Source organism: Microcebus murinus, chromosome 28 (genome assembly GCF_040939455.1).
Source record: "Microcebus murinus isolate Inina chromosome 28, M.murinus_Inina_mat1.0, whole genome shotgun sequence".
Lineage (NCBI taxonomy): Eukaryota > Metazoa > Chordata > Mammalia > Primates > Cheirogaleidae > Microcebus > Microcebus murinus.
This window is the reverse complement of record NC_134131.1, coordinates 17266196-17330130: the sequence shown is the minus strand read 5'-3', so window position 1 is coordinate 17330130 and position 63935 is coordinate 17266196. Positions and strand designations below refer to the sequence as shown.

Sequence of the window (63935 nt, the reverse complement as noted above, 5' to 3'; positions counted from 1 at the left end):
GCGGGGGGGGGAGGAGGAGGAGGAGGAGGTGGGAAGGGCCGGGGCCTGCAGTCCTGTTCCCGGGGTGGCACGGCAAGTGGCTTCTTCCACAGGCTGCTTGGCCTGGGCTCCCTGCACCTGGGCCTTTGGGGGACTGGCCCTGTGCTTGCCAACACTTCCTGCAGGGACCCAGAGCTGGGAGGTGGCATCTCTCAGCCCTGGGTCGGGCAGAGCCCCAGCGGGCCATGCCCACAACCTCTCTCAGCACCGGTCCCCCAGAAGGCTCCTTGGGGACCAGGATTCTCTTGCGGTGACTCTCTAAGGTCTGGCCCCTGGATGGAGGGGCACCAGGAGTAGAGGAGCAGGAAGGGGAAGGGGGTGGCCATGCGAGGGGACACTTTGAGGCCAAGTCCCAGCTTCAGCCTGATCCTCCTGGGAACCCCGCTCTGAGACAAGGAGCCGGGCTTCGCATTCCCACAGCAGCCAGTCGTGGGCTGAGGACACCTGGGGCGTTGGGAACTCCCTGGCTTCTCCTTGGTTTAACATCTAGAGCTGCTTGCGAATCGGGCCGCCACACACACCCGAGCGCAGGTGTCTTCCGCACAGACTGCGGTCCTCGCTCTTCTGAACCTCGCTAGCTCGCCACCCACCCACCCATGGGTGAACCTGGTCAGGGTACTTTCTCTCGGGGGCAGACTCTTTTCCGGGCGGGCTACCGGTGTCTCTGTTTGCTCGTTTCTTTCTTCCATTTCGGGAAAGGCTTCCTTGCTGGGTGTGGAAATCTCCTATGCCTTCCCTCGCCTATTCTGTCAGCTTTAAAATTCTCTTTCAGTTGCCACCCTCACAGATGGATTAGGAAACTCTTTCCGGTGCACTCATTAGTGAAATGACCTCAAGGAAGCTGGAATCCAATATCTAATGGCCGATTTTTAGCGAGTCCACACGCCAGGGTGGTTGGGGTCCAATGCAGCCCCGGCCAGGCCCAGGCCCCTTGGACTGGGCCACAGGAGGACACAGAGGAGGGTCCCGGCCCCCACGAAGCGGTGCCGGCAGTTCTCCACGGGCTTGGGCGTTTTCCAGAGGTAGGAGATGGAGGGGACTGATTTCTTCAGCGCCCCACAAACCACGCCACCCCACCCCACCCATGGGACACATCCCCAGAGAGAGACGCCCCATACACTGGCTGTGCCCCAGCCCTGGCCCGGGGGAATAGGCGGCAGCCCACCCACAGGGCGAGGGGGGGCGCAGCTGAAAGGGGTTGTGGGGGAGGGCGGCCCCTGGCTGGGGTCAAAGGGCGAGCGCCCCGCGCGAGCGCGCGTGCGCAGTCAGCGTCAGCGGCGGCGACGCGCCGGGGGTGGGCAGCGGGTAGGTGAAGGAGGCCGGGCGAGGAGACGAGGGGGGCTGGGAGGGCTCCACCTTGGCGAGTCCAGCCGTGGAGGCGCATCTTGTGTGAGTGAGTGTGAGTGTGTGTGTGTGTGTGTATAGAGAGACAGCCCCCCGCCCCGCCCCGCCCATCACCCCCGTCCCTGGGAGCCCGCGGGACCCGGCCGGCGAACTCAACAGGCCCGGCCCGGCGCGGGGCCTGGGGCGGGAGGCGGCGGCGGCGGCGGCGGCGGCGGCGGCGGGGGGAAAGCGCAGAGAGGCTCGGCTTCTTGAGTGGGGCAGGGGCGGCCTCCGCCGCCGTCTAGGGCCACACCACCCTGAACGCCCCCGATCTCGTCTGGTCTCGGAAGCTAAGCAGGGTGGGGCCCGGTTAGGACTTGGATGGGAGACCGCCTGGGAATACCGGGTGCCTCAGGCTGCTTCTTTTTTTTTTTTTTTTTTTTTTGCCTCTTGTTCTGTCCCCTTTCTGGGAGCGCGGCGGCGGCCCGGTGTGGGGGTGACCCCAACCCTCAGCGCCCGCCGCGGTGCCTGGCGCCCCAGCCCGCACCGTGGGGCCTCCTCTTGTCCCAAGCCGAGACACCGCCGCCACGCGGCAGCATGCGTGGCATCTGGACTGTCAGGTCTCAGACCAAAGGTCTGCTCTGTGGGAACCGACACGCTGGAGGAAACCTTGAGAGTCTGAGAGGGGAGGGAGTTCCAGAAGAAGGCCAGGATGTCATTTTGAGGGAGTATGTGACCAGAACTCGTCCCGTTGCTTTTGGGGGTTCTATGGGCTCCACGCAGGAATCTTTGGTGGTGGCACCTGATGTTGGGGGATCCGGAGTCACACCCAGACCTGCTCCACAGGCCTCCTTTTACTTTTCTCTTCGGATTCATTATTTTTAAAAAGTGTCTCTTACCTCTATTATTGCATTTTCTTTCCTCTCTCTTTTCAAGCAGATGATGGGAGTACAAGTATTCAGGTGACATGTATTGCCCGTGCCCCCCTCCCCCCTGTGTTCTCATTCATATACCTCTCATGTTGTTCCAGCGTATTGTGGGGGTACCAGTGTTAAGGTCGGGTACGTTGCCCTCTCCAAGCCTCCCCCCTGGGGTCAGAGCTTCAAGTGCGCCCATCCCCCAGTCGGTGCGCACCCACCCCATGCCTAATGGATGTGGATGCCCCTCCCCTCCCCCCACCCGCCCGACACCCACCCGATGAAGGTGATTCCTCTCCGTCCACTTAGGTGTCCATCCGTTCGTTCCAATTTGCTGGTGAGCGCGCTCACGTGGTGCTCGTGTGTCCATTCTTGGGATACTTGGCTTACTGGAACGGGTTCCAGCTCTGGCCAGGAGAACACGAGAGGTGCCCTCTCACCGCTGCTCCTCACAGCCGAATGGCACTCCGTGGTGTCCACGCGCCACATTTTATTCATGCACTCCTGGATGGATGGGCACTCGGGTCGCTTCCACGTCTTTGCGATTGTGAATTGTGCCCTAACTGTAACCCTAACCCTTACCCAGCCCGTCTCCTCTGCCCCTGCCTGACGCACTCCTCCCCGGCCAGGCCCGTCACTGTCCTGGGCCCCCGCCTGACCGGCTCCTCCCCGCCCGGCCTGTCACCGTCCTCTGCCCCTGCCTGACATGCTCCTTCCCGCCCGGCCTCTCACCGTCCTCGGCCCCTGCCTGACCGGCTCCTCCGTCGCCTGGGCCTTCCAAGGGCTTGGTGTGGACGCTGCTTCCAGGAAGCCCTCCAGAAACCCGGCAGCAGGGTGGCCGCAGCAGTCTCCAGCAGCCGTCCCTAAGTCGAGTGCGGGGGACGTGCCCCCGCTGTGCCGCGGGGGCCCAGCCTGGTGTCTTCCCTGAGGCCCTGCGGCTGCAGGCTGCTGCCGCTCCCCGCAAGGGGAGAGCCAAGGGGAGAGCCGCGGAGGTGGGGACCGCCTCCTGATGGGGACGTACGTACACGCAGCTCTCCAAGGCGGATCCCGGGGCTCTCTGTCCTGCCCGAAGGCCCAGCGGGCCTGCGGGTCCTTAGAGTGGCAAAAACATCCGAAAGCTGAGACTGAGGGTCCGGTGGGTGTCTGCACTTTTGTGCTGGGCACCCCAGGGAGGCCCGGGGGCTGGCTGGACAACGTGGTCTGCTGGGCGGGGGGCTTGGAGGAGCAACTGATGCCCTTTGCACCTTGGGTAGCAAGAGTCTGAGGTGTCTCTGAGCCCTGTGCCATGTCCGGGGGGGGGAGGTGCGGGGGGGGGAGGAGGAGGAGGAGGAGGTGGGAAGGGCCGGGGCCTGCAGTCCTGTTCCCGGGGTGGCACGGCAAGTGGCTTCTTCCACAGGCTGCTTGGCCTGGGCTCCCTGCACCTGGGCCTTTGGGGGACTGGCCCTGTGCTTGCCAACACTTCCTGCAGGGACCCAGAGCTGGGAGGTGGCATCTCTCAGCCCTGGGTCGGGCAGAGCCCCAGCGGGCCATGCCCACAACCTCTCTCAGCACCGGTCCCCCAGAAGGCTCCTTGGGGACCAGGATTCTCTTGCGGTGACTCTCTAAGGTCTGGCCCCTGGATGGAGGGGCACCAGGAGTAGAGGAGCAGGAAGGGGAAGGGGGTGGCCATGCGAGGGGACACTTTGAGGCCAAGTCCCAGCTTCAGCCTGATCCTCCTGGGAACCCCGCTCTGAGACAAGGAGCCGGGCTTCGCATTCCCACAGCAGCCAGTCGTGGGCTGAGGACACCTGGGGCGTTGGGAACTCCCTGGCTTCTCCTTGGTTTAACATCTAGAGCTGCTTGCGAATCGGGCCGCCACACACACCCGAGCGCAGGTGTCTTCCGCACAGACTGCGGTCCTCGCTCTTCTGAACCTCGCTAGCTCGCCACCCACCCACCCATGGGTGAACCTGGTCAGGGTACTTTCTCTCGGGGGCAGACTCTTTTCCGGGCGGGCTACCGGTGTCTCTGTTTGCTCGTTTCTTTCTTCCATTTCGGGAAAGGCTTCCTTGCTGGGTGTGGAAATCTCCTATGCCTTCCCTCGCCTATTCTGTCAGCTTTAAAATTCTCTTTCAGTTGCCACCCTCACAGATGGATTAGGAAACTCTTTCCGGTGCACTCATTAGTGAAATGACCTCAAGGAAGCTGGAATCCAATATCTAATGGCCGATTTTTAGCGAGTCCACACGCCAGGGTGGTTGGGGTCCAATGCAGCCCCGGCCAGGCCCAGGCCCCTTGGACTGGGCCACAGGAGGACACAGAGGAGGGTCCCGGCCCCCACGAAGCGGTGCCGGCAGTTCTCCACGGGCTTGGGCGTTTTCCAGAGGTAGGAGATGGAGGGGACTGATTTCTTCAGCGCCCCACAAACCACGCCACCCCACCCCACCCATGGGACACATCCCCAGAGAGAGACGCCCCATACACTGGCTGTGCCCCAGCCCTGGCCCGGGGGAATAGGCGGCAGCCCACCCACAGGGCGAGGGGGGGCGCAGCTGAAAGGGGTTGTGGGGGAGGGCGGCCCCTGGCTGGGGTCAAAGGGCGAGCGCCCCGCGCGAGCGCGCGTGCGCAGTCAGCGTCAGCGGCGGCGACGCGCCGGGGGTGGGCAGCGGGTAGGTGAAGGAGGCCGGGCGAGGAGACGAGGGGGGCTGGGAGGGCTCCACCTTGGCGAGTCCAGCCGTGGAGGCGCATCTTGTGTGAGTGAGTGTGAGTGTGTGTGTGTGTGTGTATAGAGAGACAGCCCCCCGCCCCGCCCCGCCCATCACCCCCGTCCCTGGGAGCCCGCGGGACCCGGCCGGCGAACTCAACAGGCCCGGCCCGGCGCGGGGCCTGGGGCGGGAGGCGGCGGCGGCGGCGGCGGCGGCGGCGGCGGGGGGAAAGCGCAGAGAGGCTCGGCTTCTTGAGTGGGGCAGGGGCGGCCTCCGCCGCTGTCTAGGGCCACACCACCCTGAACGCCCCCGATCTCGTCTGGTCTCGGAAGCTAAGCAGGGTGGGGCCCGGTTAGGACTTGGATGGGAGACCGCCTGGGAATACCGGGTGCCTCAGGCTGCTTCTTTTTTTTTTTTTTTTTTTTTTGCCTCTTGTTCTGTCCCCTTTCTGGGAGCGCGGCGGCGGCCCGGTGTGGGGGTGACCCCAACCCTCAGCGCCCGCCGCGGTGCCTGGCGCCCCAGCCCGCACCGTGGGGCCTCCTCTTGTCCCAAGCCGAGACACCGCCGCCACGCGGCAGCATGCGTGGCATCTGGACTGTCAGGTCTCAGACCAAAGGTCTGCTCTGTGGGAACCGACACGCTGGAGGAAACCTTGAGAGTCTGAGAGGGGAGGGAGTTCCAGAAGAAGGCCAGGATGTCATTTTGAGGGAGTATGTGACCAGAACTCGTCCCGTTGCTTTTGGGGGTTCTATGGGCTCCACGCAGGAATCTTTGGTGGTGGCACCTGATGTTGGGGGATCCGGAGTCACACCCAGACCTGCTCCACAGGCCTCCTTTTACTTTTCTCTTCGGATTCATTATTTTTAAAAAGTGTCTCTTACCTCTATTATTGCATTTTCTTTCCTCTCTCTTTTCAAGCAGATGATGGGAGTACAAGTATTCAGGTGACATGTATTGCCCGTGCCCCCCTCCCCCCTGTGTTCTCATTCATATACCTCTCATGTTGTTCCAGCGTATTGTGGGGGTACCAGTGTTAAGGTCGGGTACGTTGCCCTCTCCAAGCCTCCCCCCTGGGGTCAGAGCTTCAAGTGCGCCCATCCCCCAGTCGGTGCGCACCCACCCCATGCCTAATGGATGTGGATGCCCCTCCCCTCCCCCCACCCGCCCGACACCCACCCGATGAAGGTGATTCCTCTCCGTCCACTTAGGTGTCCATCCGTTCGTTCCAATTTGCTGGTGAGCGCGCTCACGTGGTGCTCGTGTGTCCATTCTTGGGATACTTGGCTTACTGGAACGGGTTCCAGCTCTGGCCAGGAGAACACGAGAGGTGCCCTCTCACCGCTGCTCCTCACAGCCGAATGGCACTCCGTGGTGTCCACGCGCCACATTTTATTCATGCACTCCTGGATGGATGGGCACTCGGGTCGCTTCCACGTCTTTGCGATTGTGAATTGTGCCCTAACTGTAACCCTAACCCTTACCCAGCCCGTCTCCTCTGCCCCTGCCTGACGCACTCCTCCCCGGCCAGGCCCGTCACTGTCCTGGGCCCCCGCCTGACCGGCTCCTCCCCGCCCGGCCTGTCACCGTCCTCTGCCCCTGCCTGACATGCTCCTTCCCGCCCGGCCTCTCACCGTCCTCGGCCCCTGCCTGACCGGCTCCTCCGTCGCCTGGGCCTTCCAAGGGCTTGGTGTGGACGCTGCTTCCAGGAAGCCCTCCAGAAACCCGGCAGCAGGGTGGCCGCAGCAGTCTCCAGCAGCCGTCCCTAAGTCGAGTGCGGGGGACGTGCCCCCGCTGTGCCGCGGGGGCCCAGCCTGGTGTCTTCCCTGAGGCCCTGCGGCTGCAGGCTGCTGCCGCTCCCCGCAAGGGGAGAGCCAAGGGGAGAGCCGCGGAGGTGGGGACCGCCTCCTGATGGGGACGTACGTACACGCAGCTCTCCAAGGCGGATCCCGGGGCTCTCTGTCCTGCCCGAAGGCCCAGCGGGCCTGCGGGTCCTTAGAGTGGCAAAAACATCCGAAAGCTGAGACTGAGGGTCCGGTGGGTGTCTGCACTTTTGTGCTGGGCACCCCAGGGAGGCCCGGGGGCTGGCTGGACAACGTGGTCTGCTGGGCGGGGGGCTTGGAGGAGCAACTGATGCCCTTTGCACCTTGGGTAGCAAGAGTCTGAGGTGTCTCTGAGCCCTGTGCCATGTCCGGGGGGGGGAGGTGCGGGGGGGGGAGGAGGAGGAGGAGGAGGTGGGAAGGGCCGGGGCCTGCAGTCCTGTTCCCGGGGTGGCACGGCAAGTGGCTTCTTCCACAGGCTGCTTGGCCTGGGCTCCCTGCACCTGGGCCTTTGGGGGACTGGCCCTGTGCTTGCCAACACTTCCTGCAGGGACCCAGAGCTGGGAGGTGGCATCTCTCAGCCCTGGGTCGGGCAGAGCCCCAGGGGGCCATGCCCACAACCTCTCTCAGCACCGGTCCCCCAGAAGGCTCCTTGGGGACCAGGATTCTCTTGCGGTGACTCTCTAAGGTCTGGCCCCTGGATGGAGGGGCACCAGGAGTAGAGGAGCAGGAAGGGGAAGGGGGTGGCCATGCGAGGGGACACTTTGAGGCCAAGTCCCAGCTTCAGCCTGATCCTCCTGGGAACCCCGCTCTGAGACAAGGAGCCGGGCTTCGCATTCCCACAGCAGCCAGTCGTGGGCTGAGGACACCTGGGGCGTTGGGAACTCCCTGGCTTCTCCTTGGTTTAACATCTAGAGCTGCTTGCGAATCGGGCCGCCACACACACCCGAGCGCAGGTGTCTTCCGCACAGACTGCGGTCCTCGCTCTTCTGAACCTCGCTAGCTCGCCACCCACCCACCCATGGGTGAACCTGGTCAGGGTACTTTCTCTCGGGGGCAGACTCTTTTCCGGGCGGGCTACCGGTGTCTCTGTTTGCTCGTTTCTTTCTTCCATTTCGGGAAAGGCTTCCTTGCTGGGTGTGGAAATCTCCTATGCCTTCCCTCGCCTATTCTGTCAGCTTTAAAATTCTCTTTCAGTTGCCACCCTCACAGATGGATTAGGAAACTCTTTCCGGTGCACTCATTAGTGAAATGACCTCAAGGAAGCTGGAATCCAATATCTAATGGCCGATTTTTAGCGAGTCCACACGCCAGGGTGGTTGGGGTCCAATGCAGCCCCGGCCAGGCCCAGGCCCCTTGGACTGGGCCACAGGAGGACACAGAGGAGGGTCCCGGCCCCCACGAAGCGGTGCCGGCAGTTCTCCACGGGCTTGGGCGTTTTCCAGAGGTAGGAGATGGAGGGGACTGATTTCTTCAGCGCCCCACAAACCACGCCACCCCACCCCACCCATGGGACACATCCCCAGAGAGAGACGCCCCATACACTGGCTGTGCCCCAGCCCTGGCCCGGGGGAATAGGCGGCAGCCCACCCACAGGGCGAGGGGGGGCGCAGCTGAAAGGGGTTGTGGGGGAGGGCGGCCCCTGGCTGGGGTCAAAGGGCGAGCGCCCCGCGCGAGCGCGCGTGCGCAGTCAGCGTCAGCGGCGGCGACGCGCCGGGGGTGGGCAGCGGGTAGGTGAAGGAGGCCGGGCGAGGAGACGAGGGGGGCTGGGAGGGCTCCACCTTGGCGAGTCCAGCCGTGGAGGCGCATCTTGTGTGAGTGAGTGTGAGTGTGTGTGTGTGTGTGTATAGAGAGACAGCCCCCCGCCCCGCCCCGCCCATCACCCCCGTCCCTGGGAGCCCGCGGGACCCGGCCGGCGAACTCAACAGGCCCGGCCCGGCGCGGGGCCTGGGGCGGGAGGCGGCGGCGGCGGCGGCGGCGGCGGCGGCGGCGGCGGCGGCGGGGGGAAAGCGCAGAGAGGCTCGGCTTCTTGAGTGGGGCAGGGGCGGCCTCCGCCGCCGTCTAGGGCCACACCACCCTGAACGCCCCCGATCTCGTCTGGTCTCGGAAGCTAAGCAGGGTGGGGCCCGGTTAGGACTTGGATGGGAGACCGCCTGGGAATACCGGGTGCCTCAGGCTGCTTCTTTTTTTTTTTTTTTTTTTTTTGCCTCTTGTTCTGTCCCCTTTCTGGGAGCGCGGCGGCGGCCCGGTGTGGGGGTGACCCCAACCCTCAGCGCCCGCCGCGGTGCCTGGCGCCCCAGCCCGCACCGTGGGGCCTCCTCTTGTCCCAAGCCGAGACACCGCCGCCACGCGGCAGCATGCGTGGCATCTGGACTGTCAGGTCTCAGACCAAAGGTCTGCTCTGTGGGAACCGACACGCTGGAGGAAACCTTGAGAGTCTGAGAGGGGAGGGAGTTCCAGAAGAAGGCCAGGATGTCATTTTGAGGGAGTATGTGACCAGAACTCGTCCCGTTGCTTTTGGGGGTTCTATGGGCTCCACGCAGGAATCTTTGGTGGTGGCACCTGATGTTGGGGGATCCGGAGTCACACCCAGACCTGCTCCACAGGCCTCCTTTTACTTTTCTCTTCGGATTCATTATTTTTAAAAAGTGTCTCTTACCTCTATTATTGCATTTTCTTTCCTCTCTCTTTTCAAGCAGATGATGGGAGTACAAGTATTCAGGTGACATGTATTGCCCGTGCCCCCCTCCCCCCTGTGTTCTCATTCATATACCTCTCATGTTGTTCCAGCGTATTGTGGGGGTACCAGTGTTAAGGTCGGGTACGTTGCCCTCTCCAAGCCTCCCCCCTGGGGTCAGAGCTTCAAGTGCGCCCATCCCCCAGTCGGTGCGCACCCACCCCATGCCTAATGGATGTGGATGCCCCTCCCCTCCCCCCACCCGCCCGACACCCACCCGATGAAGGTGATTCCTCTCCGTCCACTTAGGTGTCCATCCGTTCGTTCCAATTTGCTGGTGAGCGCGCTCACGTGGTGCTCGTGTGTCCATTCTTGGGATACTTGGCTTACTGGAACGGGTTCCAGCTCTGGCCAGGAGAACACGAGAGGTGCCCTCTCACCGCTGCTCCTCACAGCCGAATGGCACTCCGTGGTGTCCACGCGCCACATTTTATTCATGCACTCCTGGATGGATGGGCACTCGGGTCGCTTCCACGTCTTTGCGATTGTGAATTGTGCCCTAACTGTAACCCTAACCCTTACCCAGCCCGTCTCCTCTGCCCCTGCCTGACGCACTCCTCCCCGGCCAGGCCCGTCACTGTCCTGGGCCCCCGCCTGACCGGCTCCTCCCCGCCCGGCCTGTCACCGTCCTCTGCCCCTGCCTGACATGCTCCTTCCCGCCCGGCCTCTCACCGTCCTCGGCCCCTGCCTGACCGGCTCCTCCGTCGCCTGGGCCTTCCAAGGGCTTGGTGTGGACGCTGCTTCCAGGAAGCCCTCCAGAAACCCGGCAGCAGGGTGGCCGCAGCAGTCTCCAGCAGCCGTCCCTAAGTCGAGTGCGGGGGACGTGCCCCCGCTGTGCCGCGGGGGCCCAGCCTGGTGTCTTCCCTGAGGCCCTGCGGCTGCAGGCTGCTGCCGCTCCCCGCAAGGGGAGAGCCAAGGGGAGAGCCGCGGAGGTGGGGACCGCCTCCTGATGGGGACGTACGTACACGCAGCTCTCCAAGGCGGATCCCGGGGCTCTCTGTCCTGCCCGAAGGCCCAGCGGGCCTGCGGGTCCTTAGAGTGGCAAAAACATCCGAAAGCTGAGACTGAGGGTCCGGTGGGTGTCTGCACTTTTGTGCTGGGCACCCCAGGGAGGCCCGGGGGCTGGCTGGACAACGTGGTCTGCTGGGCGGGGGGCTTGGAGGAGCAACTGATGCCCTTTGCACCTTGGGTAGCAAGAGTCTGAGGTGTCTCTGAGCCCTGTGCCATGTCCGGGGGGGGGAGGTGCGGGGGGGGGAGGAGGAGGAGGAGGAGGTGGGAAGGGCCGGGGCCTGCAGTCCTGTTCCCGGGGTGGCACGGCAAGTGGCTTCTTCCACAGGCTGCTTGGCCTGGGCTCCCTGCACCTGGGCCTTTGGGGGACTGGCCCTGTGCTTGCCAACACTTCCTGCAGGGACCCAGAGCTGGGAGGTGGCATCTCTCAGCCCTGGGTCGGGCAGAGCCCCAGCGGGCCATGCCCACAACCTCTCTCAGCACCGGTCCCCCAGAAGGCTCCTTGGGGACCAGGATTCTCTTGCGGTGACTCTCTAAGGTCTGGCCCCTGGATGGAGGGGCACCAGGAGTAGAGGAGCAGGAAGGGGAAGGGGGTGGCCATGCGAGGGGACACTTTGAGGCCAAGTCCCAGCTTCAGCCTGATCCTCCTGGGAACCCCGCTCTGAGACAAGGAGCCGGGCTTCGCATTCCCACAGCAGCCAGTCGTGGGCTGAGGACACCTGGGGCGTTGGGAACTCCCTGGCTTCTCCTTGGTTTAACATCTAGAGCTGCTTGCGAATCGGGCCGCCACACACACCCGAGCGCAGGTGTCTTCCGCACAGACTGCGGTCCTCGCTCTTCTGAACCTCGCTAGCTCGCCACCCACCCACCCATGGGTGAACCTGGTCAGGGTACTTTCTCTCGGGGGCAGACTCTTTTCCGGGCGGGCTACCGGTGTCTCTGTTTGCTCGTTTCTTTCTTCCATTTCGGGAAAGGCTTCCTTGCTGGGTGTGGAAATCTCCTATGCCTTCCCTCGCCTATTCTGTCAGCTTTAAAATTCTCTTTCAGTTGCCACCCTCACAGATGGATTAGGAAACTCTTTCCGGTGCACTCATTAGTGAAATGACCTCAAGGAAGCTGGAATCCAATATCTAATGGCCGATTTTTAGCGAGTCCACACGCCAGGGTGGTTGGGGTCCAATGCAGCCCCGGCCAGGCCCAGGCCCCTTGGACTGGGCCACAGGAGGACACAGAGGAGGGTCCCGGCCCCCACGAAGCGGTGCCGGCAGTTCTCCACGGGCTTGGGCGTTTTCCAGAGGTAGGAGATGGAGGGGACTGATTTCTTCAGCGCCCCACAAACCACGCCACCCCACCCCACCCATGGGACACATCCCCAGAGAGAGACGCCCCATACACTGGCTGTGCCCCAGCCCTGGCCCGGGGGAATAGGCGGCAGCCCACCCACAGGGCGAGGGGGGGCGCAGCTGAAAGGGGTTGTGGGGGAGGGCGGCCCCTGGCTGGGGTCAAAGGGCGAGCGCCCCGCGCGAGCGCGCGTGCGCAGTCAGCGTCAGCGGCGGCGACGCGCCGGGGGTGGGCAGCGGGTAGGTGAAGGAGGCCGGGCGAGGAGACGAGGGGGGCTGGGAGGGCTCCACCTTGGCGAGTCCAGCCGTGGAGGCGCATCTTGTGTGAGTGAGTGTGAGTGTGTGTGTGTGTGTGTATAGAGAGACAGCCCCCCGCCCCGCCCCGCCCATCACCCCCGTCCCTGGGAGCCCGCGGGACCCGGCCGGCGAACTCAACAGGCCCGGCCCGGCGCGGGGCCTGGGGCGGGAGGCGGCGGCGGCGGCGGCGGCGGCGGCGGCGGCGGCGGCGGCGGCGGCGGGGGGAAAGCGCAGAGAGGCTCGGCTTCTTGAGTGGGGCAGGGGCGGCCTCCGCCGCCGTCTAGGGCCACACCACCCTGAACGCCCCCGATCTCGTCTGGTCTCGGAAGCTAAGCAGGGTGGGGCCCGGTTAGGACTTGGATGGGAGACCGCCTGGGAATACCGGGTGCCTCAGGCTGCTTCTTTTTTTTTTTTTTTTTTTTTGCCTCTTGTTCTGTCCCCTTTCTGGGAGCGCGGCGGCGGCCCGGTGTGGGGGTGACCCCAACCCTCAGCGCCCGCCGCGGTGCCTGGCGCCCCAGCCCGCACCGTGGGGCCTCCTCTTGTCCCAAGCCGAGACACCGCCGCCACGCGGCAGCATGCGTGGCATCTGGACTGTCAGGTCTCAGACCAAAGGTCTGCTCTGTGGGAACCGACACGCTGGAGGAAACCTTGAGAGTCTGAGAGGGGAGGGAGTTCCAGAAGAAGGCCAGGATGTCATTTTGAGGGAGTATGTGACCAGAACTCGTCCCGTTGCTTTTGGGGGTTCTATGGGCTCCACGCAGGAATCTTTGGTGGTGGCACCTGATGTTGGGGGATCCGGAGTCACACCCAGACCTGCTCCACAGGCCTCCTTTTACTTTTCTCTTCGGATTCATTATTTTTAAAAAGTGTCTCTTACCTCTATTATTGCATTTTCTTTCCTCTCTCTTTTCAAGCAGATGATGGGAGTACAAGTATTCAGGTGACATGTATTGCCCGTGCCCCCCTCCCCCCTGTGTTCTCATTCATATACCTCTCATGTTGTTCCAGCGTATTGTGGGGGTACCAGTGTTAAGGTCGGGTACGTTGCCCTCTCCAAGCCTCCCCCCTGGGGTCAGAGCTTCAAGTGCGCCCATCCCCCAGTCGGTGCGCACCCACCCCATGCCTAATGGATGTGGATGCCCCTCCCCTCCCCCCACCCGCCCGACACCCACCCGATGAAGGTGATTCCTCTCCGTCCACTTAGGTGTCCATCCGTTCGTTCCAATTTGCTGGTGAGCGCGCTCACGTGGTGCTCGTGTGTCCATTCTTGGGATACTTGGCTTACTGGAACGGGTTCCAGCTCTGGCCAGGAGAACACGAGAGGTGCCCTCTCACCGCTGCTCCTCACAGCCGAATGGCACTCCGTGGTGTCCACGCGCCACATTTTATTCATGCACTCCTGGATGGATGGGCACTCGGGTCGCTTCCACGTCTTTGCGATTGTGAATTGTGCCCTAACTGTAACCCTAACCCTTACCCAGCCCGTCTCCTCTGCCCCTGCCTGACGCACTCCTCCCCGGCCAGGCCCGTCACTGTCCTGGGCCCCCGCCTGACCGGCTCCTCCCCGCCCGGCCTGTCACCGTCCTCTGCCCCTGCCTGACATGCTCCTTCCCGCCCGGCCTCTCACCGTCCTCGGCCCCTGCCTGACCGGCTCCTCCGTCGCCTGGGCCTTCCAAGGGCTTGGTGTGGACGCTGCTTCCAGGAAGCCCTCCAGAAACCCGGCAGCAGGGTGGCCGCAGCAGTCTCCAGCAGCCGTCCCTAAGTCGAGTGCGGGGGACGTGCCCCCGCTGTGCCGCGGGGGCCCAGCCTGGTGTCTTCCCTGAGGCCCTGCGGCTGCAGGCTGCTGCCGCTCCCCGCAAGGGGAGAGCCAAGGGGAGAGCCAAGGGGAGAGCCGCGGAGGTGGGGACCGCCTCCTGATGGGGACGTACGTACACGCAGCTCTCCAAGGCGGATCCCGGGGCTCTCTGTCCTGCCCGAAGGCCCAGCGGGCCTGCGGGTCCTTAGAGTGGCAAAAACATCCGAAAGCTGAGACTGAGGGTCCGGTGGGTGTCTGCACTTTTGTGCTGGGCACCCCAGGGAGGCCCGGGGGCTGGCTGGACAACGTGGTCTGCTGGGCGGGGGGCTTGGAGGAGCAACTGATGCCCTTTGCACCTTGGGTAGCAAGAGTCTGAGGTGTCTCTGAGCCCTGTGCCATGTCCGGGGGGGGGAGGTGCGGGGGGGGGAGGAGGAGGAGGAGGAGGTGGGAAGGGCCGGGGCCTGCAGTCCTGTTCCCGGGGTGGCACGGCAAGTGGCTTCTTCCACAGGCTGCTTGGCCTGGGCTCCCTGCACCTGGGCCTTTGGGGGACTGGCCCTGTGCTTGCCAACACTTCCTGCAGGGACCCAGAGCTGGGAGGTGGCATCTCTCAGCCCTGGGTCGGGCAGAGCCCCAGCGGGCCATGCCCACAACCTCTCTCAGCACCGGTCCCCCAGAAGGCTCCTTGGGGACCAGGATTCTCTTGCGGTGACTCTCTAAGGTCTGGCCCCTGGATGGAGGGGCACCAGGAGTAGAGGAGCAGGAAGGGGAAGGGGGTGGCCATGCGAGGGGACACTTTGAGGCCAAGTCCCAGCTTCAGCCTGATCCTCCTGGGAACCCCGCTCTGAGACAAGGAGCCGGGCTTCGCATTCCCACAGCAGCCAGTCGTGGGCTGAGGACACCTGGGGCGTTGGGAACTCCCTGGCTTCTCCTTGGTTTAACATCTAGAGCTGCTTGCGAATCGGGCCGCCACACACACCCGAGCGCAGGTGTCTTCCGCACAGACTGCGGTCCTCGCTCTTCTGAACCTCGCTAGCTCGCCACCCACCCACCCATGGGTGAACCTGGTCAGGGTACTTTCTCTCGGGGGCAGACTCTTTTCCGGGCGGGCTACCGGTGTCTCTGTTTGCTCGTTTCTTTCTTCCATTTCGGGAAAGGCTTCCTTGCTGGGTGTGGAAATCTCCTATGCCTTCCCTCGCCTATTCTGTCAGCTTTAAAATTCTCTTTCAGTTGCCACCCTCACAGATGGATTAGGAAACTCTTTCCGGTGCACTCATTAGTGAAATGACCTCAAGGAAGCTGGAATCCAATATCTAATGGCCGATTTTTAGCGAGTCCACACGCCAGGGTGGTTGGGGTCCAATGCAGCCCCGGCCAGGCCCAGGCCCCTTGGACTGGGCCACAGGAGGACACAGAGGAGGGTCCCGGCCCCCACGAAGCGGTGCCGGCAGTTCTCCACGGGCTTGGGCGTTTTCCAGAGGTAGGAGATGGAGGGGACTGATTTCTTCAGCGCCCCACAAACCACGCCACCCCACCCCACCCATGGGACACATCCCCAGAGAGAGACGCCCCATACACTGGCTGTGCCCCAGCCCTGGCCCGGGGGAATAGGCGGCAGCCCACCCACAGGGCGAGGGGGGGCGCAGCTGAAAGGGGTTGTGGGGGAGGGCGGCCCCTGGCTGGGGTCAAAGGGCGAGCGCCCCGCGCGAGCGCGCGTGCGCAGTCAGCGTCAGCGGCGGCGACGCGCCGGGGGTGGGCAGCGGGTAGGTGAAGGAGGCCGGGCGAGGAGACGAGGGGGGCTGGGAGGGCTCCACCTTGGCGAGTCCAGCCGTGGAGGCGCATCTTGTGTGAGTGAGTGTGAGTGTGTGTGTGTGTGTGTATAGAGAGACAGCCCCCCGCCCCGCCCCGCCCATCACCCCCGTCCCTGGGAGCCCGCGGGACCCGGCCGGCGAACTCAACAGGCCCGGCCCGGCGCGGGGCCTGGGGCGGGAGGCGGCGGCGGCGGCGGCGGCGGCGGCGGCGGGGGGAAAGCGCAGAGAGGCTCGGCTTCTTGAGTGGGGCAGGGGCGGCCTCCGCCGCCGTCTAGGGCCACACCACCCTGAACGCCCCCGATCTCGTCTGGTCTCGGAAGCTAAGCAGGGTGGGGCCCGGTTAGGACTTGGATGGGAGACCGCCTGGGAATACCGGGTGCCTCAGGCTGCTTCTTTTTTTTTTTTTTTTTTTTTTGCCTCTTGTTCTGTCCCCTTTCTGGGAGCGCGGCGGCGGCCCGGTGTGGGGGTGACCCCAACCCTCAGCGCCCGCCGCGGTGCCTGGCGCCCCAGCCCGCACCGTGGGGCCTCCTCTTGTCCCAAGCCGAGACACCGCCGCCACGCGGCAGCATGCGTGGCATCTGGACTGTCAGGTCTCAGACCAAAGGTCTGCTCTGTGGGAACCGACACGCTGGAGGAAACCTTGAGAGTCTGAGAGGGGAGGGAGTTCCAGAAGAAGGCCAGGATGTCATTTTGAGGGAGTATGTGACCAGAACTCGTCCCGTTGCTTTTGGGGGTTCTATGGGCTCCACGCAGGAATCTTTGGTGGTGGCACCTGATGTTGGGGGATCCGGAGTCACACCCAGACCTGCTCCACAGGCCTCCTTTTACTTTTCTCTTCGGATTCATTATTTTTAAAAAGTGTCTCTTACCTCTATTATTGCATTTTCTTTCCTCTCTCTTTTCAAGCAGATGATGGGAGTACAAGTATTCAGGTGACATGTATTGCCCGTGCCCCCCTCCCCCCTGTGTTCTCATTCATATACCTCTCATGTTGTTCCAGCGTATTGTGGGGGTACCAGTGTTAAGGTCGGGTACGTTGCCCTCTCCAAGCCTCCCCCCTGGGGTCAGAGCTTCAAGTGCGCCCATCCCCCAGTCGGTGCGCACCCACCCCATGCCTAATGGATGTGGATGCCCCTCCCCTCCCCCCACCCGCCCGACACCCACCCGATGAAGGTGATTCCTCTCCGTCCACTTAGGTGTCCATCCGTTCGTTCCAATTTGCTGGTGAGCGCGCTCACGTGGTGCTCGTGTGTCCATTCTTGGGATACTTGGCTTACTGGAACGGGTTCCAGCTCTGGCCAGGAGAACACGAGAGGTGCCCTCTCACCGCTGCTCCTCACAGCCGAATGGCACTCCGTGGTGTCCACGCGCCACATTTTATTCATGCACTCCTGGATGGATGGGCACTCGGGTCGCTTCCACGTCTTTGCGATTGTGAATTGTGCCCTAACTGTAACCCTAACCCTTACCCAGCCCGTCTCCTCTGCCCCTGCCTGACGCACTCCTCCCCGGCCAGGCCCGTCACTGTCCTGGGCCCCCGCCTGACCGGCTCCTCCCCGCCCGGCCTGTCACCGTCCTCTGCCCCTGCCTGACATGCTCCTTCCCGCCCGGCCTCTCACCGTCCTCGGCCCCTGCCTGACCGGCTCCTCCGTCGCCTGGGCCTTCCAAGGGCTTGGTGTGGACGCTGCTTCCAGGAAGCCCTCCAGAAACCCGGCAGCAGGGTGGCCGCAGCAGTCTCCAGCAGCCGTCCCTAAGTCGAGTGCGGGGGACGTGCCCCCGCTGTGCCGCGGGGGCCCAGCCTGGTGTCTTCCCTGAGGCCCTGCGGCTGCAGGCTGCTGCCGCTCCCCGCAAGGGGAGAGCCAAGGGGAGAGCCGCGGAGGTGGGGACCGCCTCCTGATGGGGACGTACGTACACGCAGCTCTCCAAGGCGGATCCCGGGGCTCTCTGTCCTGCCCGAAGGCCCAGCGGGCCTGCGGGTCCTTAGAGTGGCAAAAACATCCGAAAGCTGAGACTGAGGGTCCGGTGGGTGTCTGCACTTTTGTGCTGGGCACCCCAGGGAGGCCCGGGGGCTGGCTGGACAACGTGGTCTGCTGGGCGGGGGGCTTGGAGGAGCAACTGATGCCCTTTGCACCTTGGGTAGCAAGAGTCTGAGGTGTCTCTGAGCCCTGTGCCATGTCCGGGGGGGGGAGGTGCGGGGGGGGGAGGAGGAGGAGGAGGAGGTGGGAAGGGCCGGGGCCTGCAGTCCTGTTCCCGGGGTGGCACGGCAAGTGGCTTCTTCCACAGGCTGCTTGGCCTGGGCTCCCTGCACCTGGGCCTTTGGGGGACTGGCCCTGTGCTTGCCAACACTTCCTGCAGGGACCCAGAGCTGGGAGGTGGCATCTCTCAGCCCTGGGTCGGGCAGAGCCCCAGCGGGCCATGCCCACAACCTCTCTCAGCACCGGTCCCCCAGAAGGCTCCTTGGGGACCAGGATTCTCTTGCGGTGACTCTCTAAGGTCTGGCCCCTGGATGGAGGGGCACCAGGAGTAGAGGAGCAGGAAGGGGAAGGGGGTGGCCATGCGAGGGGACACTTTGAGGCCAAGTCCCAGCTTCAGCCTGATCCTCCTGGGAACCCCGCTCTGAGACAAGGAGCCGGGCTTCGCATTCCCACAGCAGCCAGTCGTGGGCTGAGGACACCTGGGGCGTTGGGAACTCCCTGGCTTCTCCTTGGTTTAACATCTAGAGCTGCTTGCGAATCGGGCCGCCACACACACCCGAGCGCAGGTGTCTTCCGCACAGACTGCGGTCCTCGCTCTTCTGAACCTCGCTAGCTCGCCACCCACCCACCCATGGGTGAACCTGGTCAGGGTACTTTCTCTCGGGGGCAGACTCTTTTCCGGGCGGGCTACCGGTGTCTCTGTTTGCTCGTTTCTTTCTTCCATTTCGGGAAAGGCTTCCTTGCTGGGTGTGGAAATCTCCTATGCCTTCCCTCGCCTATTCTGTCAGCTTTAAAATTCTCTTTCAGTTGCCACCCTCACAGATGGATTAGGAAACTCTTTCCGGTGCACTCATTAGTGAAATGACCTCAAGGAAGCTGGAATCCAATATCTAATGGCCGATTTTTAGCGAGTCCACACGCCAGGGTGGTTGGGGTCCAATGCAGCCCCGGCCAGGCCCAGGCCCCTTGGACTGGGCCACAGGAGGACACAGAGGAGGGTCCCGGCCCCCACGAAGCGGTGCCGGCAGTTCTCCACGGGCTTGGGCGTTTTCCAGAGGTAGGAGATGGAGGGGACTGATTTCTTCAGCGCCCCACAAACCACGCCACCCCACCCCACCCATGGGACACATCCCCAGAGAGAGACGCCCCATACACTGGCTGTGCCCCAGCCCTGGCCCGGGGGAATAGGCGGCAGCCCACCCACAGGGCGAGGGGGGGCGCAGCTGAAAGGGGTTGTGGGGGAGGGCGGCCCCTGGCTGGGGTCAAAGGGCGAGCGCCCCGCGCGAGCGCGCGTGCGCAGTCAGCGTCAGCGGCGGCGACGCGCCGGGGGTGGGCAGCGGGTAGGTGAAGGAGGCCGGGCGAGGAGACGAGGGGGGCTGGGAGGGCTCCACCTTGGCGAGTCCAGCCGTGGAGGCGCATCTTGTGTGAGTGAGTGTGAGTGTGTGTGTGTGTGTGTATAGAGAGACAGCCCCCCGCCCCGCCCCGCCCATCACCCCCGTCCCTGGGAGCCCGCGGGACCCGGCCGGCGAACTCAACAGGCCCGGCCCGGCGCGGGGCCTGGGGCGGGAGGCGGCGGCGGCGGCGGCGGCGGCGGCGGCGGGGGGAAAGCGCAGAGAGGCTCGGCTTCTTGAGTGGGGCAGGGGCGGCCTCCGCCGCTGTCTAGGGCCACACCACCCTGAACGCCCCCGATCTCGTCTGGTCTCGGAAGCTAAGCAGGGTGGGGCCCGGTTAGGACTTGGATGGGAGACCGCCTGGGAATACCGGGTGCCTCAGGCTGCTTCTTTTTTTTTTTTTTTTTTTTTTGCCTCTTGTTCTGTCCCCTTTCTGGGAGCGCGGCGGCGGCCCGGTGTGGGGGTGACCCCAACCCTCAGCGCCCGCCGCGGTGCCTGGCGCCCCAGCCCGCACCGTGGGGCCTCCTCTTGTCCCAAGCCGAGACACCGCCGCCACGCGGCAGCATGCGTGGCATCTGGACTGTCAGGTCTCAGACCAAAGGTCTGCTCTGTGGGAACCGACACGCTGGAGGAAACCTTGAGAGTCTGAGAGGGGAGGGAGTTCCAGAAGAAGGCCAGGATGTCATTTTGAGGGAGTATGTGACCAGAACTCGTCCCGTTGCTTTTGGGGGTTCTATGGGCTCCACGCAGGAATCTTTGGTGGTGGCACCTGATGTTGGGGGATCCGGAGTCACACCCAGACCTGCTCCACAGGCCTCCTTTTACTTTTCTCTTCGGATTCATTATTTTTAAAAAGTGTCTCTTACCTCTATTATTGCATTTTCTTTCCTCTCTCTTTTCAAGCAGATGATGGGAGTACAAGTATTCAGGTGACATGTATTGCCCGTGCCCCCCTCCCCCCTGTGTTCTCATTCATATACCTCTCATGTTGTTCCAGCGTATTGTGGGGGTACCAGTGTTAAGGTCGGGTACGTTGCCCTCTCCAAGCCTCCCCCCTGGGGTCAGAGCTTCAAGTGCGCCCATCCCCCAGTCGGTGCGCACCCACCCCATGCCTAATGGATGTGGATGCCCCTCCCCTCCCCCCACCCGCCCGACACCCACCCGATGAAGGTGATTCCTCTCCGTCCACTTAGGTGTCCATCCGTTCGTTCCAATTTGCTGGTGAGCGCGCTCACGTGGTGCTCGTGTGTCCATTCTTGGGATACTTGGCTTACTGGAACGGGTTCCAGCTCTGGCCAGGAGAACACGAGAGGTGCCCTCTCACCGCTGCTCCTCACAGCCGAATGGCACTCCGTGGTGTCCACGCGCCACATTTTATTCATGCACTCCTGGATGGATGGGCACTCGGGTCGCTTCCACGTCTTTGCGATTGTGAATTGTGCCCTAACTGTAACCCTAACCCTTACCCAGCCCGTCTCCTCTGCCCCTGCCTGACGCACTCCTCCCCGGCCAGGCCCGTCACTGTCCTGGGCCCCCGCCTGACCGGCTCCTCCCCGCCCGGCCTGTCACCGTCCTCTGCCCCTGCCTGACATGCTCCTTCCCGCCCGGCCTCTCACCGTCCTCGGCCCCTGCCTGACCGGCTCCTCCGTCGCCTGGGCCTTCCAAGGGCTTGGTGTGGACGCTGCTTCCAGGAAGCCCTCCAGAAACCCGGCAGCAGGGTGGCCGCAGCAGTCTCCAGCAGCCGTCCCTAAGTCGAGTGCGGGGGACGTGCCCCCGCTGTGCCGCGGGGGCCCAGCCTGGTGTCTTCCCTGAGGCCCTGCGGCTGCAGGCTGCTGCCGCTCCCCGCAAGGGGAGAGCCAAGGGGAGAGCCGCGGAGGTGGGGACCGCCTCCTGATGGGGACGTACGTACACGCAGCTCTCCAAGGCGGATCCCGGGGCTCTCTGTCCTGCCCGAAGGCCCAGCGGGCCTGCGGGTCCTTAGAGTGGCAAAAACATCCGAAAGCTGAGACTGAGGGTCCGGTGGGTGTCTGCACTTTTGTGCTGGGCACCCCAGGGAGGCCCGGGGGCTGGCTGGACAACGTGGTCTGCTGGGCGGGGGGCTTGGAGGAGCAACTGATGCCCTTTGCACCTTGGGTAGCAAGAGTCTGAGGTGTCTCTGAGCCCTGTGCCATGTCCGGGGGGGGGAGGTGCGGGGGGGGGAGGAGGAGGAGGAGGAGGTGGGAAGGGCCGGGGCCTGCAGTCCTGTTCCCGGGGTGGCACGGCAAGTGGCTTCTTCCACAGGCTGCTTGGCCTGGGCTCCCTGCACCTGGGCCTTTGGGGGACTGGCCCTGTGCTTGCCAACACTTCCTGCAGGGACCCAGAGCTGGGAGGTGGCATCTCTCAGCCCTGGGTCGGGCAGAGCCCCAGCGGGCCATGCCCACAACCTCTCTCAGCACCGGTCCCCCAGAAGGCTCCTTGGGGACCAGGATTCTCTTGCGGTGACTCTCTAAGGTCTGGCCCCTGGATGGAGGGGCACCAGGAGTAGAGGAGCAGGAAGGGGAAGGGGGTGGCCATGCGAGGGGACACTTTGAGGCCAAGTCCCAGCTTCAGCCTGATCCTCCTGGGAACCCCGCTCTGAGACAAGGAGCCGGGCTTCGCATTCCCACAGCAGCCAGTCGTGGGCTGAGGACACCTGGGGCGTTGGGAACTCCCTGGCTTCTCCTTGGTTTAACATCTAGAGCTGCTTGCGAATCGGGCCGCCACACACACCCGAGCGCAGGTGTCTTCCGCACAGACTGCGGTCCTCGCTCTTCTGAACCTCGCTAGCTCGCCACCCACCCACCCATGGGTGAACCTGGTCAGGGTACTTTCTCTCGGGGGCAGACTCTTTTCCGGGCGGGCTACCGGTGTCTCTGTTTGCTCGTTTCTTTCTTCCATTTCGGGAAAGGCTTCCTTGCTGGGTGTGGAAATCTCCTATGCCTTCCCTCGCCTATTCTGTCAGCTTTAAAATTCTCTTTCAGTTGCCACCCTCACAGATGGATTAGGAAACTCTTTCCGGTGCACTCATTAGTGAAATGACCTCAAGGAAGCTGGAATCCAATATCTAATGGCCGATTTTTAGCGAGTCCACACGCCAGGGTGGTTGGGGTCCAATGCAGCCCCGGCCAGGCCCAGGCCCCTTGGACTGGGCCACAGGAGGACACAGAGGAGGGTCCCGGCCCCCACGAAGCGGTGCCGGCAGTTCTCCACGGGCTTGGGCGTTTTCCAGAGGTAGGAGATGGAGGGGACTGATTTCTTCAGCGCCCCACAAACCACGCCACCCCACCCCACCCATGGGACACATCCCCAGAGAGAGACGCCCCATACACTGGCTGTGCCCCAGCCCTGGCCCGGGGGAATAGGCGGCAGCCCACCCACAGGGCGAGGGGGGGCGCAGCTGAAAGGGGTTGTGGGGGAGGGCGGCCCCTGGCTGGGGTCAAAGGGCGAGCGCCCCGCGCGAGCGCGCGTGCGCAGTCAGCGTCAGCGGCGGCGACGCGCCGGGGGTGGGCAGCGGGTAGGTGAAGGAGGCCGGGCGAGGAGACGAGGGGGGCTGGGAGGGCTCCACCTTGGCGAGTCCAGCCGTGGAGGCGCATCTTGTGTGAGTGAGTGTGAGTGTGTGTGTGTGTGTGTATAGAGAGACAGCCCCCCGCCCCGCCCCGCCCATCACCCCCGTCCCTGGGAGCCCGCGGGACCCGGCCGGCGAACTCAACAGGCCCGGCCCGGCGCGGGGCCTGGGGCGGGAGGCGGCGGCGGCGGCGGCGGCGGCGGCGGCGGCGGCGGCGGCGGGGGGAAAGCGCAGAGAGGCTCGGCTTCTTGAGTGGGGCAGGGGCGGCCTCCGCCGCCGTCTAGGGCCACACCACCCTGAACGCCCCCGATCTCGTCTGGTCTCGGAAGCTAAGCAGGGTGGGGCCCGGTTAGGACTTGGATGGGAGACCGCCTGGGAATACCGGGTGCCTCAGGCTGCTTCTTTTTTTTTTTTTTTTTTTTTTGCCTCTTGTTCTGTCCCCTTTCTGGGAGCGCGGCGGCGGCCCGGTGTGGGGGTGACCCCAACCCTCAGCGCCCGCCGCGGTGCCTGGCGCCCCAGCCCGCACCGTGGGGCCTCCTCTTGTCCCAAGCCGAGACACCGCCGCCACGCGGCAGCATGCGTGGCATCTGGACTGTCAGGTCTCAGACCAAAGGTCTGCTCTGTGGGAACCGACACGCTGGAGGAAACCTTGAGAGTCTGAGAGGGGAGGGAGTTCCAGAAGAAGGCCAGGATGTCATTTTGAGGGAGTATGTGACCAGAACTCGTCCCGTTGCTTTTGGGGGTTCTATGGGCTCCACGCAGGAATCTTTGGTGGTGGCACCTGATGTTGGGGGATCCGGAGTCACACCCAGACCTGCTCCACAGGCCTCCTTTTACTTTTCTCTTCGGATTCATTATTTTTAAAAAGTGTCTCTTACCTCTATTATTGCATTTTCTTTCCTCTCTCTTTTCAAGCAGATGATGGGAGTACAAGTATTCAGGTGACATGTATTGCCCGTGCCCCCCTCCCCCCTGTGTTCTCATTCATATACCTCTCATGTTGTTCCAGCGTATTGTGGGGGTACCAGTGTTAAGGTCGGGTACGTTGCCCTCTCCAAGCCTCCCCCCTGGGGTCAGAGCTTCAAGTGCGCCCATCCCCCAGTCGGTGCGCACCCACCCCATGCCTAATGGATGTGGATGCCCCTCCCCTCCCCCCACCCGCCCGACACCCACCCGATGAAGGTGATTCCTCTCCGTCCACTTAGGTGTCCATCCGTTCGTTCCAATTTGCTGGTGAGCGCGCTCACGTGGTGCTCGTGTGTCCATTCTTGGGATACTTGGCTTACTGGAACGGGTTCCAGCTCTGGCCAGGAGAACACGAGAGGTGCCCTCTCACCGCTGCTCCTCACAGCCGAATGGCACTCCGTGGTGTCCACGCGCCACATTTTATTCATGCACTCCTGGATGGATGGGCACTCGGGTCGCTTCCACGTCTTTGCGATTGTGAATTGTGCCCTAACTGTAACCCTAACCCTTACCCAGCCCGTCTCCTCTGCCCCTGCCTGACGCACTCCTCCCCGGCCAGGCCCGTCACTGTCCTGGGCCCCCGCCTGACCGGCTCCTCCCCGCCCGGCCTGTCACCGTCCTCTGCCCCTGCCTGACATGCTCCTTCCCGCCCGGCCTCTCACCGTCCTCGGCCCCTGCCTGACCGGCTCCTCCGTCGCCTGGGCCTTCCAAGGGCTTGGTGTGGACGCTGCTTCCAGGAAGCCCTCCAGAAACCCGGCAGCAGGGTGGCCGCAGCAGTCTCCAGCAGCCGTCCCTAAGTCGAGTGCGGGGGACGTGCCCCCGCTGTGCCGCGGGGGCCCAGCCTGGTGTCTTCCCTGAGGCCCTGCGGCTGCAGGCTGCTGCCGCTCCCCGCAAGGGGAGAGCCAAGGGGAGAGCCGCGGAGGTGGGGACCGCCTCCTGATGGGGACGTACGTACACGCAGCTCTCCAAGGCGGATCCCGGGGCTCTCTGTCCTGCCCGAAGGCCCAGCGGGCCTGCGGGTCCTTAGAGTGGCAAAAACATCCGAAAGCTGAGACTGAGGGTCCGGTGGGTGTCTGCACTTTTGTGCTGGGCACCCCAGGGAGGCCCGGGGGCTGGCTGGACAACGTGGTCTGCTGGGCGGGGGGCTTGGAGGAGCAACTGATGCCCTTTGCACCTTGGGTAGCAAGAGTCTGAGGTGTCTCTGAGCCCTGTGCCATGTCCGGGGGGGGGAGGTGCGGGGGGGGGAGGAGGAGGAGGAGGAGGTGGGAAGGGCCGGGGCCTGCAGTCCTGTTCCCGGGGTGGCACGGCAAGTGGCTTCTTCCACAGGCTGCTTGGCCTGGGCTCCCTGCACCTGGGCCTTTGGGGGACTGGCCCTGTGCTTGCCAACACTTCCTGCAGGGACCCAGAGCTGGGAGGTGGCATCTCTCAGCCCTGGGTCGGGCAGAGCCCCAGCGGGCCATGCCCACAACCTCTCTCAGCACCGGTCCCCCAGAAGGCTCCTTGGGGACCAGGATTCTCTTGCGGTGACTCTCTAAGGTCTGGCCCCTGGATGGAGGGGCACCAGGAGTAGAGGAGCAGGAAGGGGAAGGGGGTGGCCATGCGAGGGGACACTTTGAGGCCAAGTCCCAGCTTCAGCCTGATCCTCCTGGGAACCCCGCTCTGAGACAAGGAGCCGGGCTTCGCATTCCCACAGCAGCCAGTCGTGGGCTGAGGACACCTGGGGCGTTGGGAACTCCCTGGCTTCTCCTTGGTTTAACATCTAGAGCTGCTTGCGAATCGGGCCGCCACACACACCCGAGCGCAGGTGTCTTCCGCACAGACTGCGGTCCTCGCTCTTCTGAACCTCGCTAGCTCGCCACCCACCCACCCATGGGTGAACCTGGTCAGGGTACTTTCTCTCGGGGGCAGACTCTTTTCCGGGCGGGCTACCGGTGTCTCTGTTTGCTCGTTTCTTTCTTCCATTTCGGGAAAGGCTTCCTTGCTGGGTGTGGAAATCTCCTATGCCTTCCCTCGCCTATTCTGTCAGCTTTAAAATTCTCTTTCAGTTGCCACCCTCACAGATGGATTAGGAAACTCTTTCCGGTGCACTCATTAGTGAAATGACCTCAAGGAAGCTGGAATCCAATATCTAATGGCCGATTTTTAGCGAGTCCACACGCCAGGGTGGTTGGGGTCCAATGCAGCCCCGGCCAGGCCCAGGCCCCTTGGACTGGGCCACAGGAGGACACAGAGGAGGGTCCCGGCCCCCACGAAGCGGTGCCGGCAGTTCTCCACGGGCTTGGGCGTTTTCCAGAGGTAGGAGATGGAGGGGACTGATTTCTTCAGCGCCCCACAAACCACGCCACCCCACCCCACCCATGGGACACATCCCCAGAGAGAGACGCCCCATACACTGGCTGTGCCCCAGCCCTGGCCCGGGGGAATAGGCGGCAGCCCACCCACAGGGCGAGGGGGGGCGCAGCTGAAAGGGGTTGTGGGGGAGGGCGGCCCCTGGCTGGGGTCAAAGGGCGAGCGCCCCGCGCGAGCGCGCGTGCGCAGTCAGCGTCAGCGGCGGCGACGCGCCGGGGGTGGGCAGCGGGTAGGTGAAGGAGGCCGGGCGAGGAGACGAGGGGGGCTGGGAGGGCTCCACCTTGGCGAGTCCAGCCGTGGAGGCGCATCTTGTGTGAGTGAGTGTGAGTGTGTGTGTGTGTGTGTATAGAGAGACAGCCCCCCGCCCCGCCCCGCCCATCACCCCCGTCCCTGGGAGCCCGCGGGACCCGGCCGGCGAACTCAACAGGCCCGGCCCGGCGCGGGGCCTGGGGCGGGAGGCGGCGGCGGCGGCGGCGGCGGCGGCGGCGGCGGCGGCGGCGGCGGCGGGGGGAAAGCGCAGAGAGGCTCGGCTTCTTGAGTGGGGCAGGGGCGGCCTCCGCCGCCGTCTAGGGCCACACCACCCTGAACGCCCCCGATCTCGTCTGGTCTCGGAAGCTAAGCAGGGTGGGGCCCGGTTAGGACTTGGATGGGAGACCGCCTGGGAATACCGGGTGCCTCAGGCTGCTTCTTTTTTTTTTTTTTTTTTTTGCCTCTTGTTCTGTCCCCTTTCTGGGAGCGCGGCGGCGGCCCGGTGTGGGGGTGACCCCAACCCTCAGCGCCCGCCGCGGTGCCTGGCGCCCCAGCCCGCACCGTGGGGCCTCCTCTTGTCCCAAGCCGAGACACCGCCGCCACGCGGCAGCATGCGTGGCATCTGGACTGTCAGGTCTCAGACCAAAGGTCTGCTCTGTGGGAACCGACACGCTGGAGGAAACCTTGAGAGTCTGAGAGGGGAGGGAGTTCCAGAAGAAGGCCAGGATGTCATTTTGAGGGAGTATGTGACCAGAACTCGTCCCGTTGCTTTTGGGGGTTCTATGGGCTCCACGCAGGAATCTTTGGTGGTGGCACCTGATGTTGGGGGATCCGGAGTCACACCCAGACCTGCTCCACAGGCCTCCTTTTACTTTTCTCTTCGGATTCATTATTTTTAAAAAGTGTCTCTTACCTCTATTATTGCATTTTCTTTCCTCTCTCTTTTCAAGCAGATGATGGGAGTACAAGTATTCAGGTGACATGTATTGCCCGTGCCCCCCTCCCCCCTGTGTTCTCATTCATATACCTCTCATGTTGTTCCAGCGTATTGTGGGGGTACCAGTGTTAAGGTCGGGTACGTTGCCCTCTCCAAGCCTCCCCCCTGGGGTCAGAGCTTCAAGTGCGCCCATCCCCCAGTCGGTGCGCACCCACCCCATGCCTAATGGATGTGGATGCCCCTCCCCTCCCCCCACCCGCCCGACACCCACCCGATGAAGGTGATTCCTCTCCGTCCACTTAGGTGTCCATCCGTTCGTTCCAATTTGCTGGTGAGCGCGCTCACGTGGTGCTCGTGTGTCCATTCTTGGGATACTTGGCTTACTGGAACGGGTTCCAGCTCTGGCCAGGAGAACACGAGAGGTGCCCTCTCACCGCTGCTCCTCACAGCCGAATGGCACTCCGTGGTGTCCACGCGCCACATTTTATTCATGCACTCCTGGATGGATGGGCACTCGGGTCGCTTCCACGTCTTTGCGATTGTGAATTGTGCCCTAACTGTAACCCTAACCCTTACCCAGCCCGTCTCCTCTGCCCCTGCCTGACGCACTCCTCCCCGGCCAGGCCCGTCACTGTCCTGGGCCCCCGCCTGACCGGCTCCTCCCCGCCCGGCCTGTCACCGTCCTCTGCCCCTGCCTGACATGCTCCTTCCCGCCCGGCCTCTCACCGTCCTCGGCCCCTGCCTGACCGGCTCCTCCGTCGCCTGGGCCTTCCAAGGGCTTGGTGTGGACGCTGCTTCCAGGAAGCCCTCCAGAAACCCGGCAGCAGGGTGGCCGCAGCAGTCTCCAGCAGCCGTCCCTAAGTCGAGTGCGGGGGACGTGCCCCCGCTGTGCCGCGGGGGCCCAGCCTGGTGTCTTCCCTGAGGCCCTGCGGCTGCAGGCTGCTGCCGCTCCCCGCAAGGGGAGAGCCAAGGGGAGAGCCAAGGGGAGAGCCGCGGAGGTGGGGACCGCCTCCTGATGGGGACGTACGTACACGCAGCTCTCCAAGGCGGATCCCGGGGCTCTCTGTCCTGCCCGAAGGCCCAGCGGGCCTGCGGGTCCTTAGAGTGGCAAAAACATCCGAAAGCTGAGACTGAGGGTCCGGTGGGTGTCTGCACTTTTGTGCTGGGCACCCCAGGGAGGCCCGGGGGCTGGCTGGACAACGTGGTCTGCTGGGCGGGGGGCTTGGAGGAGCAACTGATGCCCTTTGCACCTTGGGTAGCAAGAGTCTGAGGTGTCTCTGAGCCCTGTGCCATGTCCGGGGGGGGGAGGTGCGGGGGGGGGAGGAGGAGGAGGAGGAGGTGGGAAGGGCCGGGGCCTGCAGTCCTGTTCCCGGGGTGGCACGGCAAGTGGCTTCTTCCACAGGCTGCTTGGCCTGGGCTCCCTGCACCTGGGCCTTTGGGGGACTGGCCCTGTGCTTGCCAACACTTCCTGCAGGGACCCAGAGCTGGGAGGTGGCATCTCTCAGCCCTGGGTCGGGCAGAGCCCCAGCGGGCCATGCCCACAACCTCTCTCAGCACCGGTCCCCCAGAAGGCTCCTTTGGGACCAGGATTCTCTTGCGGTGACTCTCTAAGGTCTGGCCCCTGGATGGAGGGGCACCAGGAGTAGAGGAGCAGGAAGGGGAAGGGGGTGGCCATGCGAGGGGACACTTTGAGGCCAAGTCCCAGCTTCAGCCTGATCCTCCTGGGAACCCCGCTCTGAGACTGGAGCCGGGCTTCGCATTCCCACAGCAGCCAGTCGTGGGCTGAGGACACCTGGGGCGTTGGGAACTCCCTGGCTTCTCCTTGGTTTAACATCTAGAGCTGCTTGCGAATCGGGCCGCCACACACACCCGAGCGCAGGTGTCTTCCGCACAGACTGCGGTCCTCGCTCTTCTGAACCTCGCTAGCTCGCCACCCACCCACCCATGGGTGAACCTGGTCAGGGTACTTTCTCTCGGGGGCAGACTCTTTTCCGGGCGGGCTACCGGTGTCTCTGTTTGCTCGTTTCTTTCTTCCATTTCGGGAAAGGCTTCCTTGCTGGGTGTGGAAATCTCCTATGCCTTCCCTCGCCTATTCTGTCAGCTTTAAAATTCTCTTTCAGTTGCCACCCTCACAGATGGATTAGGAAACTCTTTCCGGTGCACTCATTAGTGAAATGACCTCAAGGAAGCTGGAATCCAATATCTAATGGCCGATTTTTAGCGAGTCCACACGCCAGGGTGGTTGGGGTCCAATGCAGCCCCGGCCAGGCCCAGGCCCCTTGGACTGGGCCACAGGAGGACACAGAGGAGGGTCCCGGCCCCCACGAAGCGGTGCCGGCAGTTCTCCACGGGCTTGGGCGTTTTCCAGAGGTAGGAGATGGAGGGGACTGATTTCTTCAGCGCCCCACAAACCACGCCACCCCACCCCACCCATGGGACACATCCCCAGAGAGAGACGCCCCATACACTGGCTGTGCCCCAGCCCTGGCCCGGGGGAATAGGCGGCAGCCCACCCACAGGGCGAGGGGGGGCGCAGCTGAAAGGGGTTGTGGGGGAGGGCGGCCCCTGGCTGGGGTCAAAGGGCGAGCGCCCCGCGCGAGCGCGCGTGCGCAGTCAGCGTCAGCGGCGGCGACGCGCCGGGGGTGGGCAGCGGGTAGGTGAAGGAGGCCGGGCGAGGAGACGAGGGGGGCTGGGAGGGCTCCACCTTGGCGAGTCCAGCCGTGGAGGCGCATCTTGTGTGAGTGAGTGTGTGTGTGTGTGTGTATAGAGAGACAGCCCCCCGCCCCGCCCCGCCCATCACCCCCGTCCCTGGGAGCCCGCGGGACCCGGCCGGCGAACTCAACAGGCCCGGCCCGGCGCGGGGCCTGGGGCGGGAGGCGGCGGCGGCGGCGGCGGCGGCGGCGGCGGCGGCGGCGGCGGCGGCGGGGGGAAAGCGCAGAGAGGCTCGGCTTCTTGAGTGGGGCAGGGGCGGCCTCCGCCGCCGTCTAGGGCCACACCACCCTGAACGCCCCCGATCTCGTCTGGTCTCGGAAGCTAAGCAGGGTGGGGCCCGGTTAGGACTTGGATGGGAGACCGCCTGGGAATACCGGGTGCCTCAGGCTGCTTCTTTTTTTTTTTTTTTTTTTTTGCCTCTTGTTCTGTCCCCTTTCTGGGAGCGCGGCGGCGGCCCGGTGTGGGGGTGACCCCAACCCTCAGCGCCCGCCGCGGTGCCTGGCGCCCCAGCCCGCACCGTGGGGCCTCCTCTTGTCCCAAGCCGAGACACCGCCGCCACGCGGCAGCATGCGTGGCATCTGGACTGTCAGGTCTCAGACCAAAGGTCTGCTCTGTGGGAACCGACACGCTGGAGGAAACCTTGAGAGTCTGAGAGGGGAGGGAGTTCCAGAAGAAGGCCAGGATGTCATTTTGAGGGAGTATGTGACCAGAACTCGTCCCGTTGCTTTTGGGGGTTCTATGGGCTCCACGCAGGAATCTTTGGTGGTGGCACCTGATGTTGGGGGATCCGGAGTCACACCCAGACCTGCTCCACAGGCCTCCTTTTACTTTTCTCTTCGGATTCATTATTTTTAAAAAGTGTCTCTTACCTCTATTATTGCATTTTCTTTCCTCTCTCTTTTCAAGCAGATGATGGGAGTACAAGTATTCAGGTGACATGTATTGCCCGTGCCCCCCTCCCCCCTGTGTTCTCATTCATATACCTCTCATGTTGTTCCAGCGTATTGTGGGGGTACCAGTGTTAAGGTCGGGTACGTTGCCCTCTCCAAGCCTCCCCCCTGGGGTCAGAGCTTCAAGTGCGCCCATCCCCCAGTCGGTGCGCACCCACCCCATGCCTAATGGATGTGGATGCCCCTCCCCTCCCCCCACCCGCCCGACACCCACCCGATGAAGGTGATTCCTCTCCGTCCACTTAGGTGTCCATCCGTTCGTTCCAATTTGCTGGTGAGCGCGCTCACGTGGTGCTCGTGTGTCCATTCTTGGGATACTTGGCTTACTGGAACGGGTTCCAGCTCTGGCCAGGAGAACACGAGAGGTGCCCTCTCACCGCTGCTCCTCACAGCCGAATGGCACTCCGTGGTGTCCACGCGCCACATTTTATTCATGCACTCCTGGATGGATGGGCACTCGGGTCGCTTCCACGTCTTTGCGATTGTGAATTGTGCCCTAACTGTAACCCTAACCCTTACCCAGCCCGTCTCCTCTGCCCCTGCCTGACGCACTCCTCCCCGGCCAGGCCCGTCACTGTCCTGGGCCCCCGCCTGACCGGCTCCTCCCCGCCCGGCCTGTCACCGTCCTCTGCCCCTGCCTGACATGCTCCTTCCCGCCCGGCCTCTCACCGTCCTCGGCCCCTGCCTGACCGGCTCCTCCGTCGCCTGGGCCTTCCAAGGGCTTGGTGTGGACGCTGCTTCCAGGAAGCCCTCCAGAAACCCGGCAGCAGGGTGGCCGCAGCAGTCTCCAGCAGCCGTCCCTAAGTCGAGTGCGGGGGACGTGCCCCCGCTGTGCCGCGGGGGCCCAGCCTGGTGTCTTCCCTGAGGCCCTGCGGCTGCAGGCTGCTGCCGCTCCCCGCAAGGGGAGAGCCAAGGGGAGAGCCGCGGAGGTGGGGACCGCCTCCTGATGGGGACGTACGTACACGCAGCTCTCCAAGGCGGATCCCGGGGCTCTCTGTCCTGCCCGAAGGCCCAGCGGGCCTGCGGGTCCTTAGAGTGGCAAAAACATCCGAAAGCTGAGACTGAGGGTCCGGTGGGTGTCTGCACTTTTGTGCTGGGCACCCCAGGGAGGCCCGGGGGCTGGCTGGACAACGTGGTCTGCTGGGCGGGGGGCTTGGAGGAGCAACTGATGCCCTTTGCACCTTGGGTAGCAAGAGTCTGAGGTGTCTCTGAGCCCTGTGCCATGTCCGGGGGGGGGAGGTGCGGGGGGGGGAGGAGGAGGAGGAGGAGGTGGGAAGGGCCGGGGCCTGCAGTCCTGTTCCCGGGGTGGCACGGCAAGTGGCTTCTTCCACAGGCTGCTTGGCCTGGGCTCCCTGCACCTGGGCCTTTGGGGGACTGGCCCTGTGCTTGCCAACACTTCCTGCAGGGACCCAGAGCTGGGAGGTGGCATCTCTCAGCCCTGGGTCGGGCAGAGCCCCAGCGGGCCATGCCCACAACCTCTCTCAGCACCGGTCCCCCAGAAGGCTCCTTGGGGACCAGGATTCTCTTGCGGTGACTCTCTAAGGTCTGGCCCCTGGATGGAGGGGCACCAGGAGTAGAGGAGCAGGAAGGGGAAGGGGGTGGCCATGCGAGGGGACACTTTGAGGCCAAGTCCCAGCTTCAGCCTGATCCTCCTGGGAACCCCGCTCTGAGACAAGGAGCCGGGCTTCGCATTCCCACAGCAGCCAGTCGTGGGCTGAGGACACCTGGGGCGTTGGGAACTCCCTGGCTTCTCCTTGGTTTAACATCTAGAGCTGCTTGCGAATCGGGCCGCCACACACACCCGAGCGCAGGTGTCTTCCGCACAGACTGCGGTCCTCGCTCTTCTGAACCTCGCTAGCTCGCCACCCACCCACCCATGGGTGAACCTGGTCAGGGTACTTTCTCTCGGGGGCAGACTCTTTTCCGGGCGGGCTACCGGTGTCTCTGTTTGCTCGTTTCTTTCTTCCATTTCGGGAAAGGCTTCCTTGCTGGGTGTGGAAATCTCCTATGCCTTCCCTCGCCTATTCTGTCAGCTTTAAAATTCTCTTTCAGTTGCCACCCTCACAGATGGATTAGGAAACTCTTTCCGGTGCACTCATTAGTGAAATGACCTCAAGGAAGCTGGAATCCAATATCTAATGGCCGATTTTTAGCGAGTCCACACGCCAGGGTGGTTGGGGTCCAATGCAGCCCCGGCCAGGCCCAGGCCCCTTGGACTGGGCCACAGGAGGACACAGAGGAGGGTCCCGGCCCCCACGAAGCGGTGCCGGCAGTTCTCCACGGGCTTGGGCGTTTTCCAGAGGTAGGAGATGGAGGGGACTGATTTCTTCAGCGCCCCACAAACCACGCCACCCCACCCCACCCATGGGACACATCCCCAGAGAGAGACGCCCCATACACTGGCTGTGCCCCAGCCCTGGCCCGGGGGAATAGGCGGCAGCCCACCCACAGGGCGAGGGGGGGCGCAGCTGAAAGGGGTTGTGGGGGAGGGCGGCCCCTGGCTGGGGTCAAAGGGCGAGCGCCCCGCGCGAGCGCGCGTGCGCAGTCAGCGTCAGCGGCGGCGACGCGCCGGGGGTGGGCAGCGGGTAGGTGAAGGAGGCCGGGCGAGGAGACGAGGGGGGCTGGGAGGGCTCCACCTTGGCGAGTCCAGCCGTGGAGGCGCATCTTGTGTGAGTGAGTGTGAGTGTGTGTGTGTGTGTGTATAGAGAGACAGCCCCCCGCCCCGCCCCGCCCATCACCCCCGTCCCTGGGAGCCCGCGGGACCCGGCCGGCGAACTCAACAGGCCCGGCCCGGCGCGGGGCCTGGGGCGGGAGGCGGCGGCGGCGGCGGCGGCGGCGGCGGCGGGGGGAAAGCGCAGAGAGGCTCGGCTTCTTGAGTGGGGCAGGGGCGGCCTCCGCCGCCGTCTAGGGCCACACCACCCTGAACGCCCCCGATCTCGTCTGGTCTCGGAAGCTAAGCAGGGTGGGGCCCGGTTAGGACTTGGATGGGAGACCGCCTGGGAATACCGGGTGCCTCAGGCTGCTTCTTTTTTTTTTTTTTTTTTTTTGCCTCTTGTTCTGTCCCCTTTCTGGGAGCGCGGCGGCGGCCCGGTGTGGGGGTGACCCCAACCCTCAGCGCCCGCCGCGGTGCCTGGCGCCCCAGCCCGCACCGTGGGGCCTCCTCTTGTCCCAAGCCGAGACACCGCCGCCACGCGGCAGCATGCGTGGCATCTGGACTGTCAGGTCTCAGACCAAAGGTCTGCTCTGTGGGAACCGACACGCTGGAGGAAACCTTGAGAGTCTGAGAGGGGAGGGAGTTCCAGAAGAAGGCCAGGATGTCATTTTGAGGGAGTATGTGACCAGAACTCGTCCCGTTGCTTTTGGGGGTTCTATGGGCTCCACGCAGGAATCTTTGGTGGTGGCACCTGATGTTGGGGGATCCGGAGTCACACCCAGACCTGCTCCACAGGCCTCCTTTTACTTTTCTCTTCGGATTCATTATTTTTAAAAAGTGTCTCTTACCTCTATTATTGCATTTTCTTTCCTCTCTCTTTTCAAGCAGATGATGGGAGTACAAGTATTCAGGTGACATGTATTGCCCGTGCCCCCCTCCCCCCTGTGTTCTCATTCATATACCTCTCATGTTGTTCCAGCGTATTGTGGGGGTACCAGTGTTAAGGTCGGGTACGTTGCCCTCTCCAAGCCTCCCCCCTGGGGTCAGAGCTTCAAGTGCGCCCATCCCCCAGTCGGTGCGCACCCACCCCATGCCTAATGGATGTGGATGCCCCTCCCCTCCCCCCACCCGCCCGACACCCACCCGATGAAGGTGATTCCTCTCCGTCCACTTAGGTGTCCATCCGTTCGTTCCAATTTGCTGGTGAGCGCGCTCACGTGGTGCTCGTGTGTCCATTCTTGGGATACTTGGCTTACTGGAACGGGTTCCAGCTCTGGCCAGGAGAACACGAGAGGTGCCCTCTCACCGCTGCTCCTCACAGCCGAATGGCACTCCGTGGTGTCCACGCGCCACATTTTATTCATGCACTCCTGGATGGATGGGCACTCGGGTCGCTTCCACGTCTTTGCGATTGTGAATTGTGCCCTAACTGTAACCCTAACCCTTACCCAGCCCGTCTCCTCTGCCCCTGCCTGACGCACTCCTCCCCGGCCAGGCCCGTCACTGTCCTGGGCCCCCGCCTGACCGGCTCCTCCCCGCCCGGCCTGTCACCGTCCTCTGCCCCTGCCTGACATGCTCCTTCCCGCCCGGCCTCTCACCGTCCTCGGCCCCTGCCTGACCGGCTCCTCCGTCGCCTGGGCCTTCCAAGGGCTTGGTGTGGACGCTGCTTCCAGGAAGCCCTCCAGAAACCCGGCAGCAGGGTGGCCGCAGCAGTCTCCAGCAGCCGTCCCTAAGTCGAGTGCGGGGGACGTGCCCCCGCTGTGCCGCGGGGGCCCAGCCTGGTGTCTTCCCTGAGGCCCTGCGGCTGCAGGCTGCTGCCGCTCCCCGCAAGGGGAGAGCCAAGGGGAGAGCCGCGGAGGTGGGGACCGCCTCCTGATGGGGACGTACGTACACGCAGCTCTCCAAGGCGGATCCCGGGGCTCTCTGTCCTGCCCGAAGGCCCAGCGGGCCTGCGGGTCCTTAGAGTGGCAAAAACATCCGAAAGCTGAGACTGAGGGTCCGGTGGGTGTCTGCACTTTTGTGCTGGGCACCCCAGGGAGGCCCGGGGGCTGGCTGGACAACGTGGTCTGCTGGGCGGGGGGCTTGGAGGAGCAACTGATGCCCTTTGCACCTTGGGTAGCAAGAGTCTGAGGTGTCTCTGAGCCCTGTGCCATGTCCGGGGGGGGGAGGTGCGGGGGGGGGAGGAGGAGGAGGAGGAGGTGGGAAGGGCCGGGGCCTGCAGTCCTGTTCCCGGGGTGGCACGGCAAGTGGCTTCTTCCACAGGCTGCTTGGCCTGGGCTCCCTGCACCTGGGCCTTTGGGGGACTGGCCCTGTGCTTGCCAACACTTCCTGCAGGGACCCAGAGCTGGGAGGTGGCATCTCTCAGCCCTGGGTCGGGCAGAGCCCCAGCGGGCCATGCCCACAACCTCTCTCAGCACCGGTCCCCCAGAAGGCTCCTTGGGGACCAGGATTCTCTTGCGGTGACTCTCTAAGGTCTGGCCCCTGGATGGAGGGGCACCAGGAGTAGAGGAGCAGGAAGGGGAAGGGGGTGGCCATGCGAGGGGACACTTTGAGGCCAAGTCCCAGCTTCAGCCTGATCCTCCTGGGAACCCCGCTCTGAGACAAGGAGCCGGGCTTCGCATTCCCACAGCAGCCAGTCGTGGGCTGAGGACACCTGGGGCGTTGGGAACTCCCTGGCTTCTCCTTGGTTTAACATCTAGAGCTGCTTGCGAATCGGGCCGCCACACACACCCGAGCGCAGGTGTCTTCCGCACAGACTGCGGTCCTCGCTCTTCTGAACCTCGCTAGCTCGCCACCCACCCACCCATGGGTGAACCTGGTCAGGGTACTTTCTCTCGGGGGCAGACTCTTTTCCGGGCGGGCTACCGGTGTCTCTGTTTGCTCGTTTCTTTCTTCCATTTCGGGAAAGGCTTCCTTGCTGGGTGTGGAAATCTCCTATGCCTTCCCTCGCCTATTCTGTCAGCTTTAAAATTCTCTTTCAGTTGCCACCCTCACAGATGGATTAGGAAACTCTTTCCGGTGCACTCATTAGTGAAATGACCTCAAGGAAGCTGGAATCCAATATCTAATGGCCGATTTTTAGCGAGTCCACACGCCAGGGTGGTTGGGGTCCAATGCAGCCCCGGCCAGGCCCAGGCCCCTTGGACTGGGCCACAGGAGGACACAGAGGAGGGTCCCGGCCCCCACGAAGCGGTGCCGGCAGTTCTCCACGGGCTTGGGCGTTTTCCAGAGGTAGGAGATGGAGGGGACTGATTTCTTCAGCGCCCCACAAACCACGCCACCCCACCCCACCCATGGGACACATCCCCAGAGAGAGACGCCCCATACACTGGCTGTGCCCCAGCCCTGGCCCGGGGGAATAGGCGGCAGCCCACCCACAGGGCGAGGGGGGGCGCAGCTGAAAGGGGTTGTGGGGGAGGGCGGCCCCTGGCTGGGGTCAAAGGGCGAGCGCCCCGCGCGAGCGCGCGTGCGCAGTCAGCGTCAGCGGCGGCGACGCGCCGGGGGTGGGCAGCGGGTAGGTGAAGGAGGCCGGGCGAGGAGACGAGGGGGGCTGGGAGGGCTCCACCTTGGCGAGTCCAGCCGTGGAGGCGCATCTTGTGTGAGTGAGTGTGAGTGTGTGTGTGTGTGTGTATAGAGAGACAGCCCCCCGCCCCGCCCCGCCCATCACCCCCGTCCCTGGGAGCCCGCGGGACCCGGCCGGCGAACTCAACAGGCCCGGCCCGGCGCGGGGCCTGGGGCGGGAGGCGGCGGCGGCGGCGGCGGCGGCGGCGGCGGGGGGAAAGCGCAGAGAGGCTCGGCTTCTTGAGTGGGGCAGGGGCGGCCTCCGCCGCCGTCTAGGGCCACACCACCCTGAACGCCCCCGATCTCGTCTGGTCTCGGAAGCTAAGCAGGGTGGGGCCCGGTTAGGACTTGGATGGGAGACCGCCTGGGAATACCGGGTGCCTCAGGCTGCTTCTTTTTTTTTTTTTTTTTTTTTTGCCTCTTGTTCTGTCCCCTTTCTGGGAGCGCGGCGGCGGCCCGGTGTGGGGGTGACCCCAACCCTCAGCGCCCGCCGCGGTGCCTGGCGCCCCAGCCCGCACCGTGGGGCCTCCTCTTGTCCCAAGCCGAGACACCGCCGCCACGCGGCAGCATGCGTGGCATCTGGACTGTCAGGTCTCAGACCAAAGGTCTGCTCTGTGGGAACCGACACGCTGGAGGAAACCTTGAGAGTCTGAGAGGGGAGGGAGTTCCAGAAGAAGGCCAGGATGTCATTTTGAGGGAGTATGTGACCAGAACTCGTCCCGTTGCTTTTGGGGGTTCTATGGGCTCCACGCAGGAATCTTTGGTGGTGGCACCTGATGTTGGGGGATCCGGAGTCACACCCAGACCTGCTCCACAGGCCTCCTTTTACTTTTCTCTTCGGATTCATTATTTTTAAAAAGTGTCTCTTACCTCTATTATTGCATTTTCTTTCCTCTCTCTTTTCAAGCAGATGATGGGAGTACAAGTATTCAGGTGACATGTATTGCCCGTGCCCCCCTCCCCCCTGTGTTCTCATTCATATACCTCTCATGTTGTTCCAGCGTATTGTGGGGGTACCAGTGTTAAGGTCGGGTACGTTGCCCTCTCCAAGCCTCCCCCCTGGGGTCAGAGCTTCAAGTGCGCCCATCCCCCAGTCGGTGCGCACCCACCCCATGCCTAATGGATGTGGATGCCCCTCCCCTCCCCCCACCCGCCCGACACCCACCCGATGAAGGTGATTCCTCTCCGTCCACTTAGGTGTCCATCCGTTCGTTCCAATTTGCTGGTGAGCGCGCTCACGTGGTGCTCGTGTGTCCATTCTTGGGATACTTGGCTTACTGGAACGGGTTCCAGCTCTGGCCAGGAGAACACGAGAGGTGCCCTCTCACCGCTGCTCCTCACAGCCGAATGGCACTCCGTGGTGTCCACGCGCCACATTTTATTCATGCACTCCTGGATGGATGGGCACTCGGGTCGCTTCCACGTCTTTGCGATTGTGAATTGTGCCCTAACTGTAACCCTAACCCTTACCCAGCCCGTCTCCTCTGCCCCTGCCTGACGCACTCCTCCCCGGCCAGGCCCGTCACTGTCCTGGGCCCCCGCCTGACCGGCTCCTCCCCGCCCGGCCTGTCACCGTCCTCTGCCCCTGCCTGACATGCTCCTTCCCGCCCGGCCTCTCACCGTCCTCGGCCCCTGCCTGACCGGCTCCTCCGTCGCCTGGGCCTTCCAAGGGCTTGGTGTGGACGCTGCTTCCAGGAAGCCCTCCAGAAACCCGGCAGCAGGGTGGCCGCAGCAGTCTCCAGCAGCCGTCCCTAAGTCGAGTGCGGGGGACGTGCCCCCGCTGTGCCGCGGGGGCCCAGCCTGGTGTCTTCCCTGAGGCCCTGCGGCTGCAGGCTGCTGCCGCTCCCCGCAAGGGGAGAGCCAAGGGGAGAGCCGCGGAGGTGGGGACCGCCTCCTGATGGGGACGTACGTACACGCAGCTCTCCAAGGCGGATCCCGGGGCTCTCTGTCCTGCCCGAAGGCCCAGCGGGCCTGCGGGTCCTTAGAGTGGCAAAAACATCCGAAAGCTGAGACTGAGGGTCCGGTGGGTGTCTGCACTTTTGTGCTGGGCACCCCAGGGAGGCCCGGGGGCTGGCTGGACAACGTGGTCTGCTGGGCGGGGGGCTTGGAGGAGCAACTGATGCCCTTTGCACCTTGGGTAGCAAGAGTCTGAGGTGTCTCTGAGCCCTGTGCCATGTCCGGGGGGGGGAGGTGCGGGGGGGGGAGGAGGAGGAGGAGGAGGTGGGAAGGGCCGGGGCCTGCAGTCCTGTTCCCGGGGTGGCACGGCAAGTGGCTTCTTCCACAGGCTGCTTGGCCTGGGCTCCCTGCACCTGGGCCTTTGGGGGACTGGCCCTGTGCTTGCCAACACTTCCTGCAGGGACCCAGAGCTGGGAGGTGGCATCTCTCAGCCCTGGGTCGGGCAGAGCCCCAGCGGGCCATGCCCACAACCTCTCTCAGCACCGGTCCCCCAGAAGGCTCCTTGGGGACCAGGATTCTCTTGCGGTGACTCTCTAAGGTCTGGCCCCTGGATGGAGGGGCACCAGGAGTAGAGGAGCAGGAAGGGGAAGGGGGTGGCCATGCGAGGGGACACTTTGAGGCCAAGTCCCAGCTTCAGCCTGATCCTCCTGGGAACCCCGCTCTGAGACAAGGAGCCGGGCTTCGCATTCCCACAGCAGCCAGTCGTGGGCTGAGGACACCTGGGGCGTTGGGAACTCCCTGGCTTCTCCTTGGTTTAACATCTAGAGCTGCTTGCGAATCGGGCCGCCACACACACCCGAGCGCAGGTGTCTTCCGCACAGACTGCGGTCCTCGCTCTTCTGAACCTCGCTAGCTCGCCACCCACCCACCCATGGGTGAACCTGGTCAGGGTACTTTCTCTCGGGGGCAGACTCTTTTCCGGGCGGGCTACCGGTGTCTCTGTTTGCTCGTTTCTTTCTTCCATTTCGGGAAAGGCTTCCTTGCTGGGTGTGGAAATCTCCTATGCCTTCCCTCGCCTATTCTGTCAGCTTTAAAATTCTCTTTCAGTTGCCACCCTCACAGATGGATTAGGAAACTCTTTCCGGTGCACTCATTAGTGAAATGACCTCAAGGAAGCTGGAATCCAATATCTAATGGCCGATTTTTAGCGAGTCCACACGCCAGGGTGGTTGGGGTCCAATGCAGCCCCGGCCAGGCCCAGGCCCCTTGGACTGGGCCACAGGAGGACACAGAGGAGGGTCCCGGCCCCCACGAAGCGGTGCCGGCAGTTCTCCACGGGCTTGGGCGTTTTCCAGAGGTAGGAGATGGAGGGGACTGATTTCTTCAGCGCCCCACAAACCACGCCACCCCACCCCACCCATGGGACACATCCCCAGAGAGAGACGCCCCATACACTGGCTGTGCCCCAGCCCTGGCCCGGGGGAATAGGCGGCAGCCCACCCACAGGGCGAGGGGGGGCGCAGCTGAAAGGGGTTGTGGGGGAGGGCGGCCCCTGGCTGGGGTCAAAGGGCGAGCGCCCCGCGCGAGCGCGCGTGCGCAGTCAGCGTCAGCGGCGGCGACGCGCCGGGGGTGGGCAGCGGGTAGGTGAAGGAGGCCGGGCGAGGAGACGAGGGGGGCTGGGAGGGCTCCACCTTGGCGAGTCCAGCCGTGGAGGCGCATCTTGTGTGAGTGAGTGTGAGTGTGTGTGTGTGTGTGTATAGAGAGACAGCCCCCCGCCCCGCCCCGCCCATCACCCCCGTCCCTGGGAGCCCGCGGGACCCGGCCGGCGAACTCAACAGGCCCGGCCCGGCGCGGGGCCTGGGGCGGGAGGCGGCGGCGGCGGCGGCGGCGGCGGCGGCGGCGGCGGCGGCGGCGGCGGGGGGAAAGCGCAGAGAGGCTCGGCTTCTTGAGTGGGGCAGGGGCGGCCTCCGCCGCCGTCTAGGGCCACACCACCCTGAACGCCCCCGATCTCGTCTGGTCTCGGAAGCTAAGCAGGGTGGGGCCCGGTTAGGACTTGGATGGGAGACCGCCTGGGAATACCGGGTGCCTCAGGCTGCTTCTTTTTTTTTTTTTTTTTTTTGCCTCTTGTTCTGTCCCCTTTCTGGGAGCGCGGCGGCGGCCCGGTGTGGGGGTGACCCCAACCCTCAGCGCCCGCCGCGGTGCCTGGCGCCCCAGCCCGCACCGTGGGGCCTCCTCTTGTCCCAAGCCGAGACACCGCCGCCACGCGGCAGCATGCGTGGCATCTGGACTGTCAGGTCTCAGACCAAAGGTCTGCTCTGTGGGAACCGACACGCTGGAGGAAACCTTGAGAGTCTGAGAGGGGAGGGAGTTCCAGAAGAAGGCCAGGATGTCATTTTGAGGGAGTATGTGACCAGAACTCGTCCCGTTGCTTTTGGGGGTTCTATGGGCTCCACGCAGGAATCTTTGGTGGTGGCACCTGATGTTGGGGGATCCGGAGTCACACCCAGACCTGCTCCACAGGCCTCCTTTTACTTTTCTCTTCGGATTCATTATTTTTAAAAAGTGTCTCTTACCTCTATTATTGCATTTTCTTTCCTCTCTCTTTTCAAGCAGATGATGGGAGTACAAGTATTCAGGTGACATGTATTGCCCGTGCCCCCCTCCCCCCTGTGTTCTCATTCATATACCTCTCATGTTGTTCCAGCGTATTGTGGGGGTACCAGTGTTAAGGTCGGGTACGTTGCCCTCTCCAAGCCTCCCCCCTGGGGTCAGAGCTTCAAGTGCGCCCATCCCCCAGTCGGTGCGCACCCACCCCATGCCTAATGGATGTGGATGCCCCTCCCCTCCCCCCACCCGCCCGACACCCACCCGATGAAGGTGATTCCTCTCCGTCCACTTAGGTGTCCATCCGTTCGTTCCAATTTGCTGGTGAGCGCGCTCACGTGGTGCTCGTGTGTCCATTCTTGGGATACTTGGCTTACTGGAACGGGTTCCAGCTCTGGCCAGGAGAACACGAGAGGTGCCCTCTCACCGCTGCTCCTCACAGCCGAATGGCACTCCGTGGTGTCCACGCGCCACATTTTATTCATGCACTCCTGGATGGATGGGCACTCGGGTCGCTTCCACGTCTTTGCGATTGTGAATTGTGCCCTAACTGTAACCCTAACCCTTACCCAGCCCGTCTCCTCTGCCCCTGCCTGACGCACTCCTCCCCGGCCAGGCCCGTCACTGTCCTGGGCCCCCGCCTGACCGGCTCCTCCCCGCCCGGCCTGTCACCGTCCTCTGCCCCTGCCTGACATGCTCCTTCCCGCCCGGCCTCTCACCGTCCTCGGCCCCTGCCTGACCGGCTCCTCCGTCGCCTGGGCCTTCCAAGGGCTTGGTGTGGACGCTGCTTCCAGGAAGCCCTCCAGAAACCCGGCAGCAGGGTGGCCGCAGCAGTCTCCAGCAGCCGTCCCTAAGTCGAGTGCGGGGGACGTGCCCCCGCTGTGCCGCGGGGGCCCAGCCTGGTGTCTTCCCTGAGGCCCTGCGGCTGCAGGCTGCTGCCGCTCCCCGCAAGGGGAGAGCCAAGGGGAGAGCCGCGGAGGTGGGGACCGCCTCCTGATGGGGACGTACGTACACGCAGCTCTCCAAGGCGGATCCCGGGGCTCTCTGTCCTGCCCGAAGGCCCAGCGGGCCTGCGGGTCCTTAGAGTGGCAAAAACATCCGAAAGCTGAGACTGAGGGTCCGGTGGGTGTCTGCACTTTTGTGCTGGGCACCCCAGGGAGGCCCGGGGGCTGGCTGGACAACGTGGTCTGCTGGGCGGGGGGCTTGGAGGAGCAACTGATGCCCTTTGCACCTTGGGTAGCAAGAGTCTGAGGTGTCTCTGAGCCCTGTGCCATGTCCGGGGGGGGGAGGTGCGGGGGGGGGAGGAGGAGGAGGAGGAGGTGGGAAGGGCCGGGGCCTGCAGTCCTGTTCCCGGGGTGGCACGGCAAGTGGCTTCTTCCACAGGCTGCTTGGCCTGGGCTCCCTGCACCTGGGCCTTTGGGGGACTGGCCCTGTGCTTGCCAACACTTCCTGCAGGGACCCAGAGCTGGGAGGTGGCATCTCTCAGCCCTGGGTCGGGCAGAGCCCCAGCGGGCCATGCCCACAACCTCTCTCAGCACCGGTCCCCCAGAAGGCTCCTTGGGGACCAGGATTCTCTTGCGGTGACTCTCTAAGGTCTGGCCCCTGGATGGAGGGGCACCAGGAGTAGAGGAGCAGGAAGGGGAAGGGGGTGGCCATGCGAGGGGACACTTTGAGGCCAAGTCCCAGCTTCAGCCTGATCCTCCTGGGAACCCCGCTCTGAGACAAGGAGCCGGGCTTCGCATTCCCACAGCAGCCAGTCGTGGGCTGAGGACACCTGGGGCGTTGGGAACTCCCTGGCTTCTCCTTGGTTTAACATCTAGAGCTGCTTGCGAATCGGGCCGCCACACACACCCGAGCGCAGGTGTCTTCCGCACAGACTGCGGTCCTCGCTCTTCTGAACCTCGCTAGCTCGCCACCCACCCACCCATGGGTGAACCTGGTCAGGGTACTTTCTCTCGGGGGCAGACTCTTTTCCGGGCGGGCTACCGGTGTCTCTGTTTGCTCGTTTCTTTCTTCCATTTCGGGAAAGGCTTCCTTGCTGGGTGTGGAAATCTCCTATGCCTTCCCTCGCCTATTCTGTCAGCTTTAAAATTCTCTTTCAGTTGCCACCCTCACAGATGGATTAGGAAACTCTTTCCGGTGCACTCATTAGTGAAATGACCTCAAGGAAGCTGGAATCCAATATCTAATGGCCGATTTTTAGCGAGTCCACACGCCAGGGTGGTTGGGGTCCAATGCAGCCCCGGCCAGGCCCAGGCCCCTTGGACTGGGCCACAGGAGGACACAGAGGAGGGTCCCGGCCCCCACGAAGCGGTGCCGGCAGTTCTCCACGGGCTTGGGCGTTTTCCAGAGGTAGGAGATGGAGGGGACTGATTTCTTCAGCGCCCCACAAACCACGCCACCCCACCCCACCCATGGGACACATCCCCAGAGAGAGACGCCCCATACACTGGCTGTGCCCCAGCCCTGGCCCGGGGGAATAGGCGGCAGCCCACCCACAGGGCGAGGGGGGGCGCAGCTGAAAGGGGTTGTGGGGGAGGGCGGCCCCTGGCTGGGGTCAAAGGGCGAGCGCCCCGCGCGAGCGCGCGTGCGCAGTCAGCGTCAGCGGCGGCGACGCGCCGGGGGTGGGCAGCGGGTAGGTGAAGGAGGCCGGGCGAGGAGACGAGGGGGGCTGGGAGGGCTCCACCTTGGCGAGTCCAGCCGTGGAGGCGCATCTTGTGTGAGTGAGTGTGAGTGTGTGTGTGTGTGTGTATAGAGAGACAGCCCCCCGCCCCGCCCCGCCCATCACCCCCGTCCCTGGGAGCCCGCGGGACCCGGCCGGCGAACTCAACAGGCCCGGCCCGGCGCGGGGCCTGGGGCGGGAGGCGGCGGCGGCGGCGGCGGCGGCGGCGGCGGGGGGAAAGCGCAGAGAGGCTCGGCTTCTTGAGTGGGGCAGGGGCGGCCTCCGCCGCCGTCTAGGGCCACACCACCCTGAACGCCCCCGATCTCGTCTGGTCTCGGAAGCTAAGCAGGGTGGGGCCCGGTTAGGACTTGGATGGGAGACCGCCTGGGAATACCGGGTGCCTCAGGCTGCTTCTTTTTTTTTTTTTTTTTTTTTTTGCCTCTTGTTCTGTCCCCTTTCTGGGAGCGCGGCGGCGGCCCGGTGTGGGGGTGACCCCAACCCTCAGCGCCCGCCGCGGTGCCTGGCGCCCCAGCCCGCACCGTGGGGCCTCCTCTTGTCCCAAGCCGAGACACCGCCGCCACGCGGCAGCATGCGTGGCATCTGGACTGTCAGGTCTCAGACCAAAGGTCTGCTCTGTGGGAACCGACACGCTGGAGGAAACCTTGAGAGTCTGAGAGGGGAGGGAGTTCCAGAAGAAGGCCAGGATGTCATTTTGAGGGAGTATGTGACCAGAACTCGTCCCGTTGCTTTTGGGGGTTCTATGGGCTCCACGCAGGAATCTTTGGTGGTGGCACCTGATGTTGGGGGATCCGGAGTCACACCCAGACCTGCTCCACAGGCCTCCTTTTACTTTTCTCTTCGGATTCATTATTTTTAAAAAGTGTCTCTTACCTCTATTATTGCATTTTCTTTCCTCTCTCTTTTCAAGCAGATGATGGGAGTACAAGTATTCAGGTGACATGTATTGCCCGTGCCCCCCTCCCCCCTGTGTTCTCATTCATATACCTCTCATGTTGTTCCAGCGTATTGTGGGGGTACCAGTGTTAAGGTCGGGTACGTTGCCCTCTCCAAGCCTCCCCCCTGGGGTCAGAGCTTCAAGTGCGCCCATCCCCCAGTCGGTGCGCACCCACCCCATGCCTAATGGATGTGGATGCCCCTCCCCTCCCCCCACCCGCCCGACACCCACCCGATGAAGGTGATTCCTCTCCGTCCACTTAGGTGTCCATCCGTTCGTTCCAATTTGCTGGTGAGCGCGCTCACGTGGTGCTCGTGTGTCCATTCTTGGGATACTTGGCTTACTGGAACGGGTTCCAGCTCTGGCCAGGAGAACACGAGAGGTGCCCTCTCACCGCTGCTCCTCACAGCCGAATGGCACTCCGTGGTGTCCACGCGCCACATTTTATTCATGCACTCCTGGATGGATGGGCACTCGGGTCGCTTCCACGTCTTTGCGATTGTGAATTGTGCCCTAACTGTAACCCTAACCCTTACCCAGCCCGTCTCCTCTGCCCCTGCCTGACGCACTCCTCCCCGGCCAGGCCCGTCACTGTCCTGGGCCCCCGCCTGACCGGCTCCTCCCCGCCCGGCCTGTCACCGTCCTCTGCCCCTGCCTGACATGCTCCTTCCCGCCCGGCCTCTCACCGTCCTCGGCCCCTGCCTGACCGGCTCCTCCGTCGCCTGGGCCTTCCAAGGGCTTGGTGTGGACGCTGCTTCCAGGAAGCCCTCCAGAAACCCGGCAGCAGGGTGGCCGCAGCAGTCTCCAGCAGCCGTCCCTAAGTCGAGTGCGGGGGACGTGCCCCCGCTGTGCCGCGGGGGCCCAGCCTGGTGTCTTCCCTGAGGCCCTGCGGCTGCAGGCTGCTGCCGCTCCCCGCAAGGGGAGAGCCAAGGGGAGAGCCAAGGGGAGAGCCGCGGAGGTGGGGACCGCCTCCTGATGGGGACGTACGTACACGCAGCTCTCCAAGGCGGATCCCGGGGCTCTCTGTCCTGCCCGAAGGCCCAGCGGGCCTGCGGGTCCTTAGAGTGGCAAAAACATCCGAAAGCTGAGACTGAGGGTCCGGTGGGTGTCTGCACTTTTGTGCTGGGCACCCCAGGGAGGCCCGGGGGCTGGCTGGACAACGTGGTCTGCTGGGCGGGGGGCTTGGAGGAGCAACTGATGCCCTTTGCACCTTGGGTAGCAAGAGTCTGAGGTGTCTCTGAGCCCTGTGCCATGTCCGGGGGGGGGGAGGTGCGGGGGGGGGAGGAGGAGGAGGAGGAGGTGGGAAGGGCCGGGGCCTGCAGTCCTGTTCCCGGGGTGGCACGGCAAGTGGCTTCTTCCACAGGCTGCTTGGCCTGGGCTCCCTGCACCTGGGCCTTTGGGGGACTGGCCCTGTGCTTGCCAACACTTCCTGCAGGGACCCAGAGCTGGGAGGTGGCATCTCTCAGCCCTGGGTCGGGCAGAGCCCCAGCGGGCCATGCCCACAACCTCTCTCAGCACCGGTCCCCCAGAAGGCTCCTTGGGGACCAGGATTCTCTTGCGGTGACTCTCTAAGGTCTGGCCCCTGGATGGAGGGGCACCAGGAGTAGAGGAGCAGGAAGGGGAAGGGGGTGGCCATGCGAGGGGACACTTTGAGGCCAAGTCCCAGCTTCAGCCTGATCCTCCTGGGAACCCCGCTCTGAGACAAGGAGCCGGGCTTCGCATTCCCACAGCAGCCAGTCGTGGGCTGAGGACACCTGGGGCGTTGGGAACTCCCTGGCTTCTCCTTGGTTTAACATCTAGAGCTGCTTGCGAATCGGGCCGCCACACACACCCGAGCGCAGGTGTCTTCCGCACAGACTGCGGTCCTCGCTCTTCTGAACCTCGCTAGCTCGCCACCCACCCACCCATGGGTGAACCTGGTCAGGGTACTTTCTCTCGGGGGCAGACTCTTTTCCGGGCGGGCTACCGGTGTCTCTGTTTGCTCGTTTCTTTCTTCCATTTCGGGAAAGGCTTCCTTGCTGGGTGTGGAAATCTCCTATGCCTTCCCTCGCCTATTCTGTCAGCTTTAAAATTCTCTTTCAGTTGCCACCCTCACAGATGGATTAGGAAACTCTTTCCGGTGCACTCATTAGTGAAATGACCTCAAGGAAGCTGGAATCCAATATCTAATGGCCGATTTTTAGCGAGTCCACACGCCAGGGTGGTTGGGGTCCAATGCAGCCCCGGCCAGGCCCAGGCCCCTTGGACTGGGCCACAGGAGGACACAGAGGAGGGTCCCGGCCCCCACGAAGCGGTGCCGGCAGTTCTCCACGGGCTTGGGCGTTTTCCAGAGGTAGGAGATGGAGGGGACTGATTTCTTCAGCGCCCCACAAACCACGCCACCCCACCCCACCCATGGGACACATCCCCAGAGAGAGACGCCCCATACACTGGCTGTGCCCCAGCCCTGGCCCGGGGGAATAGGCGGCAGCCCACCCACAGGGCGAGGGGGGGCGCAGCTGAAAGGGGTTGTGGGGGAGGGCGGCCCCTGGCTGGGGTCAAAGGGCGAGCGCCCCGCGCGAGCGCGCGTGCGCAGTCAGCGTCAGCGGCGGCGACGCGCCGGGGGTGGGCAGCGGGTAGGTGAAGGAGGCCGGGCGAGGAGACGAGGGGGGCTGGGAGGGCTCCACCTTGGCGAGTCCAGCCGTGGAGGCGCATCTTGTGTGAGTGAGTGTGAGTGTGTGTGTGTGTGTGTATAGAGAGACAGCCCCCCGCCCCGCCCCGCCCATCACCCCCGTCCCTGGGAGCCCGCGGGACCCGGCCGGCGAACTCAACAGGCCCGGCCCGGCGCGGGGCCTGGGGCGGGAGGCGGCGGCGGCGGCGGCGGCGGCGGCGGCGGCGGCGGCGGCGGCGGCGGGGGGAAAGCGCAGAGAGGCTCGGCTTCTTGAGTGGGGCAGGGGCGGCCTCCGCCGCCGTCTAGGGCCACACCACCCTGAACGCCCCCGATCTCGTCTGGTCTCGGAAGCTAAGCAGGGTGGGGCCCGGTTAGGACTTGGATGGGAGACCGCCTGGGAATACCGGGTGCCTCAGGCTGCTTCTTTTTTTTTTTTTTTTTTTTTTGCCTCTTGTTCTGTCCCCTTTCTGGGAGCGCGGCGGCGGCCCGGTGTGGGGGTGACCCCAACCCTCAGCGCCCGCCGCGGTGCCTGGCGCCCCAGCCCGCACCGTGGGGCCTCCTCTTGTCCCAAGCCGAGACACCGCCGCCACGCGGCAGCATGCGTGGCATCTGGACTGTCAGGTCTCAGACCAAAGGTCTGCTCTGTGGGAACCGACACGCTGGAGGAAACCTTGAGAGTCTGAGAGGGGAGGGAGTTCCAGAAGAAGGCCAGGATGTCATTTTGAGGGAGTATGTGACCAGAACTCGTCCCGTTGCTTTTGGGGGTTCTATGGGCTCCACGCAGGAATCTTTGGTGGTGGCACCTGATGTTGGGGGATCCGGAGTCACACCCAGACCTGCTCCACAGGCCTCCTTTTACTTTTCTCTTCGGATTCATTATTTTTAAAAAGTGTCTCTTACCTCTATTATTGCATTTTCTTTCCTCTCTCTTTTCAAGCAGATGATGGGAGTACAAGTATTCAGGTGACATGTATTGCCCGTGCCCCCCTCCCCCCTGTGTTCTCATTCATATACCTCTCATGTTGTTCCAGCGTATTGTGGGGGTACCAGTGTTAAGGTCGGGTACGTTGCCCTCTCCAAGCCTCCCCCCTGGGGTCAGAGCTTCAAGTGCGCCCATCCCCCAGTCGGTGCGCACCCACCCCATGCCTAATGGATGTGGATGCCCATCCCCTCCCCCCACCCGCCCGACACCCACCCGATGAAGGTGATTCCTCTCCGTCCACTTAGGTGTCCATCCGTTCGTTCCAATTTGCTGGTGAGCGCGCTCACGTGGTGCTCGTGTGTCCATTCTTGGGATACTTGGCTTACTGGAACGGGTTCCAGCTCTGGCCAGGAGAACACGAGAGGTGCCCTCTCACCGCTGCTCCTCACAGCCGAATGGCACTCCGTGGTGTCCACGCGCCACATTTTATTCATGCACTCCTGGATGGATGGGCACTCGGGTCGCTTCCACGTCTTTGCGATTGTGAATTGTGCCCTAACTGTAACCCTAACCCTTACCCAGCCCGTCTCCTCTGCCCCTGCCTGACGCACTCCTCCCCGGCCAGGCCCGTCACTGTCCTGGGCCCCCGCCTGACCGGCTCCTCCCCGCCCGGCCTGTCACCGTCCTCTGCCCCTGCCTGACATGCTCCTTCCCGCCCGGCCTCTCACCGTCCTCGGCCCCTGCCTGACCGGCTCCTCCGTCGCCTGGGCCTTCCAAGGGCTTGGTGTGGACGCTGCTTCCAGGAAGCCCTCCAGAAACCCGGCAGCAGGGTGGCCGCAGCAGTCTCCAGCAGCCGTCCCTAAGTCGAGTGCGGGGGACGTGCCCCCGCTGTGCCGCGGGGGCCCAGCCTGGTGTCTTCCCTGAGGCCCTGCGGCTGCAGGCTGCTGCCGCTCCCCGCAAGGGGAGAGCCAAGGGGAGAGCCAAGGGGAGAGCCGCGGAGGTGGGGACCGCCTCCTGATGGGGACGTACGTACACGCAGCTCTCCAAGGCGGATCCCGGGGCTCTCTGTCCTGCCCGAAGGCCCAGCGGGCCTGCGGGTCCTTAGAGTGGCAAAAACATCCGAAAGCTGAGACTGAGGGTCCGGTGGGTGTCTGCACTTTTGTGCTGGGCACCCCAGGGAGGCCCGGGGGCTGGCTGGACAACGTGGTCTGCTGGGCGGGGGGCTTGGAGGAGCAACTGATGCCCTTTGCACCTTGGGTAGCAAGAGTCTGAGGTGTCTCTGAGCCCTGTGCCATGTCCGGGGGGGGGGAGGTGCGGGGGGGGGAGGAGGAGGAGGAGGAGGTGGGAAGGGCCGGGGCCTGCAGTCCTGTTCCCGGGGTGGCACGGCAAGTGGCTTCTTCCACAGGCTGCTTGGCCTGGGCTCCCTGCACCTGGGCCTTTGGGGGACTGGCCCTGTGCTTGCCAACACTTCCTGCAGGGACCCAGAGCTGGGAGGTGGCATCTCTCAGCCCTGGGTCGGGCAGAGCCCCAGCGGGCCATGCCCACAACCTCTCTCAGCACCGGTCCCCCAGAAGGCTCCTTGGGGACCAGGATTCTCTTGCGGTGACTCTCTAAGGTCTGGCCCCTGGATGGAGGGGCACCAGGAGTAGAGGAGCAGGAAGGGGAAGGGGGTGGCCATGCGAGGGGACACTTTGAGGCCAAGTCCCAGCTTCAGCCTGATCCTCCTGGGAACCCCGCTCTGAGACAAGGAGCCGGGCTTCGCATTCCCACAGCAGCCAGTCGTGGGCTGAGGACACCTGGGGCGTTGGGAACTCCCTGGCTTCTCCTTGGTTTAACATCTAGAGCTGCTTGCGAATCGGGCCGCCACACACACCCGAGCGCAGGTGTCTTCCGCACAGACTGCGGTCCTCGCTCTTCTGAACCTCGCTAGCTCGCCACCCACCCACCCATGGGTGAACCTGGTCAGGGTACTTTCTCTCGGGGGCAGACTCTTTTCCGGGCGGGCTACCGGTGTCTCTGTTTGCTCGTTTCTTTCTTCCATTTCGGGAAAGGCTTCCTTGCTGGGTGTGGAAATCTCCTATGCCTTCCCTCGCCTATTCTGTCAGCTTTAAAATTCTCTTTCAGTTGCCACCCTCACAGATGGATTAGGAAACTCTTTCCGGTGCACTCATTAGTGAAATGACCTCAAGGAAGCTGGAATCCAATATCTAATGGCCGATTTTTAGCGAGTCCACACGCCAGGGTGGTTGGGGTCCAATGCAGCCCCGGCCAGGCCCAGGCCCCTTGGACTGGGCCACAGGAGGACACAGAGGAGGGTCCCGGCCCCCACGAAGCGGTGCCGGCAGTTCTCCACGGGCTTGGGCGTTTTCCAGAGGTAGGAGATGGAGGGGACTGATTTCTTCAGCGCCCCACAAACCACGCCACCCCACCCCACCCATGGGACACATCCCCAGAGAGAGACGCCCCATACACTGGCTGTGCCCCAGCCCTGGCCCGGGGGAATAGGCGGCAGCCCACCCACAGGGCGAGGGGGGGCGCAGCTGAAAGGGGTTGTGGGGGAGGGCGGCCCCTGGCTGGGGTCAAAGGGCGAGCGCCCCGCGCGAGCGCGCGTGCGCAGTCAGCGTCAGCGGCGGCGACGCGCCGGGGGTGGGCAGCGGGTAGGTGAAGGAGGCCGGGCGAGGAGACGAGGGGGGCTGGGAGGGCTCCACCTTGGCGAGTCCAGCCGTGGAGGCGCATCTTGTGTGAGTGAGTGTGAGTGTGTGTGTGTGTGTGTATAGAGAGACAGCCCCCCGCCCCGCCCCGCCCATCACCCCCGTCCCTGGGAGCCCGCGGGACCCGGCCGGCGAACTCAACAGGCCCGGCCCGGCGCGGGGCCTGGGGCGGGAGGCGGCGGCGGCGGCGGCGGCGGCGGCGGCGGCGGCGGCGGCGGCGGCGGCGGGGGGAAAGCGCAGAGAGGCTCGGCTTCTTGAGTGGGGCAGGGGCGGCCTCCGCCGCCGTCTAGGGCCACACCACCCTGAACGCCCCCGATCTCGTCTGGTCTCGGAAGCTAAGCAGGGTGGGGCCCGGTTAGGACTTGGATGGGAGACCGCCTGGGAATACCGGGTGCCTCAGGCTGCTTCTTTTTTTTTTTTTTTTTTTTTGCCTCTTGTTCTGTCCCCTTTCTGGGAGCGCGGCGGCGGCCCGGTGTGGGGGTGACCCCAACCCTCAGCGCCCGCCGCGGTGCCTGGCGCCCCAGCCCGCACCGTGGGGCCTCCTCTTGTCCCAAGCCGAGACACCGCCGCCACGCGGCAGCATGCGTGGCATCTGGACTGTCAGGTCTCAGACCAAAGGTCTGCTCTGTGGGAACCGACACGCTGGAGGAAACCTTGAGAGTCTGAGAGGGGAGGGAGTTCCAGAAGAAGGCCAGGATGTCATTTTGAGGGAGTATGTGACCAGAACTCGTCCCGTTGCTTTTGGGGGTTCTATGGGCTCCACGCAGGAATCTTTGGTGGTGGCACCTGATGTTGGGGGATCCGGAGTCACACCCAGACCTGCTCCACAGGCCTCCTTTTACTTTTCTCTTCGGATTCATTATTTTTAAAAAGTGTCTCTTACCTCTATTATTGCATTTTCTTTCCTCTCTCTTTTCAAGCAGATGATGGGAGTACAAGTATTCAGGTGACATGTATTGCCCGTGCCCCCCTCCCCCCTGTGTTCTCATTCATATACCTCTCATGTTGTTCCAGCGTATTGTGGGGGTACCAGTGTTAAGGTCGGGTACGTTGCCCTCTCCAAGCCTCCCCCCTGGGGTCAGAGCTTCAAGTGCGCCCATCCCCCAGTCGGTGCGCACCCACCCCATGCCTAATGGATGTGGATGCCCATCCCCTCCCCCCACCCGCCCGACACCCACCCGATGAAGGTGATTCCTCTCCGTCCACTTAGGTGTCCATCCGTTCGTTCCAATTTGCTGGTGAGCGCGCTCACGTGGTGCTCGTGTGTCCATTCTTGGGATACTTGGCTTACTGGAACGGGTTCCAGCTCTGGCCAGGAGAACACGAGAGGTGCCCTCTCACCGCTGCTCCTCACAGCCGAATGGCACTCCGTGGTGTCCACGCGCCACATTTTATTCATGCACTCCTGGATGGATGGGCACTCGGGTCGCTTCCACGTCTTTGCGATTGTGAATTGTGCCCTAACTGTAACCCTAACCCTTACCCAGCCCGTCTCCTCTGCCCCTGCCTGACGCACTCCTCCCCGGCCAGGCCCGTCACTGTCCTGGGCCCCCGCCTGACCGGCTCCTCCCCGCCCGGCCTGTCACCGTCCTCTGCCCCTGCCTGACATGCTCCTTCCCGCCCGGCCTCTCACCGTCCTCGGCCCCTGCCTGACCGGCTCCTCCGTCGCCTGGGCCTTCCAAGGGCTTGGTGTGGACGCTGCTTCCAGGAAGCCCTCCAGAAACCCGGCAGCAGGGTGGCCGCAGCAGTCTCCAGCAGCCGTCCCTAAGTCGAGTGCGGGGGACGTGCCCCCGCTGTGCCGCGGGGGCCCAGCCTGGTGTCTTCCCTGAGGCCCTGCGGCTGCAGGCTGCTGCCGCTCCCCGCAAGGGGAGAGCCAAGGGGAGAGCCAAGGGGAGAGCCGCGGAGGTGGGGACCGCCTCCTGATGGGGACGTACGTACACGCAGCTCTCCAAGGCGGATCCCGGGGCTCTCTGTCCTGCCCGAAGGCCCAGCGGGCCTGCGGGTCCTTAGAGTGGCAAAAACATCCGAAAGCTGAGACTGAGGGTCCGGTGGGTGTCTGCACTTTTGTGCTGGGCACCCCAGGGAGGCCCGGGGGCTGGCTGGACAACGTGGTCTGCTGGGCGGGGGGCTTGGAGGAGCAACTGATGCCCTTTGCACCTTGGGTAGCAAGAGTCTGAGGTGTCTCTGAGCCCTGTGCCATGTCCGGGGGGGGGAGGTGCGGGGGGGGGAGGAGGAGGAGGAGGAGGTGGGAAGGGCCGGGGCCTGCAGTCCTGTTCCCGGGGTGGCACGGCAAGTGGCTTCTTCCACAGGCTGCTTGGCCTGGGCTCCCTGCACCTGGGCCTTTGGGGGACTGGCCCTGTGCTTGCCAACACTTCCTGCAGGGACCCAGAGCTGGGAGGTGGCATCTCTCAGCCCTGGGTCGGGCAGAGCCCCAGCGGGCCATGCCCACAACCTCTCTCAGCACCGGTCCCCCAGAAGGCTCCTTGGGGACCAGGATTCTCTTGCGGTGACTCTCTAAGGTCTGGCCCCTGGATGGAGGGGCACCAGGAGTAGAGGAGCAGGAAGGGGAAGGGGGTGGCCATGCGAGGGGACACTTTGAGGCCAAGTCCCAGCTTCAGCCTGATCCTCCTGGGAACCCCGCTCTGAGACAAGGAGCCGGGCTTCGCATTCCCACAGCAGCCAGTCGTGGGCTGAGGACACCTGGGGCGTTGGGAACTCCCTGGCTTCTCCTTGGTTTAACATCTAGAGCTGCTTGCGAATCGGGCCGCCACACACACCCGAGCGCAGGTGTCTTCCGCACAGACTGCGGTCCTCGCTCTTCTGAACCTCGCTAGCTCGCCACCCACCCACCCATGGGTGAACCTGGTCAGGGTACTTTCTCTCGGGGGCAGACTCTTTTCCGGGCGGGCTACCGGTGTCTCTGTTTGCTCGTTTCTTTCTTCCATTTCGGGAAAGGCTTCCTTGCTGGGTGTGGAAATCTCCTATGCCTTCCCTCGCCTATTCTGTCAGCTTTAAAATTCTCTTTCAGTTGCCACCCTCACAGATGGATTAGGAAACTCTTTCCGGTGCACTCATTAGTGAAATGACCTCAAGGAAGCTGGAATCCAATATCTAATGGCCGATTTTTAGCGAGTCCACACGCCAGGGTGGTTGGGGTCCAATGCAGCCCCGGCCAGGCCCAGGCCCCTTGGACTGGGCCACAGGAGGACACAGAGGAGGGTCCCGGCCCCCACGAAGCGGTGCCGGCAGTTCTCCACGGGCTTGGGCGTTTTCCAGAGGTAGGAGATGGAGGGGACTGATTTCTTCAGCGCCCCACAAACCACGCCACCCCACCCCACCCATGGGACACATCCCCAGAGAGAGACGCCCCATACACTGGCTGTGCCCCAGCCCTGGCCCGGGGGAATAGGCGGCAGCCCACCCACAGGGCGAGGGGGGGCGCAGCTGAAAGGGGTTGTGGGGGAGGGCGGCCCCTGGCTGGGGTCAAAGGGCGAGCGCCCCGCGCGAGCGCGCGTGCGCAGTCAGCGTCAGCGGCGGCGACGCGCCGGGGGTGGGCAGCGGGTAGGTGAAGGAGGCCGGGCGAGGAGACGAGGGGGGCTGGGAGGGCTCCACCTTGGCGAGTCCAGCCGTGGAGGCGCATCTTGTGTGAGTGAGTGTGAGTGTGTGTGTGTGTGTGTATAGAGAGACAGCCCCCCGCCCCGCCCCGCCCATCACCCCCGTCCCTGGGAGCCCGCGGGACCCGGCCGGCGAACTCAACAGGCCCGGCCCGGCGCGGGGCCTGGGGCGGGAGGCGGCGGCGGCGGCGGCGGCGGCGGCGGCGGCGGCGGCGGCGGCGGCGGCGGCGGCGGGGGGAAAGCGCAGAGAGGCTCGGCTTCTTGAGTGGGGCAGGGGCGGCCTCCGCCGCCGTCTAGGGCCACACCACCCTGAACGCCCCCGATCTCGTCTGGTCTCGGAAGCTAAGCAGGGTGGGGCCCGGTTAGGACTTGGATGGGAGACCGCCTGGGAATACCGGGTGCCTCAGGCTGCTTCTTTTTTTTTTTTTTTTTTTTGCCTCTTGTTCTGTCCCCTTTCTGGGAGCGCGGCGGCGGCCCGGTGTGGGGGTGACCCCAACCCTCAGCGCCCGCCGCGGTGCCTGGCGCCCCAGCCCGCACCGTGGGGCCTCCTCTTGTCCCAAGCCGAGACACCGCCGCCACGCGGCAGCATGCGTGGCATCTGGACTGTCAGGTCTCAGACCAAAGGTCTGCTCTGTGGGAACCGACACGCTGGAGGAAACCTTGAGAGTCTGAGAGGGGAGGGAGTTCCAGAAGAAGGCCAGGATGTCATTTTGAGGGAGTATGTGACCAGAACTCGTCCCGTTGCTTTTGGGGGTTCTATGGGCTCCACGCAGGAATCTTTGGTGGTGGCACCTGATGTTGGGGGATCCGGAGTCACACCCAGACCTGCTCCACAGGCCTCCTTTTACTTTTCTCTTCGGATTCATTATTTTTAAAAAGTGTCTCTTACCTCTATTATTGCATTTTCTTTCCTCTCTCTTTTCAAGCAGATGATGGGAGTACAAGTATTCAGGTGACATGTATTGCCCGTGCCCCCCTCCCCCCTGTGTTCTCATTCATATACCTCTCATGTTGTTCCAGCGTATTGTGGGGGTACCAGTGTTAAGGTCGGGTACGTTGCCCTCTCCAAGCCTCCCCCCTGGGGTCAGAGCTTCAAGTGCGCCCATCCCCCAGTCGGTGCGCACCCACCCCATTCCTAATGGATGTGGATGCCCATCCCCTCCCCCCACCCGCCCGACACCCACCCGATGAAGGTGATTCCTCTCCGTCCACTTAGGTGTCCATCCGTTCGTTCCAATTTGCTGGTGAGCGCGCTCACGTGGTGCTCGTGTGTCCATTCTTGGGATACTTGGCTTACTGGAACGGGTTCCAGCTCTGGCCAGGAGAACACGAGAGGTGCCCTCTCACCGCTGCTCCTCACAGCCGAATGGCACTCCGTGGTGTCCACGCGCCACATTTTATTCATGCACTCCTGGATGGATGGGCACTCGGGTCGCTTCCACGTCTTTGCGATTGTGAATTGTGCCCTAACTGTAACCCTAACCCTTACCCAGCCCGTCTCCTCTGCCCCTGCCTGACGCACTCCTCCCCGGCCAGGCCCGTCACTGTCCTGGGCCCCCGCCTGACCGGCTCCTCCCCGCCCGGCCTGTCACCGTCCTCTGCCCCTGCCTGACATGCTCCTTCCCGCCCGGCCTCTCACCGTCCTCGGCCCCTGCCTGACCGGCTCCTCCGTCGCCTGGGCCTTCCAAGGGCTTGGTGTGGACGCTGCTTCCAGGAAGCCCTCCAGAAACCCGGCAGCAGGGTGGCCGCAGCAGTCTCCAGCAGCCGTCCCTAAGTCGAGTGCGGGGGACGTGCCCCCGCTGTGCCGCGGGGGCCCAGCCTGGTGTCTTCCCTGAGGCCCTGCGGCTGCAGGCTGCTGCCGCTCCCCGCAAGGGGAGAGCCAAGGGGAGAGCCAAGGGGAGAGCCGCGGAGGTGGGGACCGCCTCCTGATGGGGACGTACGTACACGCAGCTCTCCAAGGCGGATCCCGGGGCTCTCTGTCCTGCCCGAAGGCCCAGCGGGCCTGCGGGTCCTTAGAGTGGCAAAAACATCCGAAAGCTGAGACTGAGGGTCCGGTGGGTGTCTGCACTTTTGTGCTGGGCACCCCAGGGAGGCCCGGGGGCTGGCTGGACAACGTGGTCTGCTGGGCGGGGGGCTTGGAGGAGCAACTGATGCCCTTTGCACCTTGGGTAGCAAGAGTCTGAGGTGTCTCTGAGCCCTGTGCCATGTCCGGGGGGGGGAGGTGCGGGGGGGGGAGGAGGAGGAGGAGGAGGTGGGAAGGGCCGGGGCCTGCAGTCCTGTTCCCGGGGTGGCACGGCAAGTGGCTTCTTCCACAGGCTGCTTGGCCTGGGCTCCCTGCACCTGGGCCTTTGGGGGACTGGCCCTGTGCTTGCCAACACTTCCTGCAGGGACCCAGAGCTGGGAGGTGGCATCTCTCAGCCCTGGGTCGGGCAGAGCCCCAGCGGGCCATGCCCACAACCTCTCTCAGCACCGGTCCCCCAGAAGGCTCCTTGGGGACCAGGATTCTCTTGCGGTGACTCTCTAAGGTCTGGCCCCTGGATGGAGGGGCACCAGGAGTAGAGGAGCAGGAAGGGGAAGGGGGTGGCCATGCGAGGGGACACTTTGAGGCCAAGTCCCAGCTTCAGCCTGATCCTCCTGGGAACCCCGCTCTGAGACAAGGAGCCGGGCTTCGCATTCCCACAGCAGCCAGTCGTGGGCTGAGGACACCTGGGGCGTTGGGAACTCCCTGGCTTCTCCTTGGTTTAACATCTAGAGCTGCTTGCGAATCGGGCCGCCACACACACCCGAGCGCAGGTGTCTTCCGCACAGACTGCGGTCCTCGCTCTTCTGAACCTCGCTAGCTCGCCACCCACCCACCCATGGGTGAACCTGGTCAGGGTACTTTCTCTCGGGGGCAGACTCTTTTCCGGGCGGGCTACCGGTGTCTCTGTTTGCTCGTTTCTTTCTTCCATTTCGGGAAAGGCTTCCTTGCTGGGTGTGGAAATCTCCTATGCCTTCCCTCGCCTATTCTGTCAGCTTTAAAATTCTCTTTCAGTTGCCACCCTCACAGATGGATTAGGAAACTCTTTCCGGTGCACTCATTAGTGAAATGACCTCAAGGAAGCTGGAATCCAATATCTAATGGCCGATTTTTAGCGAGTCCACACGCCAGGGTGGTTGGGGTCCAATGCAGCCCCGGCCAGGCCCAGGCCCCTTGGACTGGGCCACAGGAGGACACAGAGGAGGGTCCCGGCCCCCACGAAGCGGTGCCGGCAGTTCTCCACGGGCTTGGGCGTTTTCCAGAGGTAGGAGATGGAGGGGACTGATTTCTTCAGCGCCCCACAAACCACGCCACCCCACCCCACCCATGGGACACATCCCCAGAGAGAGACGCCCCATACACTGGCTGTGCCCCAGCCCTGGCCCGGGGGAATAGGCGGCAGCCCACCCACAGGGCGAGGGGGGGCGCAGCTGAAAGGGGTTGTGGGGGAGGGCGGCCCCTGGCTGGGGTCAAAGGGCGAGCGCCCCGCGCGAGCGCGCGTGCGCAGTCAGCGTCAGCGGCGGCGACGCGCCGGGGGTGGGCAGCGGGTAGGTGAAGGAGGCCGGGCGAGGAGACGAGGGGGGCTGGGAGGGCTCCACCTTGGCGAGTCCAGCCGTGGAGGCGCATCTTGTGTGAGTGAGTGTGAGTGTGTGTGTGTGTGTGTATAGAGAGACAGCCCCCCGCCCCGCCCCGCCCATCACCCCCGTCCCTGGGAGCCCGCGGGACCCGGCCGGCGAACTCAACAGGCCCGGCCCGGCGCGGGGCCTGGGGCGGGAGGCGGCGGCGGCGGCGGCGGCGGCGGCGGCGGCGGCGGCGGCGGCGGCGGCGGCGGCGGCGGCGGCGGCGGGGGGAAAGCGCAGAGAGGCTCGGCTTCTTGAGTGGGGCAGGGGCGGCCTCCGCCGCCGTCTAGGGCCACACCACCCTGAACGCCCCCGATCTCGTCTGGTCTCGGAAGCTAAGCAGGGTGGGGCCCGGTTAGGACTTGGATGGGAGACCGCCTGGGAATACCGGGTGCCTCAGGCTGCTTCTTTTTTTTTTTTTTTTTTTTGCCTCTTGTTCTGTCCCCTTTCTGGGAGCGCGGCGGCGGCCCGGTGTGGGGGTGACCCCAACCCTCAGCGCCCGCCGCGGTGCCTGGCGCCCCAGCCCGCACCGTGGGGCCTCCTCTTGTCCCAAGCCGAGACACCGCCGCCACGCGGCAGCATGCGTGGCATCTGGACTGTCAGGTCTCAGACCAAAGGTCTGCTCTGTGGGAACCGACACGCTGGAGGAAACCTTGAGAGTCTGAGAGGGGAGGGAGTTCCAGAAGAAGGCCAGGATGTCATTTTGAGGGAGTATGTGACCAGAACTCGTCCCGTTGCTTTTGGGGGTTCTATGGGCTCCACGCAGGAATCTTTGGTGGTGGCACCTGATGTTGGGGGATCCGGAGTCACACCCAGACCTGCTCCACAGGCCTCCTTTTACTTTTCTCTTCGGATTCATTATTTTTAAAAAGTGTCTCTTACCTCTATTATTGCATTTTCTTTCCTCTCTCTTTTCAAGCAGATGATGGGAGTACAAGTATTCAGGTGACATGTATTGCCCGTGCCCCCCTCCCCCCTGTGTTCTCATTCATATACCTCTCATGTTGTTCCAGCGTATTGTGGGGGTACCAGTGTTAAGGTCGGGTACGTTGCCCTCTCCAAGCCTCCCCCCTGGGGTCAGAGCTTCAAGTGCGCCCATCCCCCAGTCGGTGCGCACCCACCCCATTCCTAATGGATGTGGATGCCCATCCCCTCCCCCCACCCGCCCGACACCCACCCGATGAAGGTGATTCCTCTCCGTCCACTTAGGTGTCCATCCGTTCGTTCCAATTTGCTGGTGAGCGCGCTCACGTGGTGCTCGTGTGTCCATTCTTGGGATACTTGGCTTACTGGAACAGGTTCCAGCTCTGGCCAGGAGAACACGAGAGGTGCCCTCTCACCGCTGCTCCTCACAGCCGAATGGCACTCCGTGGTGTCCACGCGCCACATTTTATTCATGCACTCCTGGATGGATGGGCACTCGGGTCGCTTCCACGTCTTTGCGATTGTGAATTGTGCCCTAACTGTAACCCTAACCCTTACCCAGCCCGTCTCCTCTGCCCCTGCCTGACGCACTCCTCCCCGGCCAGGCCCGTCACTGTCCTGGGCCCCCGCCTGACCGGCTCCTCCCCGCCCGGCCTGTCACCGTCCTCTGCCCCTGCCTGACATGCTCCTTCCCGCCCGGCCTCTCACCGTCCTCGGCCCCTGCCTGACCGGCTCCTCCGTCGCCTGGGCCTTCCAAGGGCTTGGTGTGGACGCTGCTTCCAGGAAGCCCTCCAGAAACCCGGCAGCAGGGTGGCCGCAGCAGTCTCCAGCAGCCGTCCCTAAGTCGAGTGCGGGGGACGTGCCCCCGCTGTGCCGCGGGGGCCCAGCCTGGTGTCTTCCCTGAGGCCCTGCGGCTGCAGGCTGCTGCCGCTCCCCGCAAGGGGAGAGCCAAGGGGAGAGCCGCGGAGGTGGGGACCGCCTCCTGATGGGGACGTACGTACACGCAGCTCTCCAAGGCGGATCCCGGGGCTCTCTGTCCTGCCCGAAGGCCCAGCGGGCCTGCGGGTCCTTAGAGTGGCAAAAACATCCGAAAGCTGAGACTGAGGGTCCGGTGGGTGTCTGCACTTTTGTGCTGGGCACCCCAGGGAGGCCCGGGGGCTGGCTGGACAACGTGGTCTGCTGGGCGGGGGGCTTGGAGGAGCAACTGATGCCCTTTGCACCTTGGGTAGCAAGAGTCTGAGGTGTCTCTGAGCCCTGTGCCATGTCCGGGGGGGGGAGGTGCGGGGGGGGGAGGAGGAGGAGGAGGAGGTGGGAAGGGCCGGGGCCTGCAGTCCTGTTCCCGGGGTGGCACGGCAAGTGGCTTCTTCCACAGGCTGCTTGGCCTGGGCTCCCTGCACCTGGGCCTTTGGGGGACTGGCCCTGTGCTTGCCAACACTTCCTGCAGGGACCCAGAGCTGGGAGGTGGCATCTCTCAGCCCTGGGTCGGGCAGAGCCCCAGCGGGCCATGCCCACAACCTCTCTCAGCACCGGTCCCCCAGAAGGCTCCTTGGGGACCAGGATTCTCTTGCGGTGACTCTCTAAGGTCTGGCCCCTGGATGGAGGGGCACCAGGAGTAGAGGAGCAGGAAGGGGAAGGGGGTGGCCATGCGAGGGGACACTTTGAGGCCAAGTCCCAGCTTCAGCCTGATCCTCCTGGGAACCCCGCTCTGAGACAAGGAGCCGGGCTTCGCATTCCCACAGCAGCCAGTCGTGGGCTGAGGACACCTGGGGCGTTGGGAACTCCCTGGCTTCTCCTTGGTTTAACATCTAGAGCTGCTTGCGAATCGGGCCGCCACACACACCCGAGCGCAGGTGTCTTCCGCACAGACTGCGGTCCTCGCTCTTCTGAACCTCGCTAGCTCGCCACCCACCCACCCATGGGTGAACCTGGTCAGGGTACTTTCTCTCGGGGGCAGACTCTTTTCCGGGCGGGCTACCGGTGTCTCTGTTTGCTCGTTTCTTTCTTCCATTTCGGGAAAGGCTTCCTTGCTGGGTGTGGAAATCTCCTATGCCTTCCCTCGCCTATTCTGTCAGCTTTAAAATTCTCTTTCAGTTGCCACCCTCACAGATGGATTAGGAAACTCTTTCCGGTGCACTCATTAGTGAAATGACCTCAAGGAAGCTGGAATCCAATATCTAATGGCCGATTTTTAGCGAGTCCACACGCCAGGGTGGTTGGGGTCCAATGCAGCCCCGGCCAGGCCCAGGCCCCTTGGACTGGGCCACAGGAGGACACAGAGGAGGGTCCCGGCCCCCACGAAGCGGTGCCGGCAGTTCTCCACGGGCTTGGGCGTTTTCCAGAGGTAGGAGATGGAGGGGACTGATTTCTTCAGCGCCCCACAAACCACGCCACCCCACCCCACCCATGGGACACATCCCCAGAGAGAGACGCCCCATACACTGGCTGTGCCCCAGCCCTGGCCCGGGGGAATAGGCGGCAGCCCACCCACAGGGCGAGGGGGGGCGCAGCTGAAAGGGGTTGTGGGGGAGGGCGGCCCCTGGCTGGGGTCAAAGGGCGAGCGCCCCGCGCGAGCGCGCGTGCGCAGTCAGCGTCAGCGGCGGCGACGCGCCGGGGGTGGGCAGCGGGTAGGTGAAGGAGGCCGGGCGAGGAGACGAGGGGGGCTGGGAGGGCTCCACCTTGGCGAGTCCAGCCGTGGAGGCGCATCTTGTGTGAGTGAGTGTGAGTGTGTGTGTGTGTGTGTATAGAGAGACAGCCCCCCGCCCCGCCCCGCCCATCACCCCCGTCCCTGGGAGCCCGCGGGACCCGGCCGGCGAACTCAACAGGCCCGGCCCGGCGCGGGGCCTGGGGCGGGAGGCGGCGGCGGCGGCGGCGGCGGCGGCGGCGGCGGCGGCGGCGGCGGCGGCGGGGGGAAAGCGCAGAGAGGCTCGGCTTCTTGAGTGGGGCAGGGGCGGCCTCCGCCGCCGTCTAGGGCCACACCACCCTGAACGCCCCCGATCTCGTCTGGTCTCGGAAGCTAAGCAGGGTGGGGCCCGGTTAGGACTTGGATGGGAGACCGCCTGGGAATACCGGGTGCCTCAGGCTGCTTCTTTTTTTTTTTTTTTTTTTTGCCTCTTGTTCTGTCCCCTTTCTGGGAGCGCGGCGGCGGCCCGGTGTGGGGGTGACCCCAACCCTCAGCGCCCGCCGCGGTGCCTGGCGCCCCAGCCCGCACCGTGGGGCCTCCTCTTGTCCCAAGCCGAGACACCGCCGCCACGCGGCAGCATGCGTGGCATCTGGACTGTCAGGTCTCAGACCAAAGGTCTGCTCTGTGGGAACCGACACGCTGGAGGAAACCTTGAGAGTCTGAGAGGGGAGGGAGTTCCAGAAGAAGGCCAGGATGTCATTTTGAGGGAGTATGTGACCAGAACTCGTCCCGTTGCTTTTGGGGGTTCTATGGGCTCCACGCAGGAATCTTTGGTGGTGGCACCTGATGTTGGGGGATCCGGAGTCACACCCAGACCTGCTCCACAGGCCTCCTTTTACTTTTCTCTTCGGATTCATTATTTTTAAAAAGTGTCTCTTACCTCTATTATTGCATTTTCTTTCCTCTCTCTTTTCAAGCAGATGATGGGAGTACAAGTATTCAGGTGACATGTATTGCCCGTGCCCCCCTCCCCCCTGTGTTCTCATTCATATACCTCTCATGTTGTTCCAGCGTATTGTGGGGGTACCAGTGTTAAGGTCGGGTACGTTGCCCTCTCCAAGCCTCCCCCCTGGGGTCAGAGCTTCAAGTGCGCCCATCCCCCAGTCGGTGCGCACCCACCCCATTCCTAATGGATGTGGATGCCCATCCCCTCCCCCCACCCGCCCGACACCCACCCGATGAAGGTGATTCCTCTCCGTCCACTTAGGTGTCCATCCGTTCGTTCCAATTTGCTGGTGAGCGCGCTCACGTGGTGCTCGTGTGTCCATTCTTGGGATACTTGGCTTACTGGAACAGGTTCCAGCTCTGGCCAGGAGAACACGAGAGGTGCCCTCTCACCGCTGCTCCTCACAGCCGAATGGCACTCC

At 64.0% G+C, this 63935-nt stretch overlaps 18 pseudogenes; all 18 read left to right on the top strand.

The window, feature by feature from the left end:
• The first annotated feature begins 1661 nt into the window (after positions 1–1661).
• Positions 1662–1780, top strand: LOC142865428 (uncharacterized; annotated as a pseudogene).
• Positions 1781–5244: 3464 nt separating this feature from the next.
• On the top strand, positions 5245–5363 carry LOC142865427 (uncharacterized; annotated as a pseudogene).
• Positions 5364–8839: 3476 nt separating this feature from the next.
• On the top strand, positions 8840–8958 carry LOC142865426 (uncharacterized; annotated as a pseudogene).
• A 3482-nt stretch (positions 8959–12440) lies between these two features.
• LOC142865425 (uncharacterized) lies at positions 12441–12559 on the top strand (annotated as a pseudogene).
• Positions 12560–16034: 3475 nt separating this feature from the next.
• On the top strand, positions 16035–16153 carry LOC142865424 (uncharacterized; annotated as a pseudogene).
• Positions 16154–19617: 3464 nt separating this feature from the next.
• On the top strand, positions 19618–19736 carry LOC142865423 (uncharacterized; annotated as a pseudogene).
• Positions 19737–23212: 3476 nt separating this feature from the next.
• Positions 23213–23331, top strand: LOC142865422 (uncharacterized; annotated as a pseudogene).
• A 3482-nt stretch (positions 23332–26813) lies between these two features.
• Positions 26814–26932, top strand: LOC142865421 (uncharacterized; annotated as a pseudogene).
• A 3485-nt stretch (positions 26933–30417) lies between these two features.
• Positions 30418–30536, top strand: LOC142865419 (uncharacterized; annotated as a pseudogene).
• A 3463-nt stretch (positions 30537–33999) lies between these two features.
• On the top strand, positions 34000–34118 carry LOC142865418 (uncharacterized; annotated as a pseudogene).
• A 3463-nt stretch (positions 34119–37581) lies between these two features.
• LOC142865417 (uncharacterized) lies at positions 37582–37700 on the top strand (annotated as a pseudogene).
• A 3482-nt stretch (positions 37701–41182) lies between these two features.
• LOC142865416 (uncharacterized) lies at positions 41183–41301 on the top strand (annotated as a pseudogene).
• A 3462-nt stretch (positions 41302–44763) lies between these two features.
• Positions 44764–44882, top strand: LOC142865415 (uncharacterized; annotated as a pseudogene).
• Positions 44883–48378: 3496 nt separating this feature from the next.
• On the top strand, positions 48379–48497 carry LOC142865414 (uncharacterized; annotated as a pseudogene).
• A 3498-nt stretch (positions 48498–51995) lies between these two features.
• On the top strand, positions 51996–52114 carry LOC142865413 (uncharacterized; annotated as a pseudogene).
• A 3502-nt stretch (positions 52115–55616) lies between these two features.
• Positions 55617–55735, top strand: LOC142865412 (uncharacterized; annotated as a pseudogene).
• A 3513-nt stretch (positions 55736–59248) lies between these two features.
• On the top strand, positions 59249–59367 carry LOC142865411 (uncharacterized; annotated as a pseudogene).
• A 3483-nt stretch (positions 59368–62850) lies between these two features.
• On the top strand, positions 62851–62969 carry LOC142865410 (uncharacterized; annotated as a pseudogene).
• The last annotated feature ends 966 nt before the right edge of the window (positions 62970–63935 follow it).